The 72,089-nt window shown below is 45.6% G+C and overlaps 1 pseudogene; it reads left to right on the top strand.

The window, feature by feature from the left end:
- Positions 1-54,800: 54,800 nt before the first annotated feature.
- On the top strand, positions 54,801-61,819 carry LOC128943503 (protein ecdysoneless homolog; annotated as a pseudogene).
- The last annotated feature ends 10,270 nt before the right edge of the window (positions 61,820-72,089 follow it).

Here is a 72,089-nt window from a genome sequence, read left to right as displayed (position 1 = left end):
ATCTAATATCTCTACAGCATATGTCACAAGGTTCCTCAGCCACGGTCCAAGCAATGGCTTTTACCCCAAAGGGTTAAAACCACCCCCAACTGAGCCATAATGTCTTCCTTATCAGGCATTGCACGGTAGGTGGTAATTGGACCACTGAAAAGGAAAGCTGTTAGCTGTTTTTCATTCATGCGAACCCAGAGAGGAGGCGAAGGGCTAGGGCTAATAATGCTGGAATCGACTCCAGTGTCCAACAAGCCTGAAAATGATCCTTTCTGTCCTTGAAATTCCACTTCCACCCTTTTCTTGGTCTCTCAGAAAGGTTCAAAGCCAGTAAGGTAAGTCCTCCGGTGGATTCAAAACCATTTTCCCCCCTCTCTTGTCCTTTCATAGTCTGTAGTCCCTTAGTCATTTGGCTCAAGTGGCACCACCTGAGCAATTCTCAGTCCTTTGTTAATTTGGAGTGGTGGGAAAGGAGTATGCACCATAACATATAGTCCACATCAATGACGCCAGGCAAAACAAATAATCCCAACGCAGATGATCTTCCGAAAAGCAAAGCACCCACCGCGTGACCCTGTATAGCAATAGGTCCGTGAATCCCTGTCGGGATCTTCCGTGGGTGCAGGGTCATCAGCATAACTTCTACGGCGGCTGCCGGTTCCAAGCCGAGGCTCCCTGTGGTGTCGGGTTGGAGACAGGAGAGGGTGCTGACGCTGCAGTGACGACTTCTGTTGGTGCGTGGTCACTGCGGTTCTGGCACCAACTAGGCGTTGAAGGCAGTGCTGCTGATGTTTGAAGAGGTCCAAGAGCAGCTAACACCTGATTTTGAGAGGTCTTTGCCTGTTCTTGTAAGCCTAGCCCTAACTGTGCTATGCATTCATTTACAAGCCCTTGCCAATGAGCATTGAATAACAATTGCTGAGGCTGAGTAAAGATCAATTTATCTATCTCATGACAATCATTCACCAAAAGAAGAAGACTGGCATCAAAAATATAATCTAACATCTGTTTGGCTGGCTCACTTTTCACTCCAAACTGACTAACAGTAGACCTCAGCTGAGACAGCAATTTCCAATCAAGAGCTGTAATAGTAGCCTGCATGCCCCCTCCCTCTTGCGGATTGAATACAACAGGACAAGCCAGCTGGGTAGCAGCGCTGATAAGCTCCCCATCCCCCTTTTTAATAGCGTCTCTGGCAAGCACAGCCCAGGCCAATCTCCGCTCCCTTGCAATAGCCCCCGCTAGGTCATTTTCCGCCCCAGGGATCGGCTCATTGATTTTCGGGAGATTATCGGGTGGTCTTGGCCATAGTTCGTGTTGTTCAGGGGGTGTGGAAGCCTCAGAAGCGCTCTGTGTAGCCTGGCTTAAAGCAGAAGAGGGCGGCGAAGCAGGTAATAAGACCGTCCTCATTGCAGGGGCTACTGGTAATCCCCTATCCTGATCGTATCCCCTGTCCTGGTTGTAATCTTTATTACACCCATGAGCGGCGCTAGCCTGCTGGGCAGCCTCTTTCTCAGCCTGAAACTGCAGTAATTCATTGCGAATGACCCGCCATAATTTACCTAACTTCTTGGCAGTTTTATCGCCCTCTAAAGTAGCCTCCCATAATAAATCACGGAATTTACGCCACTCCGTTAACTCGTGAACTGTATGGGGGTTAATAAAAATTCCCCTATCGTAGCCATAAACCAAAAGCCCTGGTAAATCCTTTTGCAAATCTATCCCCTTAACCTGCCCTTTTTGTAAAAAGGCACTAAATAAATCATATGCTGCTTGCCTTTTCATACCTAAAATCGTCAGCACTGTTGCAGCCTCTTCAAGGTCCGTGCAGCACGTATCAGTCGGGCTCGCCTGTACGACACCCGAGGCACGAGGCGTCTCAGCTTCTTTTTTATCCGCTTTTTTTTTCTGTTCTCCGCGTTTTCTGTCGTCCCGGCTGCTTCTCAGGACCTGAGCGTGTCTTCACTCCTCCGTGGTGTGTTGCTGTATCACGATCGGGTGTCACCATTTGAGGAAGCGAAGGGAGTCGACCACATCCTAATTGATCAGCATCGAACTCCAATTTATTGATCTAGCTTACACTCTTTTATAGTGGTGTTAATTAAGCTTATACATATTACAAAACCCGAGCTCATCATTGGTTGTAGATTACACACTAACCCCTCTTTGTTGCCAATACCTGTGGTTTTCTTGTTGAGACTAATACTTGTTTTTCTCATCCTGTTATTGACTTGTTATTAACTTTTCTCAAGGCCTCCATGTGTCTCTGCCACCACAGTGGTGACAGCTGTGTCCCCTCAGTGTGACTGTGTCGGTGTCACCCCAGGTATTCAATCCTCTGAGGCTGTCCGGAGAACAGCAAGGGACAGTCCCCGCCGTCCTTCATCCCCTTCTCTGTTCGCCCCAGGTATGTGCTGGAGTGGCGACAGGAGTGTCCCCACGTGCCACCCCTGTCCCTGGCTGGGTTCACAGTGGGATGACAGTGACAGTGGGGACGTGGTGGCAGGAACTGCATCGGGCAGAGCTTTGCCATGGCTGAGATGAAGGTGGTAGTGGCATTGACACCGTCCCAGTTGGTGCTGCGGAGGGACAACGTGATGTAACCCCCGTGCCGCCAGCCCGAGCTGATCCTGTGTGCCAAGGATGGGCTCTGACTGCTGCTGGAGCCACTGGTGGGAGTGGCCTGAGTGACACGGGTCCCCAGGACATGGGGACATCCCACAAGGCGGGTGTCACAGCCAGGGGAAGAGCAGGGAACAAATGGTAGCATGAAAGGGACAGTATCATGGTGGTGGTGGGGATGTGTTGTCCCTGGCCATGGGACACCTCATGGCATGGACATGTCAACCCATGGACTGTCCCCTAGGCCACTTGTGTCGCCATCCATGGCCATGTTCCCCATGTCCTCATCCATGGCCATAGAGCCCCATGTCACCATCTCTATCTGTGACACCCCCCCATGCCCAATATCGCCATCCACAGCCATGTTCACATCCATGTCCTTGTCCCCATCCCCATCCCCAACATGTCCCCACCCATGTCCCACAATGTCACCATCCGTGTGATATTTAAATGTCTTTATATTTACCCCAATGTTGGGTGAAGGGCAAAGAAAAATGAGAGAAAATAAAGGCCAAAATAAAAGCATTTACGTGTCCATGCTGGCTGAGGATCCATGTGCTTGGGTGGGTAGAAATGACCTGTTTTAAGAGGGATTTCCACTCCATTGTCTCCAAAATCCTGGTTTTTTGCCCCAGTCCATCACCATTTGGCTGTGGAAGATGCTGGTGGGCCAGAGAGAATTAGAATCATGGAATGATTCAGGTTGGAAAAGACCTCCAACACCATTTGGAATTCCTGGATGCCACCCGAAGCAATGATTGGATTCCAAAGGTCAGACTTTTTGGTGTCAAAAGTAAAAAAAATGTCCTGTCCCCTATGAAATTCTGATGTCAGTTTGCATCCCAATGGATTTTTCTCTGGCTGTGTCCAAGTGCCCAAGGGAAGCCAGGAAGATGTGGAGACCACCAGCCAGGTGTCTTCCCAACATGGATCACCAGGACCATGGATGACCAAGTCTCTGCCCAGCGAGGGTCACTGTGGACCATCCAGTGGGGGTCCCCAACGGGGGATGGAGTTGAAGCAGCGCTCAAAGCTCTTCCTGTCACTGTAGGACACAAAACAACACGAGCGCACACACTGCTGCTCTCAAGGGGGAGAAAAGGGAAGTTTATTTTCTGACTCCAACATTTAGAGTTTTCTAAAAGTGACTGGATTGGAGGGTGAAAGTGCCACCTCTCCAATGACACTGGACAAACCAACAGTCCATCAAATTTTTCTTCTTCTAAAAAAGAATGCAAAACAATAAGTTATTTACAGAAAGTGTGTGAGAAAGTTTGCTACAAGAATGTAAACATCAGAAGGCTTAGAAAATCATAAAAAATCAAGGCGACACTCTTCCTGCACACAGGGCACTTGTAGGGCATCCCTTACTGCTGCCTCCCTTGGTGTTGGGTCACAGCAGAGTTCTGGGAGAAGCTCTTCCCACACTTAGGACACTGTCAGGGCCTCTCCCCAGTGTGGATCTGCTGGTGGGTGACAAAGGTGGAGTTTTTCTTCAAGCCCTTCCTGCAGTCAGGGCAGCAGAAGGGCCTCTATTCTGTGTGAATCTGCTGATGCTTGAGGAGACAGTATTGGCTCTGAAAAACCTCTCCCCACACTCAGAACACTCATAGGGCCTGTCCCCAGTGCAGATCCTCTGGTGGGCAATCAGGCTGGAGTTCTAGCCGAAGCTCTTCCCACATTCTCCACACTTATAAGGCCTCTCCCTGGAGTGGATCCTCTGGTACAGAATCAGCCCACTGCTCCTTCTGAAGCTTTTCCCACATTCCCTGCACTTGTAGGGCCTCTCCCCAGTGTGGATCCTCTGGTGGGCATTCAGATGGCAGCTCTGCCTAAAGCTTTTCCTACATTGCCTGCACTTGTAGGGCCTCTCCCCAGTGTGGATCCTCTGGTGCATAATCAGGCTGGAGTTCTCGATGAAGCTCTTCCCACACACTGAGCACGTGTAGGGGCATTCCCCAGTGTGCACTGTCCGGTGGATGATCAGGCGAGAGCTGTCACGGAAGCCCTTCCCACATTCTCCACACACAAAGGGTCGTATCCCAGTGTGGATCATCTGGTGGAGTTTCAGGCTGGAGCTCCTCCTGAAGCCTTTCCCACATTCTCCACATTGATAGGGCCGTTCATTGGTGTGGATCCTCTAGTGGATGATCAGGTGGTAGCTCGTGGGGAAACTCTTCCCACATTCCAAGCACTGGTGGGGCTTCTTGCCATCATCAAGCTGCTCATAGACCACCACCTCAGAGCTCTGGCCAGAGCTCCACCTGCCTTCCTGGCACAGGCTGGGTCCTTCCTCCTCAGAGCATCCTGGGCTGGGTTTGCAGCCCCTCCTCCTGTGGGATCTCCAGGGCTTTTCCTCCTCATTGCACTCCTGTGCCCTGCAGCCACTCAAAGTGGCCTCTGCCACGATGTTCTGCCATGGGGATTTGCCCTCCCTGGTCTCCATCCTCAGCTCCTGCTCTGGGGGAGGAAGGACAAAGAGAGGATGAGATTTGCATCTGTGCCACAGGGAAGGGGAAGGAGATCCCCCCAGTGCATCCCTGGCTGGACACCATCAGCAGCATCAGTCCTGCAGCCGGGGGCCGTGTTGAGCTGGGAGATGGAGCCGGAGAGAGGGGGAAAGGGGAAGCAATGTCCTCCTCACCTGCCTGGGTGTCCTGGGGCATCTTCGGCTTCCTCGCAGCCTTCTTCTCTATCCAGATAAGGTTTGGGAATGGGAAATCCTGGTTTGCGGAAAAAACAAGATGTGAGTGTATTGCCTTCGAAGGTCCCACTGATCAAGTCCATCTCTAGAAGTCACCGGGTGGCCAGAAATATCTCCAAAATCAAGGAGTCCAAAAACCTCTCCCAGGAGTTCCCTGTTTCCAGTGTCCTCACTCTGGGGTTATGGGGTCCCTATTCTCAGAGCTGCTGGGGGGCCCATGGGTCCTGGGAATTCCCTCTCTCCTGGGTCCTGCTTACACAGCCTGAGGGTCTTTTGTGGGTCCCAGGAATAATGGGCAAATTTATGATGCTCATATCCCCATTTGTCTGAAATAAGCTTTGCACCTTTAAGGCTGGTTCTGAGAACAAAGATGGAGGAAGAAGAAGCATGGAGTTTGTTTTCAGAACCTCTCTCACTCCTCCACATTCCGGCTCCTCTGTTGTCTGTGGACAGACAGACAGCGGGACAGAGCCCTCCTTTGCTTTTAGTTAGTTTTAGCTAGCAGAGGAAGAGAAGTTCCCTGGACTGTGGTTTTTGGTTTTCCTTTTCTTTGGACCTGTCTAAACTTGCTCTGTACTGAACACCCAGAAGAGCACCAGGTGCTCACACCTGTGCCAAACCAGGGCTGGGCCACGGCATTTCCAGCATCAGAGAGACTCATAAGAGACTGATAAGAGACTGATAAGAGACTGAGCAAGCCAAGCTACAGCCCATGGAGGGACTTTGTGAGTTCGTCATCTCTTTTGGAGCAGCAAGCAGTTTTATTGTTTAATACTGTTAATTTTTGGGGTTGGTGAGTGGTTTGCCTGTTAAATAAACAGTTTTTTCCACTTCTCTCAAAGGAAATACTTTTCCAGAATCAGTTGGATGAGGGGCCGCTTGACTTTGGTCTTCTACAGGAAACACCTTTAGAGGTTTTTCTCCCAAAACTGCCCAAAACCAGGACATTGGCTTTGAAGGTCCCACTGGCCAAGTCCATCTCTAGAAGTCACTGGGTGTCTGGTGGCCAGAAATACCTCCAAAAACCAGGAATTCCAAAAACACTCTTCTAGGAGTTGCCCATTTCCAGTGTCCTGACTTTGAGGTTATGTGGGTCCCTCTTCTCAGAGCTCTGCTCTGGGGGGTCTCGGGCATTCCCCCCTCTCCCAGGTCCTGCTCAGGCATGCTGAGGGGGTTTTGGAGGTCTCAGAGCTCATCCTCCCCTGATTCTGTGGAAATTGTTTTTGTGATTCATGTCAATTGGCAATGGAATCAGCAAATCCTTCTATCCGCTGTGTCCAAAAGAGACACAAAGAAAAGTTTTGAAACTTTATGACCAAATAGCCAAACAAAGCATCAAAATCAAAGAAGTATAGTAGAGCAAAAGAGATGAGGTAGCAAGATGACTGATGCTTAGAATAAAATAGAGGAAGTTGGGGTAAAGCTAAGAGATATTGCAAAAAAGCAATTAAAATCTTATGTATAATAAAAAACTTGATGCATTTGACAAAATCATGTAGCAGACATCAGTCTAAGACCTCCCTCCAGACAACCACAACAAGGATAGAAATCAATGACCACCTGGAAAGATTATGAAATTGGTGCTCCCAGCTTTTTGATATTTGCTAATTTGGACTAACCAAGCACATTGGAAAATGCTTTGTAGGCTTAAAAACAGTATATATACTTTACCAAACTGTGTGTGCTGTGAGTGGAGCAGTGACTCTCCGGCCACCCAGCGCTGCTTGCTTGCATTAAAATAAAAGGTATAGAAGTAAAATTTGGATTGGCTATTGAAATTTTATATCAGGTGTTCCAGGGTCCCCTTTCTCCAGCATCCCTCCACTCCAGGCACTCAGCGCTTCCCCTGCTCTCCTTTGCACTCCTAAGAGATCCAAAAATATCCCCTCATCAAATGAATTAAAAACACCTCTCTCAGCGACACTGAAACATATTTGGGACTCGACTCCTGTGAAAAACGCCAATCACTTCTTTTTAAAATTTTAAAAGTTTAATAGTAATAAAATGATTATAAAAATAGTAATACAACTTGAGTAATAATAATTTGGACAATTTGAATTAGGACAATACGAGACAACAAACAGAAAGAGTTATGGACGTCCGGGTACCTTCTTCTGGGCAGCACAAGCCCAGAAAAGGACTCCCACTAACAAAGGATTAACCCTTAAAAACAATAGCATGTTGCATATTCATACACCTCATACATGATGCATAAATTCCATTCAAACACAGGATTCTGTCTGGTCACCATCAACTTCTTCCTTCCAATCCTAACAGCCCCTTCGAGGCAAGATTCTGGCTGGTCAGTGTCAGCTTCTTCCTTCTAATCCTAACAGTGCCTTAGAGGCAGGAAGAAGTCCATTTCTTCTGGTAAGAGAGCAATAAATTCTTTTCTCTGAAAGATTTAGGTGTCCTGTGGCTGCTATCTGGTGCGAGTGCCTCATTCCTTTCTTTAATAAAACCCCACTAACATAGTTCTTATTTTAACTACAAGAGTTACCTTTTAATTACAAGACTACATTTATTATTAAAATGTTAATACAGCACTATTAATCAATACATCAAAATACATATGGTAAATGTGAAAAATGCATGCATTTTATGATTGGCTTTTCGCAAATATTAACATGAATATTATATGTGTTGTGTTAGAAAGTAATGCTGTATTAATTCTCTTAAGTACCATGTTAAATATAGTTTTAGGTTATAAAAATTGTTAAAATAGAAACAATGCTTTGTCGGATACGTTTTAAAGAAAGGACTTGCAGCAAGATAGCAGCCACAGGACACCTACATTTTTCAGAGAAAGAGAATTTATTGCTCTCTTATCAGAAGAAACGAACTTCTTCCTGCCTCGAAGGGGCTGTTAGGATTAGAAGGAAGAAGTTGACCATGACCAGACAGAATCCTGTGTTTGAAAGGAATTTATGCATCATCTATGAGGTGTATGAATATGCAATGGGCTATTGTTTTTAAGGGTTAATCCTCTGTTAGCGGGATCCTTTTTCGGGCTCGTGCTGCCCAGAAAAAGGTACCCGGACATCCATAACTCTTTGTATTTCTTGTCTCATATTGTCCTAATTGAAATTGTCCAAATTATTATTACTCTAAATGTCTTACTATTTTAAGAACCATTTTGTTACTTATAAACTTTTAAAATTTTAAAAACAAGTGATTGGCGTTTTTCACACACCATAAGCACACGTACCTTTGGTTAAAACAATCCTTGTTTATTTCGAATACAATACCTGCTTGTAAGCCTTAAAACACAATACAGAGCTCCATTCTTAAGCTTTAACCTTCCTAATATCTTGCTAGATAAACTTTCTGCAGCTTAGAGAGCTATTCAGACAAGCATTAATACACAGGCCAATGTTCTATTTGCCTTTGCTTTTTCTACAGTTTAAATAATTTTTCTGCTGACCAATCTCATGGCTGCTGCTTTAGCTCCAATCACAGTTCTGCTGTCTCTTGCAGCTTTCCCAAACCCCTCTGATTTTATGGATTCCCACAGTAAATATCTGCATAGAGCCATATAATATACACTTTTCACAACTCCGGAATCGGCAAGGTCCAAACCCCAGCAAAATCCCCCTCTCCCCCCCAAAAACCCTCCCGGAGCTGCCGCTTCCCCTCGGCGCTCACCTGCGGGACGCGGGGCAATGCGATGCTGCCGGGCCCAGCCGAGCTGCGGGCTCGCCGTGGAACCCCGCAATGCTCCTTCCCCGGCTGCTGCTCCTCCTCGGGCTGCTCCCTCCGTGCTGCTCCTGTTCCTGCTCCTCCCCTTCCCCTCTCCCTCCCCTTCCTCCCGCTCCAAGCCCGGATCCCCCTTTCGCACCCCCTCTGCCCCACGGCCGCAGCAGCGCCGGCTCTGGGGTGTTGGGGGAGATGAAACAGGAAAGCCTTACAAATATGATTGTCTGGCAAAAGATTTTGAGAATATGGAAACTATAAGCGAGATTGAAATGAAAGCAAGCTTTGAGATCCCTTAGTTACTGAACAACGGGAAAACAACGGTGTGGCCGCTGAAAGTAACCCCCTTTTGATGGAACAATTCCTTCTGCTTGCAGGCAGGTCCCAGGGTCAGAGCAGCCCCTACTGAAGGGGTCCAAAGAGGAGTTTTTAGGGTTTAAAATGTAGCACAGGATGGTAATGTAGTGATTCTTATAGGCGGTATGGAAATGCTATAGGATTTGTATATTGTACTAGATTGTTTAAGTGAGAATCAGAATATTCAACACAGAAGAAGATTTACTGTATTGTAACGGGAACTTCACTCTCTTAGCTCTTACCTCTCTTACTCTTGCTCTTACCTCTTGTCTCAGCTCTTGCCTTTGATGCTCTTACCCCTTTTACTCTCTTATGCTTTTACTCTCTTACCCTGTCATCCTCTCTACCCCTCTCTTCTCTTGGGCCTGCTCTGAGCTGTGGCTGCAGCTCCAAGCAGGGCCCTGCACCCCGGCCCTTTGCAATAAACCCCAAATCCCAGCAGAGCCCTGCACCCAGGCCCTCTGCAATAAACCCCAAATGCCAGCAGGGCCCTGCACCCAGGCCCTCTGCAATAAATCCCAAATCCCAGCAGGGCCCTGCACACAGGCCCTTTGCAATAAACCCCAAATCCCAGCAGGGCCCTGCACCCAGGCCCTCTGCAATAAACCCCAAATCCCAGCAGGGCCCTGCACCCAGGCCCTTTGCAATAAACCCAAAGTTCCAGGACCTGGCTGCAGTGATCTCTCATCTCTGTCCGTCCTGACCGTGCCACCCCCATCAATCCTACACTGGGGCAGGGGGAGAAACCCTCAGAGCCCCCAGTGATGGGCAGGGGGCTCAGGGCTCGGGGATTAAGATGTACTTGTAGTTTTCTTGTTATGTCTAGGCTCTGAAGCAGGGTTTGTCATTGTTGTGAAACCAAGATTTGTTAGGACCCAGGACATCCCTCTGGCTGTCTGGAGCAGCCAAGACCCGTGCCAGGGGGCTCAGAGGCCCTGGCACAGAGCCCAAAATGCCCCTGTGCTTTTGATTATGACCCATGGAGCAAATTACCAATCTGGTATGAAGATCAGCAAGCCACAACACTTTAGGTAGCATATTAGTGAAGTTATTACGGGATGGAAAAGTAGATTTTAGGGTTTTTGGTATGGGGGTTCAGGAGGCAAGATGGAGGGAACTAGGTGTGTCCAGCTTTCTCTTTCTTCTTCTTGGCCTCCATCTTCTGCTGTGATGTTGGCACTTACAGATTGGTTTAGAGTAGAAGCTCACTGTCTAACGTAGGTGATAGGTAAGTAATTGTAAACATTGTATATGTAGTTTTTAGTATAAAGACATAACACTGCCCCGGGGGAGGCAGAGTGCCTGGAACTGTCCTGCTGGAGGGACCTCGGCAAAGCAGGAGAATATATTTTATAGATAAGATAAAATAAACATCCTTGAGACTGAGAAATGAAGAGCCCTGACTCCTTCTTCAAGCACCAGGCTGGGAAAAGAGACTTTGGAACTTTTCTCAGGGTCACTCTGACCAGCCAGAGATCCTGACAAAGATTAATCAAGGATTAATACTGAAATAGATGTTCTAATCTATCCTTGCACTTCTGCTGGTCCCTAGGAAGGCTGGTTGGTGATTTCTGTCTGTGTTCAAATATTTAAAGCAACAACAAATAGTCCCATACTTGATATTTCAGGTGAACAATTTAATGGCATCCTAACATTGTTTACACAATCTTATAACATGCATATTTTACTCCTTGTGAAGCTGAAATTTTTTAAATACAAAAAATTCTACTGAAATTTTAGAAATTTTGAAACCATTTTAACATACAGAAAACAAAACAGTTTAAAAAGACCGGTCTAACAGCCATTAAAATGCAGGAAAAAGCAAGAGGACTTCAGGTAAAAGAATATTCATTTAACAGCTACATTTCTTCCACTAAGTATTTATGTGTTAAGAAAAACAGAGCAAATTTAAAAGAACAGAAGTTCTTTAAAACCAGAATTTCTAATGCCAGAAACAGCTTTGAAACAACTTTCTATGTAGTTCTGTTTATTTCAAAATTTAATATTTGGCCAATTTTTGTTACAACATTTTGAAGTATTAAACACACTGAGTATGACAGAAAAATGCAACAAAGCACTAACTCTGAGAGAAAAACAACCCTGCAAGCAATGCCAGGGCACTGGGTATTTCTGCATTTTAAGCAAAGAGCTTTACAGCAACTTTAGTTTTCCTTTTCCTGTCCATTTTGGAGAGCGTAGCCCAGCCCGCCTGGCGCATTCTCCTCATGGTTTTGAGTTTCAGAGCAGAGCCTGGAGATTTCACACTGCATGGAGCTGGGCTCTAGGAAGGAAAATAAAGCCATCCTTTAGTTTCTGTAAGCAATCTGATTAACTGCTTGGTTTAATCTTAGGAAAGGCTAACATACCTTTTTTGGTGCTGTGGAGTGTAATTGTGAAGCTTGCGGATAATCCTTGTACAAATTTTTAAACGTTTCTTCTTCCGAGACTATGCTCTAATAAATGAAAAGTTAAAAGTTAAATTAAAAGTTACTTAGTCACACTATATTAAAAATACTTTTTCTTTCCCCCTAAAGATATTAAACTCTGAAAAAGAAAAATTAAGATGTCATTATGAGGCAGTTCAATCAAACATTATAACAGTTCAATAAAAAGAATGTTAATTATGTACATGCAATGACAATTCCAGAAAGAACCAATAAATTAAAAATATACAGATAAATATTGGCTTGAATGTGGAAGCCCAAACTCTTTATTTCCATTCTCAGCCCAGCAGTGAGCACAAAGAGCTGCTCAGCACATGATTTGTTCTCTGGCTCTTACCAGGAGGTCAGTGTGCTCAGAGCTGTCTGAGTGTCCAGCTGCACAAGCACTTTCTGCTTTTTCCTGCTGCTCTGCCCTGCAGGCAGGTTTGTGCTTCTTCCACTCTGCATTTTATCCACTGGAGGAGTCTTTATAACATATGTCTGGGAAAGAAAATGTTTCTATTTTTAGATTATATTTTATGGGCTAAGTGTGGAATCTAAAGCCAAACTCAGGACCCAGTTTACAGTCTGAGTGCCCAAGAATTCACCTGACAGAAATGGTGGAACTCTGATCTTTCCATCCAAACATGGAGCAAAGACCCAAACAAAGTGGGTAGGGGTGGAAATATAATATTTTATATTATTTTTGTTGCCAAATGAGGAGAATGAAGGGGAAGCTATGGAAGAGCTGAGTTTCATGGTACATTGTATTTAAGTTCTCCATGCTTATCTGCAGAAATTCAGGCTATTCTGAACTGTAGCCACTGCATTGGACTCTATCAAACATCAAAGAAAATGGGAACAAACAAAACTGCAGGAAAAGGCTTTCAGAGAAAGATTGATAGCTACATCAAGATTGGTGTTATTTAAAATAGTCTTTTCACTAGAAGTTAAACTGAGAAGCATTGAATGGTCCAGTGCAGTCCTTTTTTTGACAGATAACATCAAAATGGTGCTGGATTCCATTGTTCCAATATGAAAACCACAAGTGAACTCCTGGCAGGGAAGAAGGGTGAGTTCTGCAGTCAGGACTACTTTGATACTTGGACCATTCTTACAGCTGTATCAGCTTTTTTCTCTTCCATAGAGGAAAAGTGCCTTTACAAATGGACACTTTTAAGACTAAGTGAAACAATTCTAGAGACAGAAAAAAATCAACAACTGAGCAAGAAAAATTACACACTGGGAGCCCTTCCAGAAACTGCTGGCTAATATCTCCATGGAATGGTGTGACCCTTTAAAATCCCTTCTTATCCCAGGGGGGAAAAAAATCATCTACAGAGAAGTAAGAAATACAGGCAGAAAAATGCAACAAGAAAAATTCACGGTTAGGAGTTATAAAATATCAGTGTTGGACTGCCCAAGGAGCTTCCTGTACTGAAGGAGGAATTTTTAATTATTATTTTTATTTTTTTAATGTTAGGAATATAATTTGGAGACCTTCTATTTTTTACATGAATAGATTCACTGTATAGATCATAACAAGGTTTAGGAATCTCAGGAACATAAATTTTTACTTTCTATAATTTAAAATTTTAAGTCAAAAGCATTTCAGTGTCTTTTGTTGAATGCAAATAAATTCTCATGGCACTTCAATTGATTCTACACATATAACACTACCAAATTCTACAAGCAATTAAAAAGTTAAAGTTACCTTGTGCTTCTTTTCACTTTCAGGAATCTTACTGCCAGAGTGCTCTTTTACAAGATTCTCCTACAAAAGAGTTCTGTGACAGCAAGGAAATATTGATTTGAATTCAGTTGTTAAAAATCTTCTTGGTGTGATTACAGAGCACAGTCTATAATCACAGACTGTACAAAGTTCACACAAAAATATGACCAGATTTAGCACAACCTCAGCATTTAAAAGTCACTGAAAAATCCTACAGTTTAGGGAACTTTTTTGCTTAACTAGTTAAAATTAACTAAAATAAAGAAGAGTTTTGTTTTGTTGTTTGTTTATTTATATATAATCTATAATCACAGACTGTTACAAAGTTCACACAAATCTATGACCAGATTTAGCACAACCCCAGCATTCCAAAGTCACTGTTTTTCTGTTCAGTTTAATTTCTTACCCAACTCCTCCCACAGCACAAGCCCAGGCCACACCTCTCATCCCCACTGCTCTGTGAATAAAAAACTCCACCTTTTCTTCCATTTCTGCTCTCAGTTGTTCCTTAAGGGAGGACAGTTCCCTTTTCAAACATGACAGCTCATCTTCCTACAAACCATTAAATAAAGAACAGGGTTAACTATGCACAGCCCAGAAAAAGGAAAGCAGTCCCAAGTGAGACAGTAATTAACAGGGACACTCATTAGATACACAAGATAATTCTATTTGCTTTTCAGCCCTATACTTGAAGCTTTGCTTTAGCTTGTTTAACAAAGACTGAAGCACTGTAAGAAACAGGTACTTGATCAGAAGTGTTCAAGGTAATACCTTAAAACCCTTGGGAGAAGAGGGGTGAGGGGGCACAATCTAAATATTTAAAACAAAAGTTTCCTATTCAAAGTGGGGAGTCAGAACATGACACACTATCTGGAAGAGCAGACACAAGCACTCTGCTACTCCAATTTATTTTTAGAAACATTTGGAGTTTTTAGTGCCCAGAATAAGATCTGTTGCAGCAGGTTGGGTGGGACTGCTGCGGGTAAAAATTCAAACCACACTGGAAAAGTTCCCAGAGAACTGTCTCTGGTGGGAAAGACCCCAGAGCACAGCAGGAAAAGGAACTCTCTAAGCAAACTGAAAAAAGATTTTGAGAAGTCACAAACTGACTGAAGATCACATCTTTTGTCTCTCTGTGCTGTGGGTGGGCAAGAGGGAGGGATTGGGAAAAAAGGTGTTTTAAAGGTTTATTTTAATTCTCATTACTCACTTTTAATTCTATTAGTAATAATTTTTTTGATACCACTTAAGTTTGAATCTGCTTTACCCTCAAAGTGTTTTTCTCCTAATCTTTATCTCAACTTGAATTTTTCTTTCCCCTCCTCTGCTCAACTACAGCACAGAAAAATGAGTGAATGTTTTTTTTGTGTGTGCCTGCACTTAGCCAGTATAAAACCCCTACACAAGGACATCAGCCCCTTCACTGAATTACTGACCATTGGAAAGTGCTCCTTACCAGGGCTCATTCTGATGAGAACTGCTTTTGCCGTTTTATTTTATATACTTTAAACTCTGCATCTTTTTCTTCAACCATTTTATCATATTCATTCTGTGGTAAAAAAACCAAACCAACAACAAACTCAAAACATGTGACTAAATGTTACAATTATAGAGTTATCCAGTCTTAAAACATCATTTTTCAAACCAGGCTCTTAAGATTCATAAAGAAAAGGTTCATTGATGCTTCTGCAGAAACTGTAAAACAGGAAATGCTCAATTCAAGTATTATTTTGTGGACTGGCAGAGAGTGCTTTATTTCTGTGCAGCAATATGTGCTCAGCACTAAGAGCCAGCTGGGCAATCTTTATTAATGTATCTGCTAAAGATATTGCAAAATAGAGGAATAGAAAGGTAAACTAAAATGTGTCAGGCTAAACTGCTGACAGTCACTAAGTAATCTCAGAGAAAGAACCAAACTGATACTGAAAAATATTCACATGGTATCAAAGGAAGCCTGAATTGAAAAAAATCTAAATATCCCAGAAGTTTAGATGAATGGAATTTATCTGCCCATAGGAATGTGTTCATAATCTTCAAATGAATGTGATTTTAGATGATGCAAAGTCCAGCATGTGTTCAGCTTCCTTTTCCCAGACTCAGGCCTGTTTCTGCTTTTGAAAGGTCATTAACGTGGTGTCACAAGTTATAAACACGGTATTGACATGGTATCACACATTGCAAACCACAGCAAGCAGGAAAATCTCTGACCTTGTGCTTTTCCATCAATGCCATCATCTCAGTTATCTTGTGCTGACATCTGGCATTAGTTTCTCTCTGTATCATTGCAGTTTCATCACAAAGCAACCTCATATTTTCTACCTGTCAGTAATGAATTGCATTTCATTCATCAACATAACAATACATTTCTTTTAAATCTTAATTTCTTCTTCCCCCTGTGGGTGCAAAGTTTGCAGTCCCACTTGGGCTTTATTTGCTTTTAAGATCCCTTTCAAATCCCTCATCTTTTCTGCAGATTGTTAAAATGGGCAAGATCAAAGGTACAGCCATGGCAGGCAAGCTCACTGCAAACCAAAATGCCATTTCAAGCACTCTGTCCTAACATTTCTTAGCATTGCCATAAAAAAAGTGTGGGCAGAAAAATTCTAATGTGGGAGAAGTTATAATCTAATTTAACTGTGCTGACTTTATACCAAAGGTGGAATTTCTTTGAACTACATCTTGAAAGAAAGAAGTTTTAATGGAGTTCTTATTTTCAAAGACACATTCAAATACTTCAACTTCAGCACCTAATATACTAAAGCTTTGCTCACAAGGATTCACGACAAGTTCCATTTATGTTGAAAAGACTGAAATATGAGCAAGGATCCTGCCAATAAAGCTTCATAAAAACATTTTAAATTTAAAAAAATAAATTGCATAAAAATTAACACCTCTCACCTCTTCACAAAGTTTATTTTCATTTACTTTTCTTGTTTCTATGTCTTTTTGATAGATGTCAACTTCTTCCTTATGTTGCTTGTTCATATTTTCCATCTCTAACTGCAATTTATTCACCTTTGGAGAAAGCAGAATTGCTGCTGTTATTTGTTTAGGAATTACTATGTTAATGATTTTTTCTTACCTCTTATTTTTGAGCACAAACACTGTTACTTTTCAGGTATATGATTCAAGTGTTTCCTATTTAAAGTTCAGCTTTTTTTTTAATAAAGAGTTGAACTTTTGCCTGAAGTGAGTTAGAAAATACTCAAAGGAACAATGGCAACAGCAGAGTGGGGAAGACTACCCTAAGCAGTCACCTGAAATGCTGTGAATGCCTTGGAAAAAAACCAAATACAGATGGAGATTTTATTCCCTCTCTTGTAAATCTGTATCAGATTTTCACAGGTTTTATGGTACATTTTCCTCTCAGCTGTGCATTTTGATTACAGTTTTTCCCTTTTAAGTTTATCATATGAATATCCTCAAAAAAGTCCACTTTTCTTCAAGTGCATTACCCAAAGCTGGACACAATATTCCCATCAGAGGGATTGCCACTGCAGAACACATTTAAAGAACAGCCTAAAAAGAGTAATATGCTTATATATATATATATATTTCTTTTAAATGCTTTTCTGTTACAATGAGGTTGCTGAGCCCTGTTCAGTCCACTATCAACAAAAGAAAAAAAAGGAACAGATTGGAAACATCATTAATTGCAATGTGAATCCATCTCTTAAATGTCCAATAGTCAGTGCCCAATGATTACAAATGGAAGCATCTTCTAAAAACTATGAGCTCATTCCTGCAAAGTCTGTATTCCAGATCCAAAAACCAGTTCAGAATGTATTTAACAAGTATTATCATTATTTACACTGGAAGTTAAAAACACTCACCTCATCTTCTACATGATGTTATTTAAACCGACCTTCCCTTCATAAGTATTGCTTTTCTTGCTTTCTGCAGTCAATTTCTTTTTCAGCACCTTATTCTGTTGAAATAAAACAAAACAAACACTGTACCTTAATAAGTTCATAGAATTATGTCATGGTTTAACTGCATCAAGAAATTCCAGCTTTCATCAGGCAAATAACTCTCTGTTGTGCAGCTCAGGTTCCAGAATAATTCTTAAAACAAATGAACGTTCAGCTAATTTCTGTGATAATTACTGTTTCTTCATGACCTTAAGAAAGGCTCCTCCTGAGCAGCAGCAGGGAATAACAAATGAGGTGCAGAATGGGAATTAAAACTAAGATGCTGCTGGCAGAAGGTGTGAAGATGTCATGACCAAAAATACAAGTTATTTATTTTTACAGTGAAGTTACTACAGTTTGTGCCAGTGCAGAATTTTTTTATCCTAGTGGAACTGAGATACTCATACAAGTACATAAATAACACTATGCACTAAATGAAAAAGAGTAGAAGTTTATTAAAGATATTATTTTTGCAATTGTTTTTTTCAAATTAAGGCTCATTTAACAAATCAAGTGATCCCTAAGATGACTCCCTAATTTGCTCAGGGTTAGGATAAGAAAGGAGAATTTTTAAATTACATAGGTGTATCTAAAGACATCACAGCAGACACAAACCTGCTGAAAAGGCAACCCAAAGTATGATGTGTTTATGTATTTGTGAAATTAAAATCTCTACACACCTCCTGCTGCAACTCTTCAATGCATTTGGTTTTATTTTCCACCTGTTTCTTTAAATTATTCATCTGAAAGAGATATTTCAGACATGAATTAGTAAGTTCTACAAATGACTCCCTATGTGAGCAATTCCTGAAAATGTTCTCAAACCTCCACTTGCACCAGTCTGGTTTGTTCCAATGGGACTGAAACACCAGCTGACATGTTAGAGTAATCAGAGTTTTAGCCATTAAGTACCACAAGATGTTAATTTATAGCAGTGAACCAGTTCCTTAGTGGTTATAGAGTTAAGAAGGAAGAAGAAAAAAAAACAAAACCAGGATCTTCACAATTTAAAAAATGCACTTGTATGAAGTTCCCCACATCCATGAAAAAATGAATTTTCCCAGTTATTTTCTAGAATCTTCAATGGCTTTTCCTTTCTTGAAATTTAATTTTCAATACTCTTAACCTGAAATTGCAATTGTAGATCTTTGACTTTTACAATGAAATTTTGAAATCCATTCTAAAGCTAAAAACCCCAGGTTGCTTTGAACCAATAGAAAGAAAGTAAAAATGCTTGAATGTATTTAAGCTAAAACTCACACTACATATAAAAAGCTAATCCAGAGCCCATCCATCACTGAGTGGGTATATGAAAAAACAGAAAAGCAGGTTCTCTGTCTGAAAACAAACAAATCTTTAAGATGTTTCACTCTTTTAGAGTGAACATCCCAGTGACTGTGCTTGTCTTTTGAAATACCAGGGCTCACATGTGGACACACCATGGCACAGCTGGCAGCAGCTGGGAAAGAAGAAACCTCTGGCAGAGATCACATCCCCCAGGCAGAGACTTGCAGAAAAAACCCCAACAAAGATTTTACATTGAATGCTGTCCTACAGGTTCTGTAAGATATTTTCATGACACAGGACATACATTTTCTTCTCTTTCATCCAGTGTACTTTTCATCTCTTCACCTGTCTTTGCCATTTTCTCCTTCAAAGACTCCAGTTCATTTCTAAGTGCCAAATTAACAAGCATTAGTAAATATTTACTTAATGTCTTTAACTTATTTTCAGTACTTCTAACAAACCCATATTTTATTTTCTAAAAAGAGCTGCTAATGTTGATGGGAACTTCATAAGCTGCTCAATGAAAATGTTCTTAAAATGCAGCCACATGCCCAGTAAGTCAATATGTGAACTGTCCATACTTCTTGTAAGTAGGAAAAGATGTTCCAGGAGCCCAAGGAAAATACATCCTGACCTGGACTATTGCAATGCAGCTGTGAAACATGGGAGCTGCCTGTCTGTTGAACTGGGGCTACAGAGAGTAATTCTGATCCAGTTTTGCCTTGTCACATTTCATCCATAACCTTCAGCTTCCATTTGAATTTCCTTCACACCTGAGATGTCTAATGCAAAACAAGACAGCTCCTACTATGGAATACAAAATGATGGCAAACATTGTTCCTGCAGCAATTGGTATTTCTATCTGAGCAAATTTCTACTTGGCCAACAGCAATTCTGAATAGTTTCTGTTTAGCTATGTAATCTAAAAAAACATTAATCAAACAATCCCAGAAAGCAACATTTGAACACAACTAACTATTTGAGTCTACTTCCTTTAGCAATATCAGTTATTAATATTTGGTTTTACTTGCCTTAGCTGGCTATTTGCCTCTTCTAGATTTTCAACTAACTGCTTTGTATTGTCTTCTTTTTTCTTACTATCCTAAATAAAGACCCATGTGTCAGCAAAGAAATAAAATTCAAAGTGACTTCTTAAAAAATTCAAAGCCATCCAAAGCACACAGACCTGCCTTGTTCACAAGTGTAAATACACTTCCTTTCCAATTCAAACACAAAAAAATTTGCTCAGGTACTTTACAGATCCAAGTCATGTTGCAGCTCATCATCTAATTTGTAAAACGGAGTCATTTGCCAAATTGAGTATTGTCCTTTCAAGAAAGCTGGAAGTTTACAACTTGCCTCTTGTTGTTCTTGCAGCTTCTGGAGTTCTGCAGCCACAGCATTTTTCTCTTGTGCTGTTTGTTCTTTCTCTAGTGAAAGCTTACTGAGATACACTGTTAGCTGTTCATTCTTTAACCTAATTTAAAACAAATGGCCAAGAGGAATAAGAAGATGCATTTTGAAATCTCCTTTTAAATTAAAAATACCCATTATCAAGTGTTATTCCATGCTGAAAGAAGTCCAGGCCTTTATCTACAAATATAAGCTTTGCAGCAGAGTCAGAGAGATGTACGAAGGTGCCAGAAGAAGGAAAGAAAATCAGAGCCAACTTTTATATATATATAATGGTTAGTGAAGATTATGTATTTTAAAGCAAGATTAACAATGAATTCAGAAACTTTCTCTTGTTAAATAAGTGAAAGAACAATATATGCCATAGAATACACATAAATAGAGAAAGTGGAATTTAGAAATGTAAGCATATAATTAATGGCATATATGTGGTTCAAAACTTTCATTAGAAAACAATCATAGTTCATTTCACTGTGGATTAAAGCAACTTCTATATTACACCAAAACTAATGAAATATCCCATTTTCAAAATGGTCATACGCCTCTTGTTCAAGATCTGTTTTCAGAGTCACAAGCTGCTTTAAATAATCTTGTTCCTTCTTAGCTGTTCTTGTCAGCTGTGCTTTCAAACCGTGGAATTCTTTCTGCAAAATGAAAAGGAAGAGTTTTGAGTTCCCATGTGCAAACTCCAACTGCTGGAGGTCATCAGACATGAACTAAGAGCACAAGGCTTTCAGAAGAACCCAACAATATCCATGCCATGGATTATCCAGATTGGATCTTTCCAATCTCTGCTGGGATCTGGAAGTGGTGTGAGATAGCGAACTGTGACACCAGTGCTGCTCATGTCTGTCCTCTGCTGTGAGTTTCATTACCTGGGCTGCAAAATTAGGGTGGGACCCTGCTCTGGGTGCTGTTTCTTATGTATAAACTTGTATCCAAGTCATGATGTGTAACTTCACTATTTCTAAAAACATGTAACTGTTGCCTTTCTTCAGACCTCTCTCATTTGGAGAGCATTTTCATTTCTCTCTCCAAATGTTTCTCTCTGCAAATTTTCTGTACTAGCCTCAAGATTCTTCTTCAGTAAAAGTGCTCCAATTTACCCATTTTAGAAAATGAGTGAAACTCAGTTCTGAACACTCAATGCACAGATTATAACAACAAGCAGACACAGTAAAATGCACACCTGATTTCAGACTATCTTAACTTTAGTTGATATGGATTCTTGTTAGGCTTGTAAATATAAAATCATAATGAAAATAAACCTCTGTTAAGAGTGTATTTCATATCGCTTAGACTTCTGTGACAGAAAATGGGCCTGTGTCACAGCACAGCAGGGTTCACAGAGGCCAGAGCTAATTACCTTCCTGGAAGGAAGAAAAAATGGGAAAACTTTATATCCAGAGGGAGTGGCATTTGAATGGGCATGAACAAAGAAGGAAATAACCAAAAACCTTGAGAAGGAAAACCAAAAACATGGGAGACAAGAAAAACCAAAAGCACAGGAGACAAGAAAAACGGAGGCAATAAAGAAGTTCTTCAAAGAAAACACTGAAATTGTGTGTGAGAAAGTTTAGTAGAAATGTTAAGGCAGACTAGATGGAGTTTATTTATGGCATTTAAGATACTTACAAAGCAAGAGGAATTTAATATGAAGAGCAAATGCCATGAGATTAATAAAATGAACATTTACCAGAGTTTCGGACAGCTCTTCAAGTTGCACTTCTTTATCACATTTCACTTTAGTCATCTCTTCTACAGCACATGGAATGTAAAATGAATGGAACATAAATGATTTTTCATATTTAGCAGGCAGTATAAAACATTTTCCCTTTTGCAATACCCAGTTCTCAAAACTTGTTGGATTAAGTTAAGAAACTGAAAAGCTAATTTATGACTTAATCTAAATGTAGACTTGAGAAGATGATTCAGACATTAGCAAATCTATATCTGAAGAGAAACTGAATATTTATCTTAAATAAAATTTAGAGCCTATTATGTTTTCCACAAATATAGCTTCAAGTAAACCATGGACTGTAAGACTAGAGTATTCTCCAAGTATTGATGCACCTGCATTGTTCCAGAAAAAAAATATGAACTGCTGAAGGTATCACATAGATATGCTGGGAAAGGAAACCAGTTGTTACTAACTTCTAAATGGTTTCTATGTGCACATTCACAATTCTGGGATTTTTTGCAAGTTCTCAACAGCAAGGCAGAGCTCTTACTCTGGGGACTAAGGAGCACATCCTAGAAACCACAGGATGTCAAATTGATGATATTTAAAGACAACCCCTGCCAGCATCATTGCACTTCCAGCATGGGGAGGGTCACAGAAACCTCCATGGGAGGTTTTGTCTCTGCTGCACAAGTCACTCCTGGCACCTGCAGTGCTGCTGCTCTGAGCTGCAAACCAAAATTACCTCCAGAGGAATTCATGCATGAATGGTCTGACTATTGGAGCTGTGCACAGCACTGCCCTTTGGCTGCTGCCAGCACCAATGACCCCCAAAGAAAAGGGATCAGCTGAGTAAAAATAAATCCAGGCATTCCTGACAGGTGCAGGTACTGTAAAATCATTTCTCCAGCTACTAGAGACAGTCCATTTCCAGAAAAGAGAAGAAAACATTTTTATTACTGCCCAGCTCATTTTCTGCCTTTCTACAAGCCTTACCCAGTTCAGCAGATTTATTCTGGAGCTCCAAGATAAGCAGCTTTGAATCATCTTCAGATTTCTTTAATCTAAGGAAATGGTAAATGAAAAATCCCAAATGTAGGGTACAAAGCACTGCATTTGAAACTTACAGGACAATAAGACAAAGTCTTAGCACAAGCACTTTAAGAAAATTTATCTTTCAACAGGCAGGTGATAGATCTGCCTGCAACACACATCAAATTTCACTTTTAAAACCTCAGAACAGTAGACATAAAAGTAAACAAATATATACCTACAGAAATCTGTATTTCTTAAAGACAGAATTATGAAAGTTGGAGGGGGCAAAAGATTACTTTTTATACAGTATCAACTATCACAAACAAAAAAAAATACATTAAATTATCTGCATTTAGACCACTGTGTGAAAAAAATTTCAGCTTCATTTCCAATTGTTATTGATTTCGTCATAGACTGCAACCTGTAAGATCACTCTTGGAATTTAAACTCATTAATTTACCTATTTTGTTCTTCTTGCAGCAAGCTTTTCAAATTGGCAACAGAAGTCTCAAACTCCTCTGTCAGGGCTGCAAGCAAAGCCTTCATTTTTTTACATTCTTCCTCCTGCTCTTCCTTTTCTCCAGTGATCTGAATTAATGTTTTCACTGTAGTCTAGAATTCAGTTTCCAAGTTCTTTTGAGTAACCTTCAAGACATGATATCATTTCTAAACATGTTTTGCAACAAAGAGCTACAGCTGTTTCATGTCTAAAGTATCCATAATTACTTATGCAAATACTCATCTAGTCTATTTCTACTGTAAAACTATAAGCAAGGGATACCTCTGCCTTTTGCAATGAAATTTTAGCCTCTTCCAGCTCTGCCCTCAAATGTTCTTTACTGCCCTGGGATTCCTTTAACATTTCTTCATTATGTACTAAACAAAAAAAGATGTTTATATTTTTAAAAATAGGATATTTACTAAAAAATGCTGCTAAAAATGGAAAATTACATACATTTAAAGAATGGAACAAAGACCAATGGTACTGACATCATATACTATAAAATAATAGATGAAATTAAAATATAGATGGCTTAAAAATATTGAAAATCAAGTTCTGAAAAGTAAGTTTCCTCAGTGACATGTGCCTGACGGTACATTTGCAAAACTGAAGCAACATATTTTCCCCTTGCAATTTTCAAGAGCTCTCAATGCTTGACTCACCCTAAAAACTGCCCTGCCAGTCCTGCTCCCACATGAGCAGCTCCTGTTCCAAACAAAAATAAGGCCTTCAAGGCCCCAGAATTCTGCTGCCAACCAGCAACAGAATAAGACTATCATGGCCCTGTTTCCTATGCTTCTATAAACAATTACATATAATAAATAAAGATTCATAAACAATTACATTTCAATTCTATAAACAATTACATTTAAACACAGCAGGCAGAACTCTTACATTTTGCTTCCATTAAGTCAGCAATCTTATTTTGTGATGTCTGCAGCTGAGCCTTGATGTCTTTTATGACATCATCTTTTTCATCTCTCTGTATGGTAAGAGCTGAAATCTAGAAAAATGCAAGAAATATCATCATGAAGTCTGGAAAAGGGACAGATATTAATTTTCATTTGTACCCAGGTATGATAAGCAGACATTTTGCTGTCATTCAAGATAGATAGATTGATAGATAGATAGACAGACAGATAGATAATATTTGTCTAGATATAATCTTAGCCAAATATTGATCAAGTCACATTACTCTAAACAAAAAAGTTCTCCAATTCAAAATCAAACCATAAATTCCAGTAGACTAAAGAGACTGAAACACCACTAAACTTAGAAGAATTTGACTTAAATGCAGCTTCAGATGTTATTTTGTCTTTTTTACTAATACCCAGAAACACTTCTTGGCTCTTGCATTGCCCCATTAGTTCCAAATAAAGCTCTACATCTTAGATGGTAAAATGAGCAAACCTGCTTTTCCTTTTGACTGACTTCCAGTCTGCATTCTTTTTCAAACTTGTCCACTTTTTCTGCTTCTTCTTTTACTTTGGAGATACAGTAACATCCATAGTTAACATTCTAGCTGAAATAAACTCCAAGCTCAATACAACTTCCAGTTTAAGGTTGCCTGGAATTGTACAGCTGTACCATTTGTTTCCCAAGAGTAATTGTTGAGGCAATGTTTGATTTTATAATGAAAATACAAACAGAAAAGAGCATGTGAGAATGAAACAGGAACATAGCAGGCTATACATACAGGGAGAGAGCATTTAGCTAAAGTTTCTGTAGCTATACACTCGTGCATTATCATTTAAATAAACAAACTATGGGAAGTAAGTATTGATCTCTAGACTGTACTTCACAGACAAAACTTCAATTTTGAGTGACTGTTTGAGAAATAAAGTTCCAGCTTTGGCCCAGTGGAACAGCAACAGAACGGGCCAGGCAGTGACCAAAGGCAGCATGAATAAAAGAAGGGTCCCAGTGTCTCTGCGTGAGCTGCTCACCATTCCAGCACTTCACATCTCTCTGCCCTGACACTGCATGTGTAACACAAGCTATGAAGTACAAAACTGAGCCAACTGCATAAACTCAATAAACAGAATTCTTACATTTAAAACTCATTTCCAATCTGTCGTTCTCTGCTTGCACACGAAGCTCTTCAAATGCCACCGTCATTCTCTAAAAACAAAATTTAATATTTGAAGTTCAATACTGGAAACCCTGGAACTTCTCCAGGGGCTGCTGCCCACCTCAGCCATTCTGAGGAACCAGCAGGGAGGTGAAACAGAGCCCAGAAAGAAGCCAGAAGCTGTGCCAGTGACCCAGCACTAAGCACACATCACCCAGATCACAGGGATCTACATCCCACACACTGCTGCACCTTCTCCATTGAATGTGCTTTATATAACGCAAAAATCACTCTTGAAAAGGGATTGAAAACCCAACTTCATGTATCACACATGACACGATACCCACACATGATGGACACAAACAGTATCCCAACATAAACATGGAACTCAGCTCAGCTCACATAACTCACATTCCTTTCATCAAGCTTACTCACTTACTTCTACGTTGCTGTGAAGTTCCTCATACAATTGTATTGTTGCTTCCTTTTCCTGTTCATCTATCAAAGCAAGAACATATAAGAAAGTTTTTCTTTTGAACAAGAATGCCAGCTGCCCAAGTCATAATTTTTAATCAGCATAATGAATTAACAAAGGAATTATCAGCTCCATTCTTACTAAATAAGTCATTATGAAACATGGTGCCAAAAGTTACAGAATCTAGGGAAAATGTGTATTTCATTGAAACATTAAGCAAGCTCAGCTTTTAAATTTCCTTCCTAAGATATTTTTTTCTGTGAAAAGTGTAATTCTGGATCAGTTTATGTGACCATATTCATTATTATAGTATTAATGCTGTTGAATAATAACGTATCAAAACTGTTAGTATTTATAAACTGTAATCTAGGGTTTAGCACTTAATTTCTTCCTATCAGCAGATGCTGATAGAGCATCTGAACTGTCATTATAAAATTGCAACACTCCATGTCCATATTTTCCTTCTTTCCTTTCACTTTTGTAATTGATACTATTTTTTCCTAAGAAAACAATAAAAAAGAGAACAGTAAAAGAAACAGCTATCAAAAAAGAACAGTACATCTATATACAAGGATTTCTAGAATTAAGGCTAAAAAGAAATAGACACTTCTTAAGTATCCAGGATCAAGTTAGTAAATTATAATGATTATAATAACAATTCTAAATTGCATATAAAGTAAAATTCCCAATCAATAACATATTTTAAAACCTCAAGAATTTAAACTTCATTAAGTTATCCAACTGTCTTGGCTTGTTCAGTTTCATGAGAAGAATTCCAGTTACTCATTATACCTTGGGGTTCGGACCTTTTTTCCCCACAAATGTGTGATGGCTGAAAACAGGAAAGGTCAGCTCTGGAAATTTGTTACAGAGTGCTGGGAATTCAGAGTAGATTCTACTGCCTAAAACCAGGCATGAAGTGTCACTTCTTATGTCTGAATATATTCCCAGAGTGTGGATGGGACTGCAAAGCTTCAATGGGCTGAGCAGCCTTGAGGAGCCCTGCCCTGCCCTGCAGTGGCTCCAGTGCCAGTCAGGGCTGTGGGCACTGCCTCAAACCTGGAGCACTGTTTGGGCACCCAAGGAGCTCCAGGCTGGCAACCTTGCAGCAAACAATCTCACTGCCTTCAAAAGCCCTCTGCATTCAGCATTACAAACCACAAATCTGTTAGACCTGGGGCTTCACTTCCAATTTTGTGAGCCACTTAAAATTCACTTCTCATTCTGAGAGCCACATCCAGTCGATCTCAACTGTAGAACTTTTCTGAACAGCACGAGAAATTTCTTCTTCTTGCTTCTGTTTGTGAATTCAGAACAAGCTAGAAGTACATTTATCTGATAAATAAAAACTAAAAAAGCATTTACATTTGCTGGTCTTCTCTGTGAAGCGAGTGCAGGTTTCCTTGAGCAGATTACACAGATGCCTCGAAGCAGCAGCTCTAAGGGAGGGAAAAATATCATGTTTGCACAGGAGTGCACAGTGCTTTGTGCACCTAAGGAGTGACAATGGAAATGACCTTCAAAATTTAACAGCTACATAAAACTGCCCACATGGAAACTGATTATTTCCACCACAAAAATATATCCTTGGTTCTATTACTTACTCTTTCAAGAGATCTTTATTTTCACATATCTCATCTTCCAGTTTCAAATGGAGTTTCTCATTTTCAAACTGATTTCATGGGGAACAGATGCAAAAAGACACTGTTATTGAAAAATATATTAGAAATGCACTTGAACTTCTCAAATCCCTCATGAAAAAGTCACTTGGGGCATCAGTAGACAGAAGTCTGTTTTATCTGGTATTACATGCTGAGTCATCTTTTGCATGAAAGATACAATAATTAATGAACAATAATTTACCAGCAAATGAGACACTTACAGGTATATTCTTCATACCCACCCTCACACAGGACAGGTGCCTGCAACTTCTCAAAATAATCATTTTCTCAAGGCACAAACCAAACTGCAACAGTCTTTAATATTTAATTGTATCAATAATAGTGTCATACTGAATCAGGAAGCACTGAACTTCATCTGTTCAATGTACACTATACAATACTGGCCTGCAGTTCTTGAATGGCTTTATTCTGTGCTTCAATAATCCTTCTATTCTCTTGGAGTTTTCTTTCTTTCTGGTTTAGTTCAGTTTCTACAGTCAGTTTCCACTGCTTGATCTTCTCAGCCTCTTTGTAGAGTTTTGAGAACAATTCATTCGTTGTTTCTGGATTCTATTAGAACAGGTTCCACAAGTTAATCTCAAATACTATCTAATTAATAGTATATAATATCTAATTAATACTGTTGTAGATAATGTATTTATCTCTTAGAAACATCACAAGAGTAATATTTTTTCCACAGATGGTGATATAAGCTTATATATGATCAGGAGCCCAAGTTTAAATCTTTGTGCATCCTCTGTGTATGTATCAAAAGGCATTACAGGGCACATAGGAGATACAAATACAATGAAATATCCCAAACCCCCTTCAGACATCACCAAATAGATGGGCTTAAAGACACGGATAACTGCAATCCACCAAAATCAACAAAAATTTTGCCAGAATTATCAGTGAAGCCAAATTTCCTTCTAGCAGGTTCTTCACCCCATTTCTGTCCTCTCCTTCTGACAGACACTGCTGAGTTAAGTAAAAGCAGCTTCAGAGACTTTGCCCAGGAGTACCTGTGATATTGCCATGGACACACACAAATCACAGAATCACAGAATCACAGAATAATGAGGCTGGAAGAGACCTCTCAGATCATTGAGACCAACCTATCCCCTGACACCTCAACTGCAGCACCAAGTGCCATGTCCAGGCTTTTCTTAAACACATACAGAGATGGTGATTCTATCACCTCCCTGGGAAGAGCATTCCAGTGCTTCATTATTCTTTTAGTGAAAATTTTTTCCCTAATATCCAACCTATCCCTTCCCTGCTGTAGCGGGAGACTGTGTCCTCTGGTTCTGTCAGTGCTGCCCGGTGGAAGAGACCGACCCCACCTGGCTCCAACCTCCCTGCAGGAAGCTGTAGAGAGCAATAAGGTCACTCCTGAGCCTCCTCTTCTCCCGGCTAAACAGCCCCAGCTCCTTCAAACGTTCCTCACAGGGCTTGTGTTCCAAACCCCTCACCAGCCTTGTTGCCCTCCTCTGGATGTGCTCCAGCATCTCAACGTCCTTCCTAAACTGAGGGGCCAGAGCTGGACACAGCACTCAAGGTGCAGCCTCAGCAGTGCCCAGTACAGGGGCAGAAGGAGCTCCCTGCTCCTGCTGGCCACACCATTCCTGATCCAGGCCAGGAGCCATTGGCCTTCTTGGCCACCAGGGCACACTGCTGGCTCATGTTCAACTGGCTGTCACCAGCACTCCCAGGGCCCTTTCTGCCTGAGCACTGTCCAGCCACACTGTCCCCAACTTGGAATGCTGTAGGAGATTTTTGTGGCCAAAATGTAGAACTCAGCACTTGGACTGATTAAACTTCATGCTGCTGGACTCTGCCCATCCATCCAACTGATCTAAGTCTCTCTGCAGAGCCCTCCTTCCTCCCAACAGATCAACACAAGCTCCCAGCTTAGTGTCCTCTGCAAATTTACTGATGAAGGACTCGATGCCCTCACCCATGTTGTCTATAAAAATATGAAACAGAACTGGTCCCAGTACAGCCCTGAGGGACAGCACTGGTGCCTGGCTGCCAGCTGGATGCAGCACCATTCACCACCACTCTCTGGGCCCATCCAGCCAGTTCTGAGCCCAGCACAGAGTGCTCCTGTCCCAGCCTTGCTGGAGCCCAGACACACAACACCCACAGCCTTTTCCTGCATGCACCAGGCAGTCACCTGCTCACAGAAGGAGCCCAGATTGGTCAGACATGACCCATCCTTGGTAAAGCCCTGCTGGCTGGGTCTGATAGCCTGGCCATGCTGTGAGTGCTGTGTGATAGCACTCAGTGTGAACTGCTCCATTATCTCACCTGCCACTGGGGCCAGGCTGACTGGCCTGGAATTACCAGGATCCTCCTTCCTACTTTTTTTGTATATGGGTGTCACACTGGCCAGTGTCCAATCACCTGGAACCTCACAGTGAGCCACAACTCCTCATAAATGATGGAGAGAGGCTTGGCAAGCTCATCTGCCAGCTCCCTTATCACCCTCGCATGGATCCCATCTGGAACCAGGGATTTATAAATATCCAAGTGTCCCAGCAGTTCTCTGCTCACACATGGAGCAAGAAGGAAAACCACCACCCTTGTGCCCTTACAGCATCTTGAAAGTGCCCTACAAGCAGTGCTGGGCCAGTGGTTGAGGCAGGGAGAGCAACACACGAGTCCCAAGGGCACTTTGGTTCACTTACAACAGCCCCAAACACCATCCTTGTTTTGGCTGCATCACAGTTTTGTTACAGTCCTGATGGTACTTTAATAGCTTAGGATTAAAAAAGTCTAAAAAGTTGTCAGGGATATGAAAAACAGCAGAGAGAGCACAAGAAATGTGTTTTATTTTGTGGTAGCAAACAGTGTTTTGTAGCTGCAAAGTACAGAAGCTATTGCAAAAAAATGAGCTGTACTGAGTTGTGCTAAAGCAGAGATCTGCTGGTAAAGACACTGTGAAAGGAATCCAGTGCTTGAGGAAACCACTGAATTCATTGTTTTACAGATAAAATAAAGCCAGAAAGGGCAATTGGGATAATCTACTTCAGTTTTCCAAAGAATACTCTGACTTCAACCCTTCTGCCCCTCAACAGAATATTCCGCAGCAGTTCGACAAGGATGCTTAAGTGTTTAAATCTTACTCTAATTAAAGCTCATAGACTTTGCAGACACTTCAAACAAAGAAAAAAACAACAACAATATTGCAATCACCTTAATTTTAAAAGATTAATTTCCAGGTGTGTTCACTAAATCACAAGTATCTCCTCTAAGTGATTCAGCTTTAAACAGGAGACAGAAAACATTATTCCCTTTTGACTACTTCCTTTAGGCCTGAAATATCTACTGAATAATGCTTTAGGCACTGTTTGGGAACAAATTCAAAAGACCCCAAGGAATGAGATGTGCAGAGTTGATACTTAGCTGACCTCTTCATCTACTCCAGAGCAAAGTTTCACTTGCTGTGAAATTGCATCTGAAACATGAAGAGATTTTGATCAATGTATTTCTAAAAAAAGTAACAGTGAAACTGTATTTAACAGTTACAGACATGAAACTGTGAGATTACTCATGAAAATTAAAACTTGACAATATATAAAAATCTAAAGAAGGTGCATGGCAAATATTCCAATCGTACCTGAATCAGTGATTTCTCCATGGCTCAACACATCGAATGGCAGCTTAAAGTCATCATCTGAGCGTCTGTGAATACCCTGCACAAATTTAAAAATTAGTTCCTTAAGAGTAGATTTGCAAAGAAGAATTATAAAAGCCAGAAAAAATCCCTACAGATGATGTGAAAATAGAATGTGTCATTAATTAAACAGCTGCCTACAATTTTCAAAGCCCAAAGTATTGGTAATGGCTTTGGAACTCACTTCTTACTTCCCAGTGGTTGATCAAACTGTTGGTGTTCTGCAGTTTGATTTATAGACTGTGGCAAAAGGGGAGCTTTCAATGTAGGGAACTCAGCAGCTCCTGCCTGTCTGGGCACTGCTGCATGGCAAAGGACTCAAGGAGACAAATTACTTTTCTGAAGAATTTTCAGTAGTTGATACTTCTTTTTTGCTTTACTTCCAAGGGCACTTCTAAACGATATCTGATTATGCTTCAGTATGAAAATACCCTTTTACAAGTTTTTTAAGTCACAGAAGTTCATCCTGTAAACAGCAAACTCATCTGCTGTCAGAATATCCTGTTTGAATCTCAACATATTTCATAAGGAGCTTTGACATGAAAAAATAACTTGTTGAATTCTCATAACTCAGCGTGGGGACAGAACATTTTCACTGCACACCTGATCTGGTGAGACCAAGACGCCAATGCCAGTGCGAGCATCTGAGTGGGGCCTGTGGGAATCCATAAAATCAGAGGGGTTTCAGAAAGCTGCAAAAGGCAGGCCTCAGAGACAGCAGAACTGTGATTAGTGCCAAGCAGTAGCCATGACATAGGTCAGCAGAAAAATTATGCAAAAAGTAGAAAAGTAATGACAAATAGAACAATGGTCTGTGTATTAATGCTTGGCTAGAATAACTCCCTAAGTTACAGAAAAGTTTATCTAGCAAGATATTAGAAAGTTCTAAGCTTAATAATGGAGCTCTGTGCATTGTGTTTCAAGGCTTACAAGCAGGTATTGTATTCAAAAAAGGCAAGCATTGTTTTAACCAATGGAACATGTGCTTATAGTGGTTGGATAGAACTGCTGTCAATATGCTTTTGCTTGGTGTGATTGGTCAAAAAACTTTTAAAGTAAGTTGTCACATGAAGTTCTTTGTCTGCTGCCTGGGATGTGAGCTGCTGGCATCTTCCCATTGTCATAACCACGTAATGAGACTGATGCTGGAAAATAAAACAGCTCAAGGCAGTTCCTCAGCAGTCCTGTCCCGTTGGTGATTTGTACACAGAGCCCAGCCGGCGATAGAGCCCTGCTCGCTCTCTGGGCTGAATTACCCACAGCAAACGCGGACTTACAACACAGAGTGGATGCTCCAGAAGATGATTCCCTTCAGTTTTGAGAGAACACAACAACAAAAGTCTTTGAAATTCAAACTGAAGATGTCTGTGCATGTGCCACTCGAGGCATACGCACAGAAATGAGTCGAGTGCAGGAGCCGTCCCGGCCTATGCAGGGGCAGGTGGGTGTGTGCTCCAGCCCGGGGCAAGGGGCAGGTGTGTGTGTGCTCCAGCTCGGGGCTCTGCCGGGGCACTCCCCGGGCCCAGCACTGTCCCCGTGTCCCCGGGAAGGGCCCCTGTGCTTTCCCCCCGTCCCCTCCTCAGCCGCGGCCTCCAGAGCAGCACAGCCCGAGGAGGCGGCCGGGGTCGGGGGCGGGTGTGGTATGGGCCGCCCTCAGCGGCTCCGCGGCCTCGCGCTCACCTGGGATCTGCCCGCAGACACCTGCCCATCGCTCAGGCGCGGCGGCATGAACAATTTAAAGCGGTTTTCCTTCTCCATGGCTCCGATAAAAGGGCGGCCGGGGCGGCCCCGGCTCCCGGCGGCCGCTGAGGGCGGGCGCGAAGGGCGGGAAGCAGCAGCGGCCCCTCAGCGCGGGAGAGCTCTGAGGGGAAGGGGGGGTCCCGCCGGTACAGGGAATAACTGGGGGGGGGCCCGTCCTCCCGTGGGAAAAATGCGTGATTTATGATTGCCTTTTCGCAAATATTAAAATGAATATTATATGTGTTGTGCCAGAAAGTTATGCTGTATTAATTTTCTTAAGTAGTGTGTTAAATCTAGTTTTAGGGTATAACATAATGTTAAAATAAAAACTATGCTATATAAAATACTTTTTTTAAAGAAAGGACTCGCAACGAGATAGCGGCCACAGGACACCTAAATCTTTCAGAGAAAGAGAATTTATTGCTCTCTTATCAGAAGAAACGAACTTCTTCCTGCCTGCTCAGCTATGAAGACGCTGTCAGGATTCAGCGGAAGAAAACAGAATCCTGTGTTTGAATAGAATTTATGCGTCATGTATGAGGGGTATGAATATGCAACAGGCTATTGTTTTTAAGGGTTAACCCTCTGTTAATGTGTGTCCTTTTTCAGGCTTATGCTGCCCAGAAGAAGTTACCCAGATGTCTGTAATTCTTTGTTTCTATTATCTCATATTGTCCTAATTCAAATTGTCCAAATTATTAATACTCTAATTATAAAAGTATCTTACATAGCATAGTTTCTATTTCAACATTATGGTATAACCTAAAACTAGATGTAACACACTACTTAAGGAAATTAGTACAACATAACTTTCTAACACAACACATATAATATTAATTTTAATATTTGTGAAAAGCCAGTCATACAATATGCATTTTTCACACAGGTAATGCAGGCCCTGGAGGCATCTCCTGAAGCTGGCACAGCCCCAGCAGATGGCATCGGGGAGGAGGGGGCTGCTGGGGGGCAGTTTGGAATAACTGTGCTGTCCTAGGGTGACATTAGGACGCTTGTATCCCCAGCTGTCTGTTCTGTTTATGCTGGATATTATGTTCTTTGCCTTCAAGACTCGCTCTGAAGAGTGAAGTTTTGTTTTGGTTTTGTTATCAGCCGCTCCCCCATGGCTGGCAGGACACAGAGACGGGGCAGTACATGGTGCTGCTTTTGCTTTTTGCTTGGCTTTTTGCTTTGCTCTTGCTTTTGTTTCTGCTCATTAGTTACTTTAGCTAAGCAGTCTGAATTTTTCCCTGGACTGTTTTTCCTTTCCCTTTTTTGGAACCACTCAAACCTGCTCCAGACTGGGACCTGGGAACACCGAGAGTTTGCACCTTGTGGCTGTAGCAGCTGCCCCAGCACCAGAGGGACTGATAACAGAGCGACCACTCCCAAGAGAGACTTTCTGAATTTGTCATCTTTTTCAGAGTGGTGAAAGAGTGTTGTCACGTGGTATTGTTCATTCTGTGTGCTGGGGGTGCTTTGCCTGTTAAATAAACAGGTTCTTTCCACTTCTCTCCAGGGAATCCTTCCTGACCCAGTTGTGGAGAGGGGCAATGTGTGTTTGCTTCCTGGAGGAGCCCCTTTGGAGGTTTTCTCCCAAATTTGCCCTAAACCAGGACAAAATTTGGTGCCCAATGCATGGGGCTTGAGAGAGAGTGGAAAAAACCCTTGGCTGACTGCATTTTGGTTGCCATTACTCTGTGTTGGTATCAAGCAGTTAATGGCCATGTTTTTTGGATTCATAATGTCTCTTGGGGTGGAGGCTTGCATGCATTTCTGGTCCCTAAGTGCAGAGGATCATTAACGGGACATCACACCATGATTAATATGATAAGTGAAACCAATTTATTACAAAAAGCAAGCCATATTTATACTGTTCTCTATTGTTCACACCTCAAGCTAATACATGATTGGTTAAGTCCTTTTTACGCACGCATTTTGACATTTCAGTTAATTTTAGTTAGTCTTTCTTCTTCATGCATCTCGCTGTGGTTTTCTTGTCTGCCTTTGCATCCTGAACCGTCTGCTGGTGAGCGTGTTCTCCTTCTTTTGTGTCCTTCAAGGGCATGGTGACCTTACTCAGGTTCTATGAAGGCTGCATTGTGCATATGTTGCATATGTCCATTGTCCTGCAAAAAACCCTCAGCACTCCTCCCAATGCTTTCTGGTCATTCAAGTGCCCTTCAGCTGACTGGTTTCATGCTTTGAGCTTCAGGGAATTGCCCAATCTTTCTGAAGCTCAAATAAATATCATTTTAGTCAACATCTTAATTGTGTTTATACCTCACAGAATTACCTTTTCTTTTGTCTTTGTCTGAAACTGTTGCTGTACGGAAATCTCTGGGGGATGGTGCACATGTCAGATGGTTCTGGGACATCCCAGAGCACTTGGACCTTGGCTCTGCACAGGAGAGCTCTTCATCCCCTTTCTGTCTTTTCCTCCCTCTGGGCATGGAGGGAGCTCCTGACTTCAGTGGGTGACTTGTGTGTGCAAAGAGCAAATCTGGGCAGAATCGGGGCAGGGAGGGTTTGGGGGGACCTTGGATCTGTGCTGGGCATAGAAGGTGTTTTCCATTGCTCTGAGACTGTCTGCTGTGGAAAGTGGATTTATTATCCCACAGAGGAATGACTTTTGCATTTGATGGAGCTGGGCCTCCCCTTGGCTTTGTTGGCTGAAAAGATATAGAGGAGCACACACAGAGCTACCAGCTCCTGGATTCCAGCAGTGTTCAGATAGAAATTCCTAGAGGAGGTAGGGTCAAGATGTGTGCTTGCCTTGTGGTCAGCCTTCAATACCCCTTGGTCTCCCTGGGCCCTTCCGCCAGGTGGGGCTTGGGCTCATTTGGTCCCTCAGGAGCTGGGCTGGGGCTGCAGAGGTGGCTGTGGAGCATTGCCTGTGCTGTGCCAGGGACTGGCAGACACTGCTGGGCTGGGATAGAGGCTCTGGGGGGATTGGGGTTCCACGGCAGGGCAGTGCAAATGTTTCTAGCCAACAATCTCCTCCAGTCTGTCACTACAGGGAATGCTGGAAGTGAAATCCCAATTGTGGCCATGGGCACCTGGCTGAGAAGGACAGTTCTTTTCCATAGGAAGGAAAGCACAGAGCCTCAGTGTTTGGAAGGCAGGTGAGAGTCTCACTAGGCAAGGCCAGCCAGACTTTTCAGAAATGGCAGATTTTTGTCTGGGAGCAGTCTTTGGATATAGGGAATTCTGGAGGTGGAACCCAATCTCAGCCATGCGTGCCTGGAGAAGGAGGACAGTTCTTTCTCATAGGGAGGAAAGCACAGAGCCTTCCCCAGTGTTTTGGGGACAGACGGGAGGTGACTCTCCTGAAACCACCGCCTGCCACACTTGTCCTGGCAATATTCCTATGGGAAAAATTTGGAGTTGAAATCCCAGTTCTGGCCATGGGTATTTAGAAGAGATTGACAGTTCTTTTCCTAGCAAGGAAAGCACAGAGCTGCTGATGAGAGGCAGCTCTTGACATTCCAACATCAGCCAGAGCTGTCCAGTGGCCCCTGGGAGGCCAATCCAGCCAGGCCTGTTCCATGTTCCCTCAGTTCCATGGGAGCCAATGGTCCCTTGCTTCCATGTGTCCCTGAGGTGCCATAATGCCCCCTTGGTGACACGAGGCCCTGAAGGGTCCCAGTGGTCTCCATGGTTCCATCAGGCCCCACAGAGCCATAATGGCCTCTGGGTCCATGAAGCCCCGCTGTGTCACCAAGGCCCCTTGGTTCCATGGGCTCCGGTGGTGCCACAATGATCTCCTTGGTTCCATGAGGTCCCCACAGTGTCACTGTAGTGTCCTTGGACTCACTGGGACTCTCAGTGTGTTCCCAGTTACCCCCAGTATGGTTACAGACACTCCCAGTATATCCCAGTTGCCCTCAGCACACTCACAGTCATTCCCAGTCACATCCACTTGGCCCAGTAAGGTTCCACTTTCCACCAGTATGATCCCAGTCACTCCCAGTGAAGGGAAGGGACCGGAATGGACTGGGACAGGCTGGGATGGACTGGGACACCGGGATACACCAGGATAAACTGGGATACACCGGGACATACCAAGACACACCAGGATACTCCAGGATACACCAGGACACTCTGGGATTCACCGTGCCCAGCACTGGGACCCACTGGGAGCAGGATCAGGGCACACTGGGACTCAGCAGGGCCAGAACTGGGGCAACAGGGATCACAGTGGGACCAACTGGGATATACTGGGAGTGACTGTAACCATACTGGGGGTGACTGGGAACACACTGAGAGCGACTGGAGTAACTGAGTCTACACTGGGGGCAACTGGGATTGACTGGGACTATGCTGGGGAAGACTGGGATCACAGTGGATTCCAGCTGGGGTCATACTGGGAGCGACTGGGTCTGTGCTAGGGTGTCGTGGTTCTGGTTTGCTCATTTAAGATCTCTTTAATTTTGAGATTTTTTTTGGCTAATGCACTAAAGAATGTGGTGGGTTTGGTGTTGGTTAATTACTAATACACTTATTTTTGGTTGTGAGATAGGATTAGGAGAAAGGTAAAGCAGGCTCAAAACTTTAAAAGGGTAGAAAGAAAAATTTTAATAATAGTAAGTAAAAAGAAAAAAAAAGGTAGTAAGAATTAAAGCAAACTTTTTAGAATACTCCTCCCTACAACTTTTTCTTTCTCACTGACGATGTAAAGAAACTAAACTTAAGATTTCTAGTCAGTTTACTACCTCTCAAAGAGTCTTTTTTTAGTTCACTTAGGGAGAGAAGTCCCTCTTGATAAAGTTATGGAGACTTTTCTACAAAAGGAAAAAACAGTGTTCTCATGGTTCTCAATTTTGTCATGAACAACAACCACCAGGGGAACCTTGCTATCGTAAAATCTTTCTTATTTCTACCTTATTTCTACCTTCCCACGGCTTGGAGATGGGCTATGTTGATTGATGGGGTATTGTTTTAAAGATGAGCTGTTCAAAGGCAAAAGTTCTCATTATCTATCTCTAAAATCATCTTCGTCTCTGGGAGCAGAGATCTTCATTTTTAGAAGCACAAGACTGCGCTCTTTCTTTGTGCAAACTTCTCATGAGATTACAGCTATTTCAACATCTGCTTACTTTAACATAGAAGCCTTTACCTAATATCAATTCAAACACTTTCATTTCCTTATAGTTTTATGTCTTATAAGGGAAAAGAGTAATTTCTTTATAGCTTACAAGAGGATTTCAGCTCTAAAAACAAAGCATCTTCTCACCCCTCCCATCTGGGACTTACTTACCTTCTTCTTTATTACCTTTAGTGTCTTCATCTTGTTTTTAATATACTTGCATGTTGTTCTTTTCTCTCACTCAAAAGAAGATTGAAGCACTGAAAAAGTTAACATCACGCCTGAAGCCTACCCACCAATAACTTGTAACAGAAAGCTGTGGCTCAGTTGTGTTCAGATCAGCTTTATAGTTAGTGTTTAGTTTTCTACACCAGCCACAGAAGTCTCTGGTCTCAGCCACGCTAAGAAGAAGAAGAAGCAGCCTGACAGCGAGATCTTCACAGCCACAGCCAGCCCTGCTCTGGCTAAAGCTCCGCAGCCTCCCCTGTCTCCTTGCCCAGCAGCTGCTGAGGCCCAGCGCGGCCAAACCAGAGCCCATGGAGAGAGAAGCTAGCAAGCAGCCCAGAAAATAGAAAAGAAGCCCAGCCTGCAGCAAGACTGCCCAGCCCAGCCCAGCCCAGCCCAGACACAGAGCAGAAGCCAAAACCCAGCAGCTCCCTGCCGACCAACAAAGAAAAAAAAGTTTCTGAATTTTTTGGTCTTTACCATATGTGTTTCGCAAAAGCATGCCTTAGCTTTTCAGCAGCTCAACAGACTGTCAGATACACAAAAAACTTTGCATCACTTCCCTAAATTTCCTCCCATTCCAAAACATAACACAGGGGTCACTGGGAGCAACTGGGATCAGACTGGGAGGAAATGGGAACAACTAGGATGAAGCTGGGAGCAACTGGGAGCAGCTAGGACCAAGCTGGGAGCAACTGGGATCATCATGGCGTCAGAGTAGGATCATACTGGGAGGGACTGGGTCTCTGCTAGAGCCAACTGGGATCATACTGGGAGGAAATGGAACTATGCTGGGATAAATAGGATCATACTGGGAGCAACTGGCACCACACGGAGGGTGACTGGGATCCTTCTGGAATCATATTGGAAGTGACTAGGGGTAGGCTGAGGGCAACTGGGACCATGGTGGAGCAACTGGGATATACAGGAAGTGACTGGAATCATGCTGAAGGTGACTGGGAGTGGCTGTGAGCAAATGGAATCATACTGGAAGCTACTGGGAGCAACTGGGAGTGAGTGGAAACACATTAGGGACAACTGGGATGTACTGGAAGAGACCAGGAATGACTGGAATCACAAAAGAACCATAAAGGAAGTTACTGGAATAATACTGGGAGTATCTGGGAGTGACTGGAATCCTACTGGGAGTGACTGGAATCATACTGGGTGACTTGGAGTGACTGGGACCATACTGGGGGCAAATGGCACTGTACTGAGAGTGACTGGGTTCATCCTGGAATCATACTGGGAAGGACTTGAACCATACTGGGAGCGCCTGGAACTATAATAGGGGTGAATGGAAACACCTGGGATCATACTGGGATCATGCTGGGAGTGACTGGGATGATACTGGGATCAGACTGAGTGTAACTGGAAGTGACTGGGACCATCCTGGGGGTGACTGGGAGCCACAGGGCCCATGCTGGGAGTGACCTGGGGGGAACTGGGGGAACTGGCCCAGCTGGGGCTCAGGGTTGTTCTCCCCCTGGGCTGCCCTGCGTCCTGCTGCTGTCCCTGGCCTCACAGAGCCGAGGGACAGGGGACAGCTGAGGGACAGGAGACAGGGGCAGGGACGTGGAGAGGTAGAAGGGAATTCCAGGGGGTCCTTGAGCCCAGGAAATGGGAGTCCAGGGTTTCCCAAAAAGGGGGAACCAGGGTGGGGACACTCGGGATGTTCAGGAAGGGGCAGTTCAGGGGGTCTCTGGTTTTGCAGAAAGGTGGGGCTGGGGGCTGGGAAAGGCAGGAATGGGGGTCCAAGGCATTCCAGGGCATCCCAGGGTCAAGCCAATGGCCAGTCTGGAGGCTGGGAGCCATGGGATGGCCAGGAATAGGGGAGCAGGGGGTCCTCATGTCCAGAAATGGGGTGTGAAAAATGCATGTATTTTATGATTGGCTTTTTGCAAATATTAAAATGAATATTATATGTGTTGTGTTAGAAAATAATGCTGTATTAATTTTCTTCAGTACTGTGTTAAATATAGTTTTAGGTTATAAAAATTGTTAAAATAGAAACAATGCTATGTAAGATGCTTTGTTTAAAAGAAAGGACTTGCAGCGAGATAACAGCCACAGGACACCAAGATCTTTCGGACAAAAAGAATTTATGGCCTTCTTATTGGAAGAAACAAACTTCTTCCCACCTTGGAGGCGCTATTAGGATTAGAGGGAAGAAGTTGACACTGACCAGACATAATCCTGTGTTTGAATGGAATTTATGCATCATGTATGAAGTGTATGAATATGCAACGGGCTAATGTTCTTAAGGGTTAATCCTTTGTTACCAGGGGTCCTTTTTCGGGCCCATGATGCCCAGAAAAAGGTACCCGGACGTCTGTAACTCTTTGTTTTTATTGTCTCATATTGTCCTAATTCAATTTGTCCAAATTGTTATTACTCTAATTGTGTTACTATATAACCATCTTTTTATTGAAGTGAAGGGGAGACGACCATCCTGGTAATGCATCGAACTCCGATTTTATTGATCAATCAATCACCTTAAATAACAAAGTTAACGAACTTCATGCATATTCTGTAATCCAATTTCATGATAGGCTAACAGAGAAATTTCTAACCACTCCCTTTGTTTTAGAATACCTACAATTGTTTATTAAAAACAGAAACCAAAACAGAAACCAGAAACTAAAACAGAAACCAGTGTTCCCAAAACTTCTACATCTGTTCTCAGGATGGCAGGCCTTCCCAGAGACGGTGTTCTGCTTGTTATGGGAAGACAGCCCGAGAACTCCATTGTTTATAGAATGATGCCTGAGAGAGTCTAATTGTTTATACAAATCAGAAGGCTGAGAACTGTTAGAAACTGCTTTACTTTTCCCTTATACTTTTCTCTCAATTGTATGTCTCATGGCCTTTTTCTTTAAGTCATTCTCCGACATCTTATTACTATTAAACTTTAAAAATTTTAAAAACAAGTGATTGGCGTTTTTCACAATTTGGTAGCAGAGGATGGTTACTAACACCTCGCTGCCGGTGCTTTAGGAGAGTCAGAGTGGGGAAGGCGCGCCCTGCCCTCTTTGGCAGCCTCGCTCTATTTCCCTTGGGGTGACCGACAGACGCAGGTTACGATCTGTGGACAAAAGAAGGCAATAAAACAAATAAAAGGGAAAAAGGCTCCCTACAACCGCGGTAATTAGCCCCCTAAGACTAGTAGTGAGCACGAAGAACCCGGGAAGGAAAAAGGACTGGTAAGTATTTCTCGGGGGGGGCAGGTGCGGGGGGATGAATGTGTGTGAATGAGAGGTGGGCTGGTTGTCCCAGACCTGCCAAGTGAGTGAGGAGTCTCCCATGCTGCGTTTTCGTCTTTTCGCGAGAAAAGCAGCCAGTAAAGAGACGAAGCGATTCATAAGAGAGTGAAAGAATCCCCCAGGGTAACTGGGACTGGGTCTCAGGGAGGGGTTGGACCCCTCGGAGGTAGGGAGCAAGGTTTCCTAGCCCAATCCACTAGGAAACGGGACAGGAGGGGCCCCTAAAACCTGCTGGGTTGAGGGATTTCTATTCCAAGAGCATCCAAGAGCAGGGTTGAGCAGAATTCTGTCGGAGTGAGGATATGCCCAAGAACACTCAGGGTGGGACAACACAGCTAGATTGGGGGATGAAAATTTTGCCTAACAGTATCCAGGGTTGGACAACACAGCTAGATTGGGGGATGAAAATTTTGCCTAACAGTCTCTGGGGTTGGACAACACAGCTACATTGAGGGATAAAAATTTTGCCCAACAAGATCCAGGGTTGAACAACACAGCCGGATTGAGGGATAAACAAATGCCCAAGAACATCCAGGGTTGGACAACACAGTAAAACAAATTAAATGTCGATGAGCATCTGTAGTTGTACCACACCGCTGGGTTGAGGGACAGAAAATGCCCAAGATCATCTGGGGTTGAACAACACGGCTGGATTGAGGGAAAAATACCCAAGAGCATCTGGGGTTGGACAACACGGCAGGACTGAAGGAAAATTACTCGAGAGCATCTGGAGCTGGACAACACGGCAGGATTGAGGGAAACATTGCCCAAGAGCATTTGGGGTTGGATAACACAGCTTGGTTGAGGGATATCCAATAGCACCGGGACTGGCCAGTAACACCTAAACTTGTAATAGGTGATGTGAAAGTGAAAGGTACCTTATTGTTGTTTTGTGGTGTGTGAGAGTGGGACCCACACAAAGTCAGCCTCAGTTTCCTGGGCAGGTGGGAAGGGGGAGGCAGTGGAAAGAGGAGTGAGTGACTTACGCACCAAGGTAGCGTTCCCTGGGTGTGTGAGGGGCTGTAGCTGAAGAGTGTGAAAGACACGCAGACAGCCTCACAGGGGAACGGACACCGGAGGCAGCCAGAGTCAGGGCCCTTCTAGGGGGCCTGGTGACACTGAGACCTGGAGGTAAACCCCAAAGCGAAAGAGGGGGCCACAAGGACCTATGATTTCCTAGCAATAAGGATCCACTTTGTGTCTTGGGAGTGTGAAGGAATGTGTGAAAGTGAATGAGAAATAAAAGTGAGTGAATGTAGACGAATGAAAGTATAGGTCATGTCGATTGTGCATTTTGAGCCTTACCATATCTCCTTGGAGGGAGGTGGATTGTACTGAAAAGCAGTGTGAGAAAAAAAGATTTTTGGGTGTAAGTAGTTGGAAGAAAACTGGTATTTAAGTTGTTAGTAAAAAGTGAAAAATGGAAGCAGGGGACGAATAGATAGAATATTGAAAAATGAGACAGAAATCCAGTAATGTGAATACAGGAAAAGAAAAACAGGAAAAAAATTACCAACAGAAATACCCCAAGATAACACTTTGGGAGTTATGTTAACAAACAGAAATACAACTCCTTGCAAAATACAGGGTATGCAGAAGTTAATGAGAAAAAACATGCAAACTTGTGAATTATATACTTAGAAAGAGCATTAGAAAATTGAACACAAAAGGAAGGAGTTATATATTGATTGAAGGTATGCCTTTGGAGTAGGACATACCTTAAGAAAAATTTAAAAAGGGAGATTACTTAATTAAAGAAGAAAAAGATTAGTACATGAGAAACTTATTTTCGAGGTTTTAGAGGCATTTAAATTATCTAAGAGAGATTGTAATAATACATATTGAAGGACATCAAAAGGTAAAAACCCAGAAATAAGAAAAAATAATTAGCAGATCAAGAAGCTAAAGATGCAGCAGAAAATAGAGCTGAAAGAGTTAATATTAACTCCAAATGAAGAAAAATTGTAAATTCCCAAGTTTAGAGAAGAAAAAAAAAAGGGGGGGAATTAAAACAAGATAGGTGGTGAACAAGAGAAATCGGGGAAATAGAAACATCTTGATGGAAGACAATTACATAATAGAAGCCTTACTAGGGAATAGCAGAGGACATGTTTCAAAAAGCCCGGTGGGATATTCAGGCTTTGGGTGATCATTTTTTTTAAAAGAATTATGGGTGCACTGAGACTTTAAGAGTAGAAAAACAAGTACCTGAAACATGTATAATTTGCCAAAAGATAAATTAAAGGGTGATGAGAAAAACAATATGAGTAGGTCATGAGTTAGCTTATCAACCATTTCAAAGCATGCAAGCAGAAGTTTAGATTTGTTAAGCTCTGGATTTATTTGTAAAAACCGTTTAATCCAGAAGAAAAAGAGAATACCACATGCTGGGGAGGGGGGAGGCTGTAAGAAAATAACATTTTTGAAAGGCAATAAAAGCAAAACGGGGCAAGTATAAAGCTGAGAACAAATTACCTCACCCATTCCCGTTCGTTCCCCCACTCGTTGGCAGCTGCACCACCCCTCCCAGCCCCTGTGCCAGCTCTGGCACAGTCCGTCTGTCCCGGTCCGTCTGTCCCGGTCCGGCCGCCTGGCCCGTGGTCGCTCCGCAGTTCGTGCCGGGGCTGGGGGTCTGTCCTGCCCTGTGCACCGTGGTCACCGCACCGAGGGGTGTCCCGTCTGTCCCGTCTGTCCCGTCTGTCCCATCCCCGGCTTCCCTGGCTCTGTCGGCTCCCGCCGCTGCAGCCGGGGTCAGTCCCGGCTTTGTCTGTGCCGGATCAGCCACCGTGAGCCGCGTGGGGGCGATCCCCGCTCCAGCTCGGCCTGCACCGGAACGGCCCCGCGGGCCATCCCGGCTGCAGATCCCGCCTTTGGAGCCCCCAGACCCTGAGCTGGGCCGATCCCCTCGGGCGATTCCCCCTGCAGACCCCGCCTTTGGAGCACCCAGACCCTGAGCTGTGCCGATCCCCTCGGGCGATTCCCCCTGCAGATCCCGCCTTTGGAGCGCCCAGACCCTGAGCTGGGCCGATCCCCTCGGGCCATCCCAACCACAGACCCCGCCTTTGGAGCACCCAGACCCTGAGCTGGGCCGATCCCCTCGGGCGATCCCAACCACAGATCCCGCCTTGGGAGCACCCAGACCCTGAGCTGTGCCGATCCCCGCGGGCGATCCCGGCTGCAGACCCCGCCTTTGGAGCCCCCAGACCCTGAGCTGTGCCGATCCCCGCGGGCGATTCCCCCTGCAGACCCCGCCTTTGGAGCCCCCAGACCCTGAGCTGTGCCGATCCCCGCGGGCGATTCCCCCTGCAGATCCCGCCTTTGGAGCACCCAGACCCTGAGCTGTGCCGATCCCCTCGGGCGATCCCAACCACAGATCCCGCCTTTGGAGACCCCAGACCCTGAGCTGTGCCGATCCCCTCGGGCGATTCCCCCTGCAGATCCCGCCTTTGGAGCACCCAGACCCTGAGCTGTGCCGATCCCCGCGGGCCATCCCGGCTGCAGACCCCGCCTTGGGAGCACCCAGACCCTGAGCTGTGCCGATCCCCTCGGGCGATCTCAACCACAGATCCCGCCTTTGGAGCACCCAGACCCTGAGCTGTGCCGATCCCCTCGGGCCATCCCGGCTGCAGACCCCGCCTTTGGAGCCCCCAGACCCTGAGCTGTGCCGATCCCCTCGGGCGATTCCCCCTGCAGACCCCGCCTTTGGAGCACCCAGACCCTGAGCTGGGCCGATCCCCTCGGGCGATCCCGGCTGCAGACCCCGCCTTTGGAGCACCCAGACCCTGAGCTGTGCCGATCCCCTCGGGCGATTCCCCCTGCAGACCCCGCCTTTGGAGCCCCCAGACCCTGAGCTGTGCCGATCCCCGCGGGCGATTCCCCCTGCAGACCCGGCCTTTGGAGCACCCAGACCCTGAGCTGTGCCGATCCCCTCGGGCGATTCCCCCTGCAGACCCCGCCTTTGGAGCACCCAGACCCTGAGCTGTGCCGATCCCCGCCGGCCATCCCGGCTGCAGACCCCGCCTTGGGAGCACCCAGACCCTGAGCTGTGCCGATCCCCTCGGGCGATCTCAACCACAGACCCCGCCTTGGGAGCACCCAGACCCTGAGCTGTGCCGATCCCCTCGGGCGATCTCAACCACAGACCCCGCCTTTGGAGCACCCAGACCCTGAGCTGTGCCGATCCCCTCGGGCGATCCCGGCTGCAGACCCCGCCTTTGGAGCACCCAGACCCTGAGCTGTGCCGATCCCCGCGGGCGATTCCCCCTGCAGACCCGGCCTTTGGAGCACCCAGACCCTGAGCTGTTCCGAGCTCTCCCGTCCTGCCCTGAGCTCCGTTCCCTCGGTAACCACAGCTCCGGCTGCTCAGGGAAACTCTCTAAAGGAATCGCTTTATCGAAACACTAAAAGTTCAGTTAGAAGAAAGCCCTCTCCTGATTCTTCCTAAAAATAGGGGAGAAAGGCTATAGAATATAAAAATCCAAAAAGAACGGGATAAAGAGATTGGTCTATTTCCATTACGAAAGGTTCTCATAGGAGTGGACGGATCAGAGTTTGTAAATGCTCCTTTGACTTTGTCTGAGGTCTGAATTTTAAGAAATAAATACAAGGGATATTTGGAGAATCCCATAGGCATAGCTGAACAATTAGACCAACTTTTAAGTCCAAACATTTATACTTGAGAAGAGATGTGGTCGGTAATGAAAATAATATTTTTCTTAAGAAGAAAAGCAATTAATCAGAGCAACTGAAATAAAAGCTTAAGAAAAAGATAATCCGCAGGGACCCCCAGAGAAGACAAAACGCCAACTGCACCTCCTGAGTGGGGTTAAAATAATGAGGAGGCGAGTAAACACATGAATAATTATTGTAATTACATAATCAAGGGAATAAATGAGACAGCATATCAAAGGCGAAATGCAAAAACAAAAGGTTCTTAAGGGACAGCGTTTAGAGGGGAAAGAAGAAACTCCAACTAAATAGATGAAAAAACTTGAGACTAAAAAGGAAAATGGTCCTAAGTAAGCAGAAGATCTGAAAATCTTTAAAGAAATGAGCACATAAAAAATTAAAAAAGTCATAGGCTCTAATTTTTTGGGGGGGACAAACACCATTTAGAGTCTGTGATAACTTTAAAAATGGGTCCCCAAGAAGAAGAATTGGAATTTGTAATAGACACAGGGGCAGAGAGAACTTTCCTGTTAAATGTTCCAAAAAGTTATAGTGTGAGCAAACTTATAGTGAAAGCAAATGGGGCAAAAAGAGAAAGTTTTACATTTCTAGTCATTAAAGATGTGGTAATTGAGAGAAGAAACTAAAATTTAGATGGGAGATGTGTTATTTGTCCCAGGGGCAGGTAGCAATTTATCAGGAGGAGTCTTACCAGTGCAATTAAGAATGGTAGTTATATCAGAAAATGGGAAAATGACAGCTAGAGTTTTGAAATTAGGCCAAGAAGATGAAAAAAAAAAATTCAACAAAGAAGTTTGGGCTGGAGAAAGAAATAGGGGAAGATTAAATATCAACCCCATAAGGGTTACAATTGAGAGAGAAGAAAGAGAGCAGTTGAAGTAGAGAGGTAGTTAGGAAACTCTAAGATGTTGGAATGTGAAGTGATGACATCTTGGTGCTAGAAGAGAGCAGAAGTGCGAATGGAGTTTTTTGCATGAAAGGCAGGGAAGTGTGTTAACACATGGTTGTTAGGAGGTTATTCAGTGCCGAACTGGGGTCCAGAAAGGATTTAGCAGAACAGGCCCTGCTTGAAGAGAGAAGAGGATAAGAAAGAAACAGAAAGAAAAAGAATGTCAGGAGCACCTGGGGACGCCGAGTTTGGGGTTGTCAAGGCTGGGAGGTGTCTCGGGGGCTGCGGCAGGGACCGATCCATGGAGGTGACCCGGGCGGTGCTGGCAGCAGAGGACACAGGTTTGCAGCCAGGAGCGGGCTGGCTCAGGGGCGGAACTGCCGGGGGGGCTCCCAGACTGTCGGGGTGCCGAGTCCAGGATGGCAATGTCAGCCCGGTAAGTGGGCAGAGAGAGAGAAGGGGAGAGAAAAGGAGAGAGAGAGAGAGAGAGAGAGAGAGAAGGAAAGAGGAAGAGAGACAAGAAGAGAGAGAGAGAGACAGGGGGCAAGACAGACCCAGGGCAGCCCCAGGGCCCCCATGCCCGTGGTTCCTCTCCCCTGCTCCGGCCCTGCAGCCAAGGGGCAGCACTGGGGCAAGGGCGAAGAACAGCATTGACAGCAAGGCTGTGGAAAGAAGGGCAGGGGGGCCAGCAATAAAAGATAAACTCAAAGCAGAGATTGATGACTCTCCAAACCTCACAAAGCGGTTTGTTTTTCTTAAGTAAGATGTTTTTTGGGGTTTTTTTTCCTTTTTTGTTTTTTGCTTGCTGTTAAAGAGTTGGGTTTTTTTCCTGAAGAATAGGTTTGTAAAGCTAAACAATTAAATGCTCCCCCAAAAGTAAAAAGCAATAGATGTAATACATCTCGTGTTAAAATTGGTCTAGCTTTTCTATTTAACTAACTGTAACTCACAGAAAGAAGAATTTGCTCTGCAGCTATTAGCACAGCTGCATAGAAGAAGAGGCTGCTGTGGAGAAAGCTTATAGCTAAACCCAGAAAGTTTGGGAAAAAAACCCACGAATGGTAAAAGTTAATGCAGTATTATCTTTCTTTTATTACTATGCTATTAAGAAGTCCTTTCCAGGTACTACTGAAGCAACAACCAGAATCACAGAAAGAAGGTGAATTTCATGCCAGCAGAATCAAAGGACTTGTGAAGAAACCTGAAAAATGGACTATCACATTTAAACCGTGTGATAATGAACTGACTTTCCAATGGGATCTGAGTGGTAATAGTCTGGGAAAACCCAAATTATCCAAGAAATATACAAAGAATAACACTGAATTAAGAAATAAGATAATCCTTATATCACTAGTTTTGAGCACTGCCTGAATAAAACATCTCCTTGGGAAGGAATACCTCAGATAGAAGGATCAAGACTGTTTTTGTATTCTGACCTTAGCCTGAGAATTGTACAGGGGAGAAGGGGAATTGCCATTTCCATTAGTAAACTTTATTTGATTCATTCCAATACTGGACATGCTAGCTGGGTTATAGGTAAATGCTTAAATTGTGAGAGTAATTAGTATTGTAGTTCACAAAATTTATGCTCTTATTGCAAAAAGTGTTATAGTAATAACTTAGTTTTGTGGATGGGAATTATTAGTGCCTGTTGAATGAGAGATACCTGAAGAACAGTAGGAGACCACAGTTAAAGAGTGTTAAAAACAATTTGCCTGGAAATTAGTTAAGAGAAAGTGACAAGAAAATACAGGGCAAGACCAGATTGGCCTCTGTATTTCACCACCGAGAAGATCAAATACAGCTGCTGTGGGTTGGAACCTCACAGGCATGGGAGGTGGGAGTATAAGCCGTTCTGGACCTCTGTTATTCCTGTCTCTGGCACTCATTTGTTGTCTTTTCCCTTTCGGGATACCAGAAAGATCGTGTCAAAAATGCTACAGAAAGCATCACATAGAAAGAAACCAAAGTTCCTCCTTTATTACACACACCTATGTCAACAGCCACTGTTATAACCCATCCAAATTAAGAACTTGTAGGCAAAACAGAGTAAATTATTAGATTACAAGAAACTTAGGAAAAAGTGGTAATAGATTTAGAATTGAATGTCCAAAAAGAGAGAGATGGATTTGTTTTACATTTAATCTTGAAGATACGGTTCAAGATTTGGTAAAAAAACAAACAATAAACGAAAAGGTAAAACCAGCACAGCAATCTAACTCTGTATTGACTCCAAATTATCTGTTGAATCGTATTACAAGACTCCAAGCAGTTATAGAAATGATAGCAAATAAGGCTGCTCAAGCATTAGAGTTAATATTAAGCCAGCAAAGCCAAACAAAAACTGTGGTGTATCAGAATAGGTTGGCTTTAGACTATTTATTGGCCAAAGAAGGGGGTGTTTGTGGAAAGTTCAATATATCAGATTGTTGAAAATTGATGACCACAAAAAAGTCATTCTAGAAAAAGCAAAAGAAATCAAAGAAGAAAAATATATAAGCATATAATAACCCAGATTCCAGTCCAAAAATTAGAAAACCATGTTAAAATCTAGCTGGTGGGGTAATGTATTAGAAGAAATTAGGATCTTTCATTTTTTGTTACAACTGTTTTTATATTTCTTACTCGCGTAATCCCGTTTTATTTTGCCAGCATAGCCCAGAAGATGCAAGTAGATAAAAATACTTCTCAAGCCAAATGTTTTACAAAGAATAAGAGTGAGAATTGTGAAAAATGCATGTATTTTATGATTGGCTTTTTGCAAATATTAAAATGAATATTATCTGTGTTGTGTTAGAAAGTAATGCTGTATTAATTCTCTTAAGTACTGTGTTCAATATAGTTTTAGGCTATAAAAACTGTTAAAATAGAAACTATGCCATGTAAGGTGCTTTGTTTAACAAGAAGGGCTTGCAGCGAGATAGCAGCCACAGGACACCAAGATCTTTCAGAGAAAGAGAATTTATTGCCTTATTATCAGAAGAAACGAGCTTCTTCCTGCCTCGGAGGTGCTGTTAGGATTAGAAGGAAGAAGCTGACACTGACCAGACAGAATCCTGTGTTTGAATGGAATTTATGCATAATGGATAAAGTGTATGAATATGCAACGGGCTACTGTTCTTAAGGGTTAATCCTTTGTTAACGGGTGTCCTTTTTTGGGCTCGTGATGCCCAGAGAAAGGTACCCGGACGTCCGTAACTCTTTGTTTTTATTGTCTCATATTGTCCTAAATATTTTATTACTATTAAACGTTTAAAATTTTTAAAAACAAGTGATTGGCGTTTTTCACAGGTCCCTTTTCCTTAGCGCGCGGTTTTCGCACAGCATTCACAGCGGCCGTCCCCTCCCACCGCGCCTTTGCAGCTCAGGCAGATAAACTGTATTCCAATTCTCGACGACATCCACCAGTTTTGGTTTTGCACGGCAGGTATTTAAAAAAGCGATGCAAAAGTTTTAGCTACTAAAAGCTGTACAGCTTCTGAGACAGTAAAGAAGAAATTAAATCCCAAACAAGAGAAATAAAGAAATGCCTTAATCTTAAAGCTAAAACCCTCTGGTAAAACTATGGAAACAAGACTTTTTTCTCTAAGACTTAAAGGTATGGAGAGATATAGTTGTAATTAATATCAAACAAAAGACTCCACAGCAAAGCAAACAAATATTAAAGTCACTCTAATCCTCTAAGAAGTTGAAACGGAGAGAAGAGTAATAAAATTATGTGCCTCCAAGAACAAAAATCTCTGTTCAGAGCGGGCACAATGGGAGGCCGGGCCGCCAGCTCCGCCCCCCGAGCCCCCGCCGGCCGACACCGCAGGTCCCTCGGCACCTTTCGGCGTGGCCCCGCTCCCCGCAATGCCGTTGTCCGCAGCCTCCTCCCCGCCGCCCCTGCCCCCGGACGGCCGCACTCCAAGCCGCTCCTGCCGCTGCCCGCGCTCCTGAGAGCGACACTGCCGGCCCGGCTCGTGGCGGCCTCGCCCCTGGACAGGGAGCTGCCGGCTGCTGCTGGCCCGGGGCAGCTGCGGCTCGGAGTCCGCCTGCCGAGGGGCGAGAAGCAGCAGCCCCGGGCTGCTCACCATTGTGCCCCGCATGATTCCCTGCCCCGGCGCCTCGGAGCCCGGCCACACCGAGCGCCGGCACGGCCGCTGCGGCTCCCTGCCTGGGCACACGGAGAAATCCGGCACATGGAACTCGCCAGAAACCCGAGCTGAGGCAAAACTGACCGCGAGTCGCACCTGTGCTGAAGCCGCCTCCCAGCTTTATTATAGCCTTGCCGGGCTCTGGGCGCGACAGCCGCTGCGCCTCCAGTCTAATGGGCGCGATTCGTACCCCCTCACTGCTACACGGGCAGCGTCAGTGTGGGAGGGATTTTGGCCGATCTGAGCAATCGGCGGCGGGAGCGCAGCCAATCGCGGATCGGCGGCTCCCCCGCCGCGCCCCGGCGCTCCCCGCTGCCTTCTCCGGGATCGGCTCCGTCACCGTTCCGGCGCCTCCCGTCGCTGCCAGCCCGGATTCGGGATCAGAACCCGAGTCCCTTTGGCCCGGCTGAGCGCAGTGCAAACCCCCTGCGGTGGCGGCAGGCGCGGGGCTGCCCCGCCTCACCCCGAGCCCCGGGCGGGTCCAAGCTCGGCTTTCCCCGCTCGGCTTTTCCCTCGCTGCCGCCGGCGCTTTCCCCGCTCCCGGGGCTCGGCTTTGCCCGGCGCCTCCGCTTGGCCCCGGCCGAACTCACTGCCCCCCGTGGCTCCCCAACCCTGCGGCGGGGCGAACCCCCGGCATTTGCCGAAGGGCTCTGAGTGCCCCTGGCTACTGAAGCCTCACGCTCCGTGTCCTAGAATGCCGTAAACATGTGCTGAAATGCTTATTTGAAGTTAATCTTGTGTTTTTCGTGAACTCTGATTTCTCTGAGAATTGTTACTGGAGAGATTCAAAGGGGTAAATCCAGTCCCTCGTTATTATTATCACGTGCAGCATAACACAATCTAATTTCTTTAACACAAATGCTGATAACTTTTAGCATATGCTATTACACTGAATACAATCTCGAGAAGCTCCCAGTTTGTTCCACACGTAGCCAAATTTTACATTGTTGTTTCTTTTGGTAGAATTGCACTTTAAATGCTTTTAGTAAATTTTTGGTTCCTTAAAAATTGCAGTTACCATGAGTTTTTCTCAATGTTAAATTACATAGGGTCAAGGTATTTGACTTTTCTAATCCCTCCAGTAAATCCATCAGGGTGTTATTTCAAACATGCTTGGTCCACATTTTCATTGTCTTTTGGTATTAATACCATCAGAATAAGTTACATTTTGTAGTACCTCGAACTTTGAAGGATATTGATTGTTCCTTCAGTTCTGTTCTATCTGAATATGATTTTAGTGTTGCTAAGATTAAGCAAAGTTAGATCTGAGTGATGTTATGTTTTATTACTCTGTTGAGTTAATTTTGTTAAGAGTCATTTATGTCGAGGTGGATTTCTGTCAGGGTTGAGTGTTGCTGAGTTTAGACGAGGTCAAGTTTCAACCTTCTTCACTTTAAGCCATTTCATGTTCTATTCCAGTTTTATTAAAATCATTTTTTATTGAGTATTAAAGATGTTAACTTTAAGTTGTCTTAAGTGTACCTCTAAGTCTACTGAGATGACATTGAATTCCACTGCAAGTGATTACAAGTCCTAACTTAATTTCGATAAATATGTTTGTTTACATTGCAAGATGTGGTTATTTCCTTCTAGAGATAAGACAGATCCCACTGAAACAGCTGTGATGAAACACTGATAAACACCTGCCTTTGGATAGAAGAAGATACAGTTTGTTGGACCCTTGATCCTCTCACAGATTGCACAGGTGTCAGTGCTGCACTGCCTGGCAGGACCATTGTTTGTGATCTCTTCTGGTTTATCTCCCACAGATAACACAGGAGAGTGGGTGGTTGTTCCACATTGTGGCTGTTATCCATTGTAAGCTGTTCAGTGTTTCATTGCTATGGATACAGGAATGCTGGAAGAATATTGTCTCCAATTCCTGAGACAGTCACTGCTGATATATTTGTTCCATCATGTGAATTCCCTCATTTTTATAACAGGCATTATTCATAAGACATCATTGTGGAGAGTTTTGTCAAAGAGTGGCTTGAGGAGAGAGGACACAGCCGAATTGATTTGGTAGAGATGTCCTAAGTAGGGCAGAGGCCTTTTTGCAGGCAGGGTGTCTGTTGAGAAAGTAGCAGGCTAAAGAATGGAAAAGTACAAGACAGTGGTTAATTCCAAATCTTGCACCTGCAAAGATAACGTGTCCTTGGGCCTAGCAGAGGATGATAAAGAAATGGACAGCGAGGTGTGAGAAGTAGAGAACGTAGGCCCAAAGGAATGTGGATGAGTTAATGGCATAGTTTAACCAATAGATTGCTTGGCTTATAGAATATTCATGAGCTTATTATTTGCTGTATAAGTGTTTGATGCTTTCTTTAATAAACTGGACCTGTGATGAACCATCTGGTGTCCTGGTCTCCTTCCTACGACACATCATTACCTTATTTATAGCTGGCTTTTCATGAACTTTGACGTATCTTTGACATGGTGTCACTTTGGGATCTCTCTGTTTTGTTCTGCAGCTGCAGATGCATCTCTTTGAACAGGCTGTCTGCAGCTGTTCCCTGCACTGCCTACTCAGCCTTTAGTCCCTTCTCTTGTTCCAGCAGGGTTGCTGTGCCTTGACCCAGGGCTGTCTCATGATTTTCCTGTGTTTCCAGAGTTCCAGGATGAGATCTCTGGGCTCTGTCAAAAGCCTCATCTGAGCTGAGGTCCTGTGGTCTTTCCCGACCCTTTTGTGCCACATCCTCATGGGACAGGGCTGTGACCTGCTGAGGGCAAGGCTGCTCCTGCTCTGTTGCAATCACACACAGCCCCAATTATTCTCACAGGAGCACTCCAGCAGTTTGCTTTGTTTGGGGCATCTCATAGCTGCTATTCTTGAGAGATTTGTTTTTAAGGTATGTGGGGGAGACCCTCCCAATGAGGGTCTGGGCTCTGGCCAGGCCCTGGCTCTACATGGTTGGAAAATTGGCAACAAACCCAGATGTTTTCTGCCTCAATACTATATTCAAGTCTCTTGGCCTTGGCAATTTGACTCTATACCAACAGGACAGCTAGATCAAAATCAGTTAAACCTAAGATGCTGCGAATTGATGTACACCTCCCTAAAAGCAGAGATGACGCCGTTATCCCTGTAGATTAATTACATTGAATAAAATTAAATACAACAAGAGTAAACGAGCCGAGTAAGTCAGAACTGACCCAACTCTCGAGTCAGGGGATAAGAGCCGGTTGCAGGGATTTAATCGCGTTCGGTCCCACCGGTGTCGGGCCGGGACCGGTGCTCAGGAATGCCGGGAATGCCGGGAACCATCTCCCGTCGGGGACAGGGGGTGACCGGGCCGTCACGGGGCCCTGCTCGGTGCTGGGGGCAGCGCGGGCGGCAGGCCCGGGAGCGGGATCGGGGGGATCGCGACCGGGACCGCGCTGGGGCTCGGGGCCGCGCCGGGCACCGGGGCAGCGGCGGCCACTCACGGCTGCAGCGGTTTCCGCGCGTATCGCGATATCACCCTCAGCGCCGCCGCCCCGCCGTCGCCATCGCGCCGCTCCTCCCCGGGGGCGGAGCGCTCTGGGCCCCGGCGCGATGGAGGCGCTGCTGCGGCCGGCGCTGCCCGAGGACGCGGTGCGCTCCCGCCTGTTGGCGACGGCGGCGGGCCCGGGCGGCGAGGCGCTGCTGCGGCGCTGCGCTGAGCTGGCCCTGGTGCGCTTGGCCCCGCTCCTGGCCGCCTGCGTGTGGCAGCGGCAGCCGTTCCGCCTGCGCTACGTGCCGGGCCGCGGTGAGCCGGGAGCGGGCCGAGAGGTGCGGAGGGACTGGGAGGGGGACCCGGCGGCCGGGAACCGGGAGAGCATGAGGGGAGACCGAGGGTGTGTGAGGGGGAACCCGGCGGCCGGACTCGAGGAGTCTCTGAGGGAGAACTGGGCGGAAATCGTTTGAAGGGGATCCGGCGGCCGGGAACCGTGAGCTTGTGAGGGTGAACCGGGAGAGTGTTAGGGACACCTGGCAGCCGGGAATCGGAATCTTTTGAGGGTAATCCGGCGGCCGGAAACCGGGAGCGTCTGAGGGGGATCCGAAGTCCGGGAACCGGGAGAGTGTGAGTGGGGACTGAGAGAGTGTCAGGGGCACCCGGCGGCCGAGAACCGGGATCTTTTGAGGAGACTCCGGCGTCCGGGAACCGGCAGTGTGTGAGGGACGACTCGGCCGTGTGAGGAGCACCCGGGGGCGGGGGTGTGAGGGGAACTCGGCGGCCGGGAACCAGGAGCGTCTGAGGGGGGAACTGTGGCGTATGAGGGCAACCCGGCGGCCGGTAACCGACGGCGTGTGACGGGGACCCGGCGGGCTCGAACCGGGAGCGTGTGAGGGGGACCCGGCGGCTTCCCCGACACTCGGTGTCACAGCACGGGTTAACCCAGTGAGGCATCTGGTGCCACCTCCCTGCTGCAGCGGGGCCATCCCCGAGCACAGGACGCAAGATTGTGTCAGCAGGGTCTGGGATATCCGCAGTGAGGGAGACTCCGCAGCCCGTGTGGACAATCTGTTGCTGGGCACGGCGTTGCTGAGCCGCCTCTCCTGTCTGTGCCCCGTGCAGGCGAGATCCCGGCGCACTTGGGCGGCACCGCGGTGTTCGGGGATAAGGTGGAGGATGAGTGGTTCATTGTGTAGCTGCTGCGGGAGATGAGCAGGGAGTTCGCGGGGCTGGCAGCCAGGTAAGGCAGGTGCTGCTGAGCTGCTTTAGTAGGAGGGGTGCCAAGGGGCAGTGCCTGTGCTCTGAAGGTCCTGTCTTAGCATTGCCCATCCTTGGAGGTGTTTCCCCATCCCAGACACGTTGGAAGTGTCCAAGGGCAGGTTGGATGGGGCTTGGAGCAGCCTGGGCTAGTGGAAGGTGTGCCTGGCTGTGGCAAGGGTGTTGGAACCAGGTGTTGATCTTTAAGATCCCTTCTAACCTAAGCCTTTCTATGGGTTTATGAATATTAAAAAAACCCCAGCAGACATGAATTGAGAAGTGTGTTGTTGTGCTCTGCAAGGCTTTTCCTGCTAAGAAACCAATTTCTCCTTGGCCAGAATTGATGACAACGATGGAGAGTTTCTCTTGATAGAAGCAGCTGATTTTCTCCCAAAGTGGCTGAATCCTGAGAACAGTAAAAACAGGGTAAGAAAAACTTGTGTGCAGTTGGCAAGGGGGACCCAATGGCCTTTTCTGTAGCAGCTGGAGTTTTCTCTTGCACTTCTAGGCAAGTGGTCTGACTGCCTCTGAAAATCCAGAGTGCTGTCTGTCCCTGACTGTTGCTCCCTTCATAAGCACTCCTGTATCCACCTGAACTTTCTAGCTCTGCTAGTACTACTTGCATTATTTTATTTCTACTGTGTTGTGGAGTGTTTAGGCCAGAGGATTTGCTGCCCTCAGAGTAGGGAATACTCAGGGCTGGAGTGTTGCTGTCTCTGTAAGGACACAGGCTTTGTCTTGTTCAGGTGAAATAATGAGCAGACACCTTCACCTGGATATGGATGGCTGCTAATGGCAGTGGATTAAAATGAAGATCATTAATTTGGTCATTAGGAAAAAATTGTTCAATTATTTTTCCCCTACTCCAGGAGTCTTACAAGGGCTGGAACACAAGACCAAAATAGATTGCAAGTGTGTACCTAGAGTGTCAGGCTCATACTTTCCTTTTGTTTGAGGGAACAGACTGAGTGAGGGAGTTGAGAACGTTGCATTCAGGGCTTTACTTAGGATCAGGAACCAGCAGAGGTCGCAGGTAGCACCTGAAATGCTGCTTTTTAATGCCTGGGATGCTCTGAAGCAGTTGGGCTATGCTGGTTCTCCTGAAGCACTTTTCCAGTTGAAGAGAAACATGTAACAATTATTGTTGTTAAGGAAACAAGATGTATTTGATGAAACTTGTGCCAGTTCAAATAGGGATTTTCCAGAATATCAAGGATTTTTCCTAATGTATTTAGAATGACAAAAGTTTATATTTGCTTGGGGATTTCAATTTGGAACAAACTTTGTAAGGCCTGAAAAGCAATTTATCAGAAAAATCTTTCTAAGATATATTTTGAATGCAGTCTCAGGCACTGCCTGTAATATGGGTGCCTCCAAAGCCACTCTGGTGACCTGGAGGGAGTTTGCTGGCTGTCCCCAGCCCAGTCGCGCTGCAGGGAGTGTTTGTTTCTGCTCTGGCTGTTGCAGGTGACTTGCACTCGGTGTTTATATGCACAGCTGGTGCAGCAGCAGTTTGTTCCAGACAGACGCAGTGGATACACCCTGCCCGCCCCAGCTCATCCTCAGTACGGAGCCTGCGAGCTGGGCATGAAGCTGGTAATGATTGCTGGGGCATTTTGGCCTTGGTTCATGCATGCCCAGGGAATGGGTCCTTGTCTGGAGGTTGCCTGCTTGTCCAGAGAAATGTGAGCAAAGTCTGTCACACCTTGAGAACCTCTTGTTGTTGCATCTTTTATCTGCAGGCTCATGGCTTTGAAATGTTGTGCTCCAAGAGCAGTAAAGTGGCTCCTGATGCCAAGAGAAATGTGTTAAGCGGTCCTCTGTGGGAGAGATTCCTCAGGAGCTTGAAGGAGAAGGATTATTTCAAGGTCTGTGAGTATTTCAGAGTCTGTGGCTTTTAAACATTCCAGGGAAAATACATTTTAACCCTTGAACTTGTGTGAGGAGCTTGAACCCTTATCTCTGTGTGAAATGAAGTAATGTGTTTAAAGGGGACACGTGCAGGTTGTTCCCCTTTGAAAGTAATTTATTTTGGAAATTAAAAAGGAAAAAGCAAGATGTGGGGATTGATTAATTCATCTAAAGCAAGGGGAGAAATACACTTGAGTGAAGAAAACCCCCATATGTGATTGTGTGAGGTGTAACTGATTTCACTGGTTTACATTTCATTTCCACCCCTCTGGAATTCAATATTCTTCAAGATCCATACATAACACCATCGACCTATCTGGGCCCATGCAAGTGTAATTTTTATGTGTGTGTGGTTTTTGTCACTTCTGGGGGTTTTGGTGAGGTTCTGTGGGTTTTTTTGTTTCTTTTTTTAAGATGCCTTTGACTACTTTTTTGATGTTAATAAATGGGACATAAATTGACTACTTGTTTAAAGGTTATAAAATTGGACATCTTTATTGAGATTCTTAGGTTAATATCCTTTAATATACTTTAAATAGAGGAATGCCCCTTGGCTATATTGAGTTCCAAGTGTAGATGGCCAAGAGGTTTTAGTGGTTTTGGGTCTCTCAGCATTTCTGTGTGACCAACAGTTACCCTTAGGAAGCCTGACTGTGAGGAGGAAGGGGAGGGAGAATTGTTTGGGTTCATGCCTGTGACTTGCATTCAATAGGGAGAAATGGAAGGATCAGCCAAGTACCTGGAACTGTTGCACATGGCAGAAGATCACTTCCAGCAATCTGTTGCAGTGCCAGAAAGGTGAGAGCTACTTGAAATTCATGAGTGTCATATACCCTACAAATCCTGTAAGTGACCTTTGAAATGCTTGTTACAAACACCTGAACCCTTTTCTCCACTGCACATTGAACATGGGAGCTGTGGCCAGGACATACAAGTACAAATTCCTCTGGAATGCTCCACTGGGAGAAGTTCTGGCTTGAGTAACTCTTTTATCTTGGTTTTGTGAAATGCTGAGCTCTTCCAAGTGGATTCCAAGTGGTGACTGCAAAGCAATTTTTGCATGGTTGACTGTAGAAAGTGTAGAAAAGTTTCATTGAAAAGCAGTCCCAGTGAATAATGAATACAGGGTAATCTGTCTCCTTTTCTCAAGGAGCTGGCTGTGGATTTCTCTGGATGATCAAATCCAAAAAATAAATCACTGCAGAAATATCTGAGGCTTTGCCAGTCCATAATATCTTGACTGTTATTTTCTTCAGTTTCCAGTCTGTGCTGCTTGGGATCAGGTAATCTTAATATTTACCAAGGCAAATTGAATGTGAAGGAAAGGAGCCATGACCAATGGGCTTTGGAGCCATCAGCTGGGAATTGCAGGGACTGACTGTGTCCTGTTTTGGCCAGTGCTCTGTGTAGTGCTCTGGTACTTCCCCAGATTCATTTCCCTTTTTGATGTGCTTGCACAGAAGGAAAATGGAAGAATTCAAGTGAAAACCTGAATGCAGAGCATGTGATCCCATTGAATCCATTTCAGTAAATTGATTACTTCTAGCTGTGATGAAGTGAGCCCAGGTGATGAAATCCTGACACTACTACAGATAACCCCCATTGATGTGAAGGAATTTGAGAAATAAGCTTGTCTTCCTGCAGGGGATGGTGAGCTGGATGGGGGAATTATTCCTATTACAGATGATTATTTGTGGGGGGAGAGGGGCAATGCTGACAGCTGTGAAGGGAGAGCAAATCCAGCCTTCCTTAAGACTAAACACTGGGTTGGCTCTCCCAGTTTAGAGTAAGGCTTTCTTCCTCCACTGAGTGGCCAAAGGCTTCTCAGTGACTAGAATGGTCTCTCTTTAGTTTGAGCTCTGCAAAGCAGAGTTTTTAAGTAGTGACGAGAAATCTGCACTCAGTTCTTCTCAGCCTCTCTCTGGCTTTGCTGTGTGTGACCCAGGACCAGCACAAGAGCTGAACTGCAGAACTGAGCTGCAGGATGGTTGCAGCCCTGTCAGTCAGCTGGTTTGGGCTTGTGGGCCAGCAGGCTTGTGCAGAGTAACGGATGTGTGCTGTGTTCTTTCAGATGACAGCTGGCTGGATATTACACCAGGTGCTCTGGATCAGATGCTGAAGGGGACAAGAAATGAGTCCCTTCCTTCCCCAAATGAGGAGGAGCAAAACTATGACTTGGAAACAGTTGCTGAGAGCATGAAGGCTTTTGTGTCCAAAGTCTCCATGCAGGAAGGAGCAGAAATGCCATGGTAGTAGCCCCTGAAGTTTGGCTCTGGTGTGGAATGTTGCACTGTGCTGCAGCCCTGTGCTTGGTTCTGTGATGCAGAGAATCAGAGTTTGAAGGTGCTGTGCTGAGCAGGGCCTGAAGCAAAGCCAGAGCAGTGAACCTGTGCTTGCTTTAAATCAGCTTGGTGCCACTCTGGCACTGGTGCAGGTTCAAGTGCTGCAAGCTGAGCTGCTCTCTGTCCTTCAGTTGGATTTTGTGGTCTTCACAATTTTTCTCTTTTTATGCCAAGTATTCGTCCACTCACTGTTGGATGTCTAATGCACACAGGCTTCAAACTTCTGAGGCCTTTTAAATTCAAATGTCCCAACTTCAGTCCTGGCTTGCGAGAAATCAATATGGCTTGTGCCTGTGTCAGGCTTAGGCAAGCATAGAAGCTTCATTTCTTTAAAAATAATTTTAGATTTCAGGTCACCTGATGAATCCCATGTTACCTTTGATGTGGATTCTTTTACAAAAGCCCTGGACAGAATTTTAGGTGAGATTGCTTCTTTCTTTGAAACAAATGCCAGCACTGATTTCTTTGCTGTTGTACTTTGACACAACATCATGTGCAGGGGCAGACTCGGAGGAGCTGGATTGTGATGATCTAGATGAAGAGGAGGAGTTTGGTTTCTCAGCTGAGGATGATGAAGAGCTGGATGCTGGGAATGGAAGGCAGGAGCAGAAGGTGTCTCCTGAGGAGCTCGTGGGCAGTGTCAAGGCGTACATGAAGGAGATGGAGCGTGAGCTGGCACAGAGCAACGTTGGGAAAAGTTTCAGCAGCCACAAGAGAGGGGTGAGTGTGCCTTGAGCTCTGATTTGCAGCAGTAATTTCCAAGCAGGAAATGTGCTGCAAGTGGCCATTCTGAGTAATGGGATTGGAACCTTCCCACGTGCAAGCAAAATGTGCTGGACCTGCACCATCATACATTTTTTATAAACTGAAACTTAGCTAAGCTTGGAATTTGCCCATCTTTTCCAAGGCTTAGTTTTTGTTTCCCCATCTTTTCCCTGTTTTTAGTAGTAGGGCAAGAAGCTGCAGCTTCACTTGTAAGGTCCTGTAGTAGTTTTCTCCCATAGGAAGCTGAGCCAGGGCTCAGCAACACTTTGTGTCCCTCTCTTGAAACCTAATCTGGGTAATGGACAGTGGTGATTTTCAGCTGGCATGAGCATTTGGTGTCTGAATTCCTGTCTGTCAGGACTCAGGAGTGTACTGGACTCTTTTGGCTGCAGAATTGCTGTTTCTTTTCTCCTGTGGTTTGCCCTTTTTTTTCCCCCCTTAAATCTGCTCGTGCAATTTGATAAAGCTTTCTCTTTGTACTGTCTGCAGGCAAGTTCTGTTGGAGCAGCCCCATGTGAGAGTGCTGGCCCTGATTGTGGAGCTGAGGCTGCTGAGCTGGCAGCCCTGGCTGTGGATATGAACCTGGTGGCAAAGCTGCTCGAGTCCCGCAGTGCCCAGGCTGGCCTGGCAGGACCCAGCTGGAACATTTACAGAGCCTGGGGGTGAATTTACCTGAGAGCACAGAGCTCACTGGCAGCTGAGCAAGGCAGGGAGAGCCTTGGCACAAGACATGGCTGCTGGGGAGATGGAGCACAGACACACGAGCAGGATGTGGGAGAAGAGGCCAAAGGTTTGAATTTGGAGCATTCTGTTCATTTTTGTGTCACTTCAGCAGAGTGAATTTACCTGCAGAAGCTTCTGTTTGCACACTGTCTTGGGTGGAAATGAGATTTTCCTAATGTTAGCACATTTTCAGAAATCTGGGAAATGATGTTGAATGCATGACTCAATTGAGGTTTTGTTTTATTACAACACCTCTCTCCCATTTTTCATTCAGTGATCCAATTTGCCACATTTCTAAAACGTCCTTTTATCCATTGCTGAGTGGGGTCAATATCTGGGGAGCAGTTCTTGTTCTGAAAATGCTGCTGCCTTCAGGGGCAGGTGGGGAAATACCACATTGCAGGAAGAGTAATTGGACCAAATGTGTAAATATTGGCCAGCAGTATTTTTTAAATTTATTTCAATCAAAACAGAAATACATCTTGACTACTGAATTTTTTGAAGGTATGCATAACTTCCTCAGTGCAGTATCAGTTCTTGGAGTGAAAGTATTTTTGTAATTGTTCATTTTCTGAATGAATTCCATTATTGCTGAATGTTGATATACAGCTACTGCTGGCATGATGTGAGCCCAGGCTGAGCAGTTTGGGGTTTTTTCAGTGAAAATGTGGCTGGAAGGCATGCAGCATGTTGCTTTCATGTGGAATGAAAAATCTATTTTAAATATGAGAACTTAGGTTTTCAACAAGTTAAATTTGATATAAAATACATAGAAATTCTTGATACACAGACAGCAACAGTGCAGTCCTGCTGGGTCCAAATCAGCTTCTTAATTTCTCTTTATTTCATTTTCATTCAGCAATGAATGAGTTGTCCTGCACTGTTGTTGTGTAATTTCCTTTGTCAGCAGTTCAGGGAGAGCACTGGCAGGTTGGACAGGGATTAGAGATGGACAGCAAGAGCTGGGAAGTGTGAAGAAGGTTCTGCTACATTTCAAGCAATTTGGACTGCTGAGAGGTGAGAGACTCAGACAAATCTGTGGTGGAAAAATGGGGTTAACAGAGGGTTTTTAATTGAGACAAGGCTAATGAGCAGTTAGTGGTGGAAAACAGAGGTACTTGAACCTTGCGAAGTGTTGGTGTTTGACCAGGGAAGGTAATTTACACTGAAAATTCATAAAATTCTCTACTGACGAGTAGTTAGATCAAGTTTAGATACTTTAAAAACATAATTGAGTTGAAGAACATGATCACATTGAACTGCTGTGTGGCCTGTGCTATAGAAAAGGTCCAAATAGATGGAAGGACTCCCTTAGTGCATGAGCAGAACTTTTAAGCTGAGGTTCAGAACAAAGCTGCTCTTTTGCAAACACTCCAGCTGCTGTTGCTGCTTGGATAATCTGACTTTTCCATCAGTGGGGCTGGGATTTCTCTGGGGCTCTGCTCATCCCAACTCTTTCCATTTGTTCAGCAGCTTCCCAGGGGAGCCCTGCAAGGCTCTGGGAGTGCTCCCAGGAGAGTTTGCCATGGAAGAAGAAGCATTTCCATGCTGCCTCTTCCACTGCTTTGAGGTAACACACCAGGCATCTCCACTTTTAATTCTGAGAGTGTTTTTAGTGAAGGAAGCCTGATGGAATTAATTAGGGAAGACAAGAGGTGTGTGGTTCCCTTTCAATGGATTTCTGTCCAAGTGTATTCTGGAGTTGTTTAACTGGTTAATTTTCCCTTATAGTCTGTGCTTCAACTGGGGGAATCCCCATTCACCTGCAATGTTGAGGGAATCAATGGAAAGGAACCCTGCCTTGGCCGTTATTTCAGGGCTATCAATGGATGGGGAATCCCCATTTTCTTGCTGAAATAGATCAGGGAACACCCTTTATGATGGGATTTATGGGTTTGAAATGAGAGCAAACAATTTTCAATTTTCATCCTCTAAGTTTAAAATGACAAGGAATCTTTATTATCCCTTATTTTTTAGAGTTTAAGTTGGTAGAAATCCCCACTGATTGCATAATTTGATGGATTGATATTGCAGGGCAAAAAAAAAGGCTGGAAAAAAAAGGTGGCACTGAAGAGCAAGCAAAAAATAGTGGAAAAAAATTTTGCAGAAAATAGTGGGAAATGAAGGTCGGAAAAAGGTGGCAAAAAAGGGCAGTATAAAAAATGAGAGGGAAAAAATTGGCAAAAAAGTGGGGAAAAAAGGCATCAAAAAAAGGGGGGAGAAAGGACTGAAAAAGTAGGAAGAATTAGCACAAATAATGGGGGGAAAAAAAGGGCAGCAGGAAAAGGTGGGACGAGTCAATAAATGGAGATGGCATAATGGTGAAAAGGTGGCATTTAGGAAGCAGGAAAGCTCTAGAAAGGTGAGGAGAAAAGGGTGCGAAACATGAGAGGAAAAAGGATGGGAAATATGAGGGGAAAAGAGCAGGAGCCCCAGAGACACCCCCAGAGCTCAGGCCCCCCTCCCCAATCCCACAGACACCCTCAGGTACCCCCAAGAGAGCCCCTGCAAACCCCACAGACACCTGGGCCTGGATTCCTGCAGGAACACTCGGGAACAACTGGGCTCCTTGCAGCGGGATGGAAACAACGGCCAGGGCTGGGAATGTGTGCCCACTGTGCTGCCAGGCTGGGAATCAGCTGGGTGGGGCCGTGCCATGGCAAAGGCTCCTGAACAAGTGCCAGGTCTGTGGGCTGCAGCTGGAGCTGAGAAGCAAAGGGATTAGTCCAGGCAGGAGAACATCCCCTCGTGGGGTACTGCTGCAAAGTGGGCATGTTTGGAACAGAGCCTCTCCTTCAGCAGGCCAATGCTGCCAGATGGAAATTGCCAAGGGCACGAGGCTGGGCAGTGAAGAGCAGAGCTGCTGTGAAGGGAAAGCTCAGTTCATTCAGAGAGATCACACAGGTCCCTTGAGCACTGTTACAGGTAGGAAACAGAAAATGAGAGATTTCCAGGAAAGCCTTTGTAGTTTGGTGGGGAAAAGGAGTCGTGATACCCAGTGGCTGCAGGGATGGTGATCCAAATGAGTTCTGAGCAGATTTCCTTTATTTTTTCAATTGGAGAGGGTTATTAACCTTAGCTGCTGTTGCAAGGCCAAACAGTTTTGGAATCTCTTCTAGTTTCATCTAGCTGTCCTCCATGCTGCATACTCACAGCAGCCATATTTAACTGTCATATGATGTGTGAATTTGCTTGTGTCCCTATCCCAAATGTCATCCTTCCTGGGTTTTCAGCTTCTTTTTATGTGCTAGTAAATCTTCTGCGTACCTCTGCAGTATTTCCATGGGTAAACCCACTGAAGAGCACAAGCTAAAGGATGCTACCTCCAGCTGAGCACAGGGAGCAGTGGGAAAGGATGTTCTATCAGCATTTTCTGTCCCTGTGCTGATACTGTTCTCCCTGGGAGGGAGCTGGGAAATCCCTATTTCTGCTGCTGTGCTCTTCCTGATGTGTGTCACAGCTGATGCCAACCCCATTTTCCCAGTGTAATGATGATTCTGGACATGTCTGAGTGTACCTGCTGGCCTTGGAAATGCCACTGATGGTTATTAAGGAGAAGGCAAGTCCCACCATTTCTGTGTGGGAACGGAAATGTGTGGCCGTCCCTCAGTGCAGCTCTTTTGGTGACAGCGGTGGGTGGCCATTCCTGGTGCAGTTCTGTTATCATTTTTTCTTATACCATTCTATTTTATTCCTTTGACACTTCCCACCCTTTGCCATTCCTCACTTCTTACCCAGCACTGCCCCAATGGTGCCTGGGTGCAGCTCTTTGAGAGAACAGGGCCCGTCCCAACAGGCGGCTGCTGCAGCCAGGGCAGGGGCAGGGCAAAGCACATCACAGCGCTGGTGGTGCTTGGAGACTGTTGGCTTTTGGAGTTCAGGCAGATCAAATGAATCTCAGTTGTCAGAGATTTCCACCACCTGCTACTGCTCCCTTCTTTTCCTAGATTTGACAGCTCTTCCTTTCTTCCTACAGAGCTGGAAAGCAAAATGCCTGCCTGCCCCATGGCCATGCCCACCACCTTGTCCCTCTTTCTCTTCCCTTTACTTGATGCCACTTCCTCCCTGCTCCTCCTCTCTCTGCCAGCTCCAGGAAAGCCATTTCCCCCACTGGCACCAGCTGCCTCCTGTCCCTCGCTCCCATTTTGCCCACTCTGAACTCCTGGAGCCGCCTGCCCGCGGAGCCGCAGCCGCCGTGGGGCCGGGTAATGGTGCAGGGAATGCTGGCAGGGATTCTTGGGCTGGGCTGGGCCAGGCCAGGTGCCCGGGGCCAGCAAAAGCACTCTGAGCCTCTGCTGCTGCCCCTGGGCAGGCAACAGAACACAGCAGGAAAGGCTCGGGGCTCTCAAGAGAGGCAGCCAGAGATCTCTCACCCATCATGGGCATTGGAAGCCTGGCGTGGGGCCATTAATTTCCATTGAATGTATTATGAAAGAAATCACAACAAGAGAGTGAGTAGGCTGCCAAATCCTAAAAATGCACCTTCTCCACACTGTTCTCTCCTTCCTGGGCTTCACTTTATCCACAATTCCCTCCCTCTCTCCTCCCCACACAGTGACACAGAGGGATGGGGGTTACAGTCACATCATGTCACTGCATCCCCCTCAGGGAGACAAATCTGTCTTGCTCTGTTGTCATCACGGGGGTTCCATACTGTTGTCTCCTTATCGCAGATGTTTCACACTTTCTTGGTGTTTTCTCCTGGGTAGCTCCTCAGAGCACTGACTCTTCATTCTTCACAAAGTGGCCAACTGACTCCAGTTCCCTTCCCAACCTGCCAGCCCACTCTTTCATAGCACTCTTCTTCTCATTGGTTACAGCTGTGGCCTGTTAAAATCAGGCCTATTCCTAATATTTGCTAATTGCCCCATCTGCAACTCCTTAGGGGTAAGATTACTTTCTGGACCATCTTTATTTTCTTATATTCTATCCCCCTACACTGCTCCAGCCTGGGATTCCTCCCACAGGAGGACAGTCAGATCCTTTGTGACAGTGTCCTGGTTCAGGGCAAATTTGGGCTCCTCTAGGAAAGCAGATTCATTTGGCTCCTCCCTGCAACCAATCTGGGAGAAAATACCTCCTTGGAGAAAAGTGGAAAAAAACTATTTATTAAACAATAAAACCCCTTGCTGCTCCAAAAGAGATGACAAACTGAGAAAGTCCTCCTCCAGGTTGCAGTTCAGCTCACTGAGTCTCCCATCAGTCCCTCTGGTGCTGGAAATGTTGTGCCCCAGGCCCAGCCCGGCAGGCCACAGGTGTGAGCTGCTGGTGCTCTTCTGGGTGTTCAGTCCAGAGCAGGTTCAAACAGGTCCGAAAAAAGGGGAAAAGGAAAAAAAAACAGAGTCCAGGGAACTTCTTTGCCTCAGCTAGCTCAACTAACTAAAAGCCAAGGAGAGCTCGATCCTGTTGTCTGTCCATCTGCAGACAACACAGTCCAGGAGCAGGAATGTGGAGGAGTGAGAGCAGTGTCTGAAAACAAAATGCGTGCTTCTTCTCTCCCCTCTTCACTCTCTGGAAGACGTCTTAAAGAGGCAAAACTTATTATTCAGCATAAACAGAAGAAGACGATTTGGGCTAAAAGCATCATATAGTCAACTTGGACAGACAGACAGACCATTCCCCACAGTCAGGTGCCTGATGCCAATAGTGGGATTCCTCCTCAGCATGTGTCAGCGGTTCTTCCTCCTCTTCCAAAGACAGTTCACAAGTGCCACATTCAGACCAGTTGGTGATGATTTCCAAGAGGCCAGGAAGATTTGGATTTCCCATTGGAGCTTATTGTGTCATGAGGGCAATGCACTCACTGCAGGCAGCGTCGGTGGCAGGATGGATTGCAGAGACTTTTCCTTTGCAGCCCCAGCCCAGTGCTGGCACTGGGGATGAAGAGGCACTGAGGTGACCCTGAGAGGAAGTGCAAGGCACAGGGCGCAGCTGAGGAAGGACAGCGCTGTGCTGGGCTCAGAGGTGAAGCTGGCACTGCCCAGTGTGCAGAAGACACTTTCTGCAGCCCCTGTTAAAGGGAAGCTTGGGCCTTGCTGCAGAGATACGGCCGCTCATTGGAGCAGTTGTCACTCCTCAATCTCTTGTCAGCCAGGTACACGCACTGGGAACTGCCGAGGACAGGAAGCCTGCAGGGAGGAGCAGAGGCAGCGCTGGCTGCCAGGGGAAGCCCTTGTGCCCCTGTGCCCCCAGGCCCTGCCCGGCTCCCCGGCACTCACCGGGAGCTGTAGCTGCTGCCGTCCCCCCAGTGCAGGCGCTCGCCCCGTCTGCGCAGCCCGAGCCAGTAACCGAAATTCCCACAGAGGCGGGAGAGCAGATCCTGCCCAGGAGAGAGGAGTGGGAGCTGCCCCGGCCCCTCGGGGGGACACGTGCCCGGGGCTCCCCCCGCACGCCGGGGCTCCTTCCCTGCAAGGCCCCGGCCCAGGGCTGCAGCCCCGGCCCTGCGAGCACCGAGCCCGGCCCAGGAGCGCCCCCAGGCTGCCCTCAGCCACCCCACAGCGCCCGCAGCCCCTCACTCACCATGGCCTCCTCATCCTTGGCAATGGCCAGGGAGGCCCCGAGCTCGGAGCACCGTTCCTGACCCTGCTCCCACGTGCTGAAATCCCGTGAGAAGTAGTAGCAGACCCCCTTGTACCCAACCCAGCCATGGGGACAGCCCAGAAGAGACGGCAGAGTCACAGGTGTGACTGGAAGCTGTGGTGCTGCTGCAGGGGGAAGAGGAGAAGGTCTGAGGATTCCCCTGTGCAGGGAGCAGGGAGCCCGCTCTGCCCCGCGGGGCTGGGCCCAGGCTGCTGCCCCTCCCTTACCTGCCAGCACAGCCAAGGCCGCCCCCAAAGCCAGCACCAGCACCAGGAGCAGCAGAATCAGCGCCACTGTGCCCACGGGATGGCACCTGAACCATTCACCTGGAGCAGGAAAGAGCTGCTGGCTGCCAGAAGCAGAGCCGGCCCTGCAATCTGCTCAGCCCATGGCCAGGGAGCAGAGCAGGGAGCCCTGAGCCAGTGTGGCCCTCCCTCAGCTGGCAGCCAGAGAGCCCAGAGCCTGGCCACAGGCAGGGACACAGCTGTGGGGACAGGCAGGCACACAGCTGTGGGCACAGACAGGCACACAGCTGTGGGGACAGGCAGGGACACAGCTGTGGGGACAGGCTGCAGCAGGAGAACTGCACAGCCTTGGGGGCAGCTGGGGCTCTTGCTTCCAGCCACGGATGGGGCCCAGCAGAACACGAGGCCTCTTCCAGACATCGGGAAACAGCCACACACCTGCCAGCCCTGGCCTTGGGAGGGGACACTGTCCCCAGCCTTTAGGCCACAGGGGTGGCCCTGCACTCACCCAGGAATCTTCTGAGGTTCCTTTTGTGTTCATTGTTGGTTGCTGGTGTTCCCTGGGGAGCCAGGGGCTCCCTCACACTCCCATTTTTGGTGCAGAATCCATTCTCCACATCTGCACTCACTGCATGCTCACAAGTGGCATCCTCCTCCTTATGCCAAGAGGCTTCTTGGGCCTCAGGCAAGTGTGGAACCGCGGCTGCTGGTCCCTCCTGGGGATGCTGGGGCCCATTCACAACTCCACAAATGGAGCAGAATTCACTCTTCTCCAGCGCACAGGCAGCATCTCTCTGCCCAGAACAAACAGCACCTTGCTTGGGAGACATCAGGAGTGCTGCTGGCAGATCCTTTGGGAGCTCGGCCTCGGGAACAGCTTTCCAGCTGCGCTGATGGTACCCTGAAAGGAACACGATGAGAGGTTGCTGCTGGTGCCGGCCGTGCGGGGGTTCAGGAGGGCGGTGGGAGCTGTGGCTGCGCTGTCGGCGCTGCCCAGAGGTGCGGCAGCAGGTGCGGAGACAAGCGCAGCCTCCGGGAGCTGGGGCAGCACCACCGCGGGTCGCAGCTGGTCTGGAGCCGCCTCCGAGCTCCGCCGCCGCGTCGCCGGGCTCCAGGTGCCGCCACCGCTGCTGAAGGAAACGAGCGCTCCGCCCGCCGCCCCTCCCATCCCGGCCAGACTCCGCGGGCACTCGGGCTGCTGCCGCTCTGCGCTCACACTCCGCGGGCACTCGGGCTGGTGCCGCTGTGCGCTCACACTCCGCGGGCACTCGGGCTGGTGCCGCTCTGCGCTCACACTCCGCGGGCACTCGGGCTGGTGCCGCTGTGCGCTCAGACCCCGCGGGCACTCGGGCTGGTGCAAAAGCCTTGCTAAGAAAAAGGGCCCCACTCTGTTGAAGCTGGTCGAGAACCTTAGCCCCTTGGAAGCCCCTTCTGGGGCTCTCAAGAGTGAATTACGGCAGGGATTTTTGGAGTGAGCCTGGCCCGGTGCCGGTACCAGCAATTCCCACGAGTTCCTTGTGCCGGCTTCCCCCATGTCCCCCCCGGCCCTCACCGCGGTCGTCTCCGCGGACCCCCCCACCGCGAGCCCCGAGCTGGGGCAGCACCGACCGCGAGTCCCACCTGGTCTGGAGCCGCCTCCGGGCTCCGCCGCCGCCGCCTCGCCGGGCTCCGGGCGCCGCCACCGCTGCGGAATGAAACGGAGCGCTCCGCCCGCCGCCCCTCCCGTCCCGGCCAGACTCCGCGGGCACTCGGGCTGCTGCCGCTCTGCGCTCACACTCCGCGGGCACTCGGGCTGGTGCCGCTCTGCGCTCACACTCCGCGGGCACTCGGGCTGGTGCCGCTCTGCGCTCACACTCCGCGGGCACTCGGGCTGCTGCCGCTCTGCGCTCACACTCCGCGGGCACTCGGGCTGCTGCCGCTCTGCGCTCACACTCCGCGGGCACTCGGGCTGGTGCCGCTCTGCGCTCACACCCCGCGGGCACTCGGGCTGCTGCCGCCGCAGCTCGGGGCTCTTGCTGTGGGAGGGTTTTGGCTCCTCAGCGTGCGGCAGCGATGCCGAGCAGTAGGGGAGCAGCGAGCGGGGCGGCAAAGCGAGTAGCGCGCCGCCGGGACACCGACGTTCCTGTCTCGAAAAAGGGTGCTAAGAAAAAGGGCTCCACTCTGTTGGAGCTGGGGAAGAAGCGCAGCCCCGGGGAAGCCGCTTCTGGGGCTCTCAACAGTGAATTCTCGCAGGGATTCTTGGGCCGTGCTGGGCCAGGCCAGGTGCCCGGGGCCAGGAAAAGCGCTCGGAGCCTCTGCTCCTGCCCCTGGGCAAGCAACAGAACACAGCAGGAAAGGCTCGGGGCTCTCAAGAAAGGCAGCCAGAGATCTCTCACCCATTTAAGTGTAACAAGCCTGGAATGGGGACATTAATTTTACTTGAATTTATTATCAAATAAATTGGAGGAAGGGAATGAGAAGTACACCAAATCCTAAAACTGCACCTTCTCCCTGTTAAGAATATGAAGCTTGACTAGGCCAATATTAAAGCAGCAATCAATTTATTATTTAATATGGTGAAGTATGAGCAATACAGTGCCGGGTACAGTGGGGGAAGTTTTCCCTCCAACTGCACAGCGATAATTGATGGTTACAGGTATTTATAGGGGTACTCATCAGCTTTTTCAGCAGTTTCTATTTCCAATTTTTTTACTCATCAGCAATTTTTATTCCAAATTATTACATCACGATTCTATACATTATTGTGATCTTAGTTTCTCAGGATGTATCTCAAAGGAGTATCCCCAGATGGTGACGGTCTAGTTTCCGAAAAAAGAAAGACTAATCCCATCTGGTGGGGTCCAGCTCCCCAGATGTGTGTCCACCTTTTAATTGCAGAGACTCTAAATCTCATAACAGTGATGTCCAGCTTCCCTTTGGTCGAAACCATAAACCCTTGAGATGATGTTCATCTTTCTTTCTCAAGCTGTTTTTCTCTGCTTCAATAAGGCATGAGATAGGCATATTTCCTTTATATGTATTCCAAAGCTACAGTTTCAAGGATACAAGTAATATTCTAAAATTATACTTCAGAAGGTTATTATTGCAGAGCTTTTTATGGATTAAATGCAAGCAAAAGGGAACATCCTTAACACCTTAATTCCAATGCTCCTAAATCAACCAGGGTTAATTGCAAACAAAAGGTAGGCTCAAAGGCCTTTTTCCATGCTTTATTTTCCTCAGTTATTATTAGAATTCACAACTATCCCATTGTCGATGTCCACACATTTCGCATTCGCAAGTACACACGTTGCCTGTTTGTACCTGACACGAAACACAGCTTTGCATCTCACACCCCTGATCCAGGACGGGCCCACTGGGTCTGGGGGGATTTGTGGGGATTTTGCGAGGGTTTTGGGGATTTCGGGGTGACTTTTTTGGGCTTCTGGGGGATTTTATTGTCAGTTTCAAAGGAATTATTGGAGGTTTTGGGATGCAATTACTGGGCGAGAATTACGTGATTTTTGGGCTTTTGTATTTTGGGGGATTTTATTGGGGTTGTGAGGGGTTTCTTGAGAAAGGATTTATTGAAATTATTTGGAGTATT

The sequence above is a fragment of the Melozone crissalis genome, unplaced genomic scaffold (assembly GCF_028551555.1).
Source record: "Melozone crissalis strain CALT ecotype California unplaced genomic scaffold, PUWL_Pcris_2 ptg000046l_1, whole genome shotgun sequence".
Taxonomy (NCBI): domain Eukaryota; kingdom Metazoa; phylum Chordata; class Aves; order Passeriformes; family Passerellidae; genus Melozone; species Melozone crissalis.
The sequence above is the reverse complement of the archived record's forward strand: the minus strand, read 5'-3'. Positions and strand labels throughout refer to the sequence as shown.